The sequence below is a fragment of the Scyliorhinus canicula genome, chromosome 14, assembly GCF_902713615.1.
Source record: "Scyliorhinus canicula chromosome 14, sScyCan1.1, whole genome shotgun sequence".
NCBI lineage: Eukaryota > Metazoa > Chordata > Chondrichthyes > Carcharhiniformes > Scyliorhinidae > Scyliorhinus > Scyliorhinus canicula.
This window is the reverse complement of record NC_052159.1, coordinates 129,484,759-129,556,847: the sequence shown is the minus strand read 5'-3', so window position 1 is coordinate 129,556,847 and position 72,089 is coordinate 129,484,759.

The window sequence follows — 72,089 nt, the reverse complement described above, 5'->3', positions numbered from 1 at the left end:
AAGCTAGTACTACTGTGTTAGTAATAAAGTTTGTTTTACTACACCATGGGCGGGATTCTGCCGTAATCGGCGGAGCGGGCAATTCCGGTGGGAAGGAGTGGCATGAACCACTTCGGCATCAGGCCGCCCCAAAGGTGCGGAATCCTCCGCGCCTTCAAGGGCTAGGCCGGCCACGGAGTGGTTTACGCCACGCCGGCTGGCGGGGAAGGGGCCTGGTGTCACGCCAACCGGCGCCGAAAGGCCTCCACCAGCCGGCCCGAGTTTGCACATGCGCAGGAGCGCCAGCGTGTGCTGGCGTCATACCAGCGCATGCGCAGAGGGCTTCATCTCCGCACTGGCAATGGCGAACCGCTACAGCCGCCGGAGCAGAAAAATAGAGTGCCCCCCACAGCACAGGCCCGCCCGTGGATCGGTGGGCCCCAATTGCGGGCCAGGCTACCGTGGGGGCACCTCCCGGGGCCAGATCCCCCCGCGCCACCCCGAGAACCCCGGAGGCCGCCCGCGCCGCCAGGTCCCGCCGGTAAGGACCTACTCTAATTTACACTGGCGGGACCGGCAAAAAAATCGGGCGGCCACTCGGCCCATCGCGGGCCGGAGAATTGCCGGGGGGGGCCGCTGCCAGCGCGCTAAATCCCCGCTGCTGGAGAATTCGGCAGCCGGCGGGGGTGGGATTCACGCCGCCCCCCTGGCAATTCTCCGACCCGATTAAATTCCCGCCCCATATCTCTATTTGTGTGTGGAATTACTCCTGGAGTGAAGTATCATAATTTTACAATATTGTGTTTCTGTCTGGCATTCTAGCAACAGTCGGGTTCAGCTCCAGGATCATAATAAAATTAAAATTGTAGTTGCCCTAAAGTTGGAAATTTATATAATCTGTTGGAATCTATGAGCGTTTTTTCAGATATTCCACAAGAGAGGGGGTTTAGTCCAAAGGACTCTTAATGCATTGGTCAGAGTTGGTCGCCAACAGAAAGTCTCTTGTATTAGGTGCTCACACCGCACTAGCAATACTTGTCCTGAGTAAGCTATTTTAGCTACTGATGCTCCCCCTCATAATTGTTTTCCAGCCATTGAGGTCCTGTACTTTCTGGATATCTGTGACAGGTTTTTATTCTTTGAAAATCAAGGCAAGAAACAAGTGTTGTCCTTCAGCCTCAAAGCCCTTTCATTGTCCGATGCACAAACATCAACTTGAGGAGATTCAGTATATATAAACTAGACTGCATCCAGGTCCCCATAGTCCTTCTTCCCCAAATCTTACATCTTCACCTGACAGAGTGCCCCACAGATAGCTGATCAGGTGACTAAGGCAAGAGCTGAAGACGACCTCCCTCCCAGTTACTTAGCATTCAAAACTTGGCCTATTCTTGGAACAAACTCACTGATGGCTGACGGGAATGTCGAGGAGATTTCTGGATGTTGTTTTGAGACAGAGAGCTGAATATAATGGTCTCTGTCCCTTTATTATCTTTGTGACATCTCAGAACTGAGTGATTCATGGCATGACAAGTAAGTAAATCCACCCTCAGATCATTTCAATTTTTTGCATATCAAATTTGAAAGACATATGCATTTGTACAATTGTATAGTGTAAAAACAGGGCTTTTTAAAAATATGAATTCATGGGATGGGAGGATCCCAGGCAAGGCCAGTATTTATTGTCTATCCAAAATTGCCTTTGAGGTGGGGGTAATGAGATCGTTTCTTGAGCCGCTGCAGTCAATGTGTAAGTGCCTCCACAGTGCTGTTAGAAAAGTAGTTCATGGATTTTTTCCCAGCGACAGTGAAGAAATGGTGATACATTGTTAACCCAGGGTGATGTGTGATGTGGAGGGGAATTTGAACGTGGCAATATTCCATGCATCTATTTTCTTTGTTCTTCTGGGTGATGAGAGGTTCTGGGTTTGGAAGAAGCTGTTGGGTGTTGTCACCAAGTAAAATAAAAGGGGTTTGCGTGCATAATTTTGGAGGGTTGGTTGGACGAGCTGGCTGGAGGGCTAGTGTGTGGTGTACAATGCTGCCACTGATCAGCACAGGTTCAATTCCCATACCGGCTCTGGAGACCTGTCTCATTGCCTTGTCCCATGCTTGATGTAGAGTTGTGCCCTTCAAGCTATATAACCAATTGTTTCTCTCTAATGGAGAGAGAGTTGCCTCTGGTCCTTTGTGAACTGTGGCTAATTACCTACCATGCACCTATAATTTAATTCAGGCATTCTGTTTCCTCAGCATTATTGAAGCTAATTAATCTGTATAAAGAATGATATTTTTAAAACAATTTGACATGCCTGTGAAACAACTAGTATTTCTTCAACAATTCTCATTATATCATTCAGTGACTGTGTTATTCCTAAATGTTATAGAGCTAAATATAATTCTGAGCTTGACATTAGTTCAATTTCCTATTTAATACGCCCGTCAATACCAATTATTTCAGAAAAACTAATTACGTAACCCAATTGTAAAATATCTGACTTCAAATATCAACTTGATTGGACATGATCAATATGTTTTGTTACAGCCACTGATTTATAAAATTGAGTTGCTTTGTCAATCTGACATCCCATAATACAATTATACAGTGCTGGCTGTGGAATGGTTTCTGATTAGTAATGTAACTGGTGACATCTAGCATCAATGAGAGATTTTGCACTCATTGTGAAGTTGTATGCAGCCATATTAAGAGTTTATGTTAAACTTGCATCAAACTACTGTGTACACTTCCGGTCTTTTTATAAAAAAAATATAGAGGCATTGGTGTAGATGACAAATTATTTATATGAATCCTACTAGAAGTGGAAGGTTCGAACACTCAGTAGAGACACAACAAGCTGGGCTCTTTTCCGCCTGAATAGAAAACTGGGGACCTGGACAGATATCATAATTTTTATTAGTGTCACAAGTAGATTGATATTAACACTGCAATGAAGTTGCTGTGACAATCCCCTAGTCACCACACTATGACGTCTGTTCAGGTACACTGAGGGAGAATTCAGAATGTCATATTCAACTAACAAGCACGTCTTTCGGGACTAGTGTGAGGAAACCCGAGCACCCTGAGGAAACCCACGCAGACGTGGGGAGCAGTGCAGACTCCACACAGACAGTGACCCAAGCCGGGAATCAAACCCGGGTCCCTGGCGCTGTGCAGCAACAGTGCTAACCACTGTGCTACCGTGCCGGCCTTTTTAAGATTATGAAAGGGTTTGATAATGTAGACATAGAGAAATTGCTTTTGCTTATGGCAGAAACCAGAACCTTGTCCCTTAAATATAAGATAGGCACTAATAAATGCAAAGACAAATGCTTTTACCCAGTGATTGGCTGAATGTGAAATTTAATCTCACATAAAATAATGGAGAAGAACACATCGATGCATTTAAGGAGAGGCTAGATCAGCACATAAGGGAGAAAAAGTAAATGGCTATGTGGGTAGGATTAGATGAAATGCAGTGGGAGGAGCTTCGCATGGAGTAGAAACATGAGTATGGGCCAGTTGGGCTGAGTGTCCCGTTATGGTGCTGTAATTCTGTGTAATACTCCAATTCAGTGTAATCGAAGTTGCATGGAAACAGCTTAAAAAACTGAATTTTAAGCTTGGAAAGCTCCCAATTGATCTTCTGAACCACTTGAAACTTTTCAACATTCGAAAAGTACCAGCAAAAAAGTTACCTCCCTTCCGAACATTAACAATCTCAATGACTAATGAGCAGAACTCTCCATATCCAATTAAGCTTTGCTTTTCCCACTGTGAACGACTTGAACAGGGTGGCATAATTCAATATATGTGCTATAACTCTCCCAAATATATACTGTGTAAAACCAGTAGGCATTGTATAATCGTGCCATAAATTATAAAGGTTCATTTTCGGACCTTCTGCTGCCAGCATGTGAGATCTTCCCACTGGGAAATCATAGTTTGAAAATTACCCCTTTGCTCACTTAACAGTGATGCCAGAAAGATTTGAAAGTTATAAAGCTACTGAGGTGATTTTAATGAAATATAAATACTTCAGGTCAATGGGATCTTCGATTATAATTAACATTCTGAATAGCTTTCATATCCGGGTACAGTTCTTGGTTGAAAAAGAAAATGAACAATGACACGCATGATACTGTCCCTTTCAGGCTGAATGCACCCCACCCATAAAGGCAGATTTTGAACTTGCCACCTGGGCATAAAAGCTGATGGTGCCAATTGTCCATGGTCTTTGCAGTATCCAGGACCTTCAACCGTTTCTTGAGATCATGTGGAGTTAATAGAATAGGCTAAAGACTGGCATCTGTGATCCTTGGGACCTCAGGAAGAGGCCAAGATGGATCATCCAACCTAGGAGTTCTGGGTGAAGACAAATGGGGCTCCAGCATTGTCGATGATGAGACTGTTCAAGAAGCTACGGGCAGCATGGCAGCACAGTGGTTAGCACAGTTGCTTCACAGCTCCAGGGTCCAAGGTTCGATTTCCGACTGGGTCACTGTCTGTGCGGAGTCTGCACAATCTCCCCGTGTGTGCATGGGTTTCCTCCGGGTGCTCCGGTTTCCTCCCACAGTCCAAAGACGTGCGGGTTAGGTGGATTGGCCATGCTAAATTGCCCTTAATGTCCATAAAGGTTAAGTGGGGTTCTGGGGATAGGGTCGATACGTGGGCTTGAGTAGGGTGCTCTTTGTAACGGCTGGTGCAGAATCGATGGGCCAAATCGCCTCCTTCTGCACTGTAAATTCTATGCTCTATGCTCTATTGTTTGCTTAATTCACAAGTGGATGTGGCAGATCTACAGAGTTTGCTTTGATCCGTTGGTTGTGGAATTATTTAGCTCTGTCTGCATCAGGCAATGTCTCGCACAGTGGGTAGCACTGTTGCTTCCATGCTCCAGGGTCCCAGATTTGATTCCCGGCTTGGGTCACTGTCTGCCTGGAGTCTGCACATTCTCTTCGTATCTGCGTGGGTTTCCTCCGGGTGCTCCGGTTACCTCTCACAAGTCCCGAAAGACGTGATGTTAGGTGAATTGGATATTTTGAATTCTCCCTCTGTGTACCTGAACAGGCGGCAGAATGTGGCGACTCGAAGCTTTTCACAGTAACTTCATTGCAGTGTTAATGTAAACCTGCTTGTGACAATAAAGATTATTATTATATTTAACATGGATGTAGTCCTATGCATGTCGTCACCTGGTTGACACATCATTTTTCGATTCACCTGGTGCTTCTCTTGGCGTGCTGTTGTTCAGAACACTTTGAACCAGGGTTGCCCCATGGATTGATGATAACGGCAGGGTGAGGAATAAACTGTGTGGTTAGAAGTTGTGGAGGAATACAATGCTTTTGCTGCTGGTGGCCCACAGCATCTCATGGATTTCAGGTTTTGAGCTGCTAGATCTGTTCTGAACCTATCCCAGCGTGGTGGCAATGCCACATAAGACACCAAAGCATCTCCACAAGAACTGTACCGTGTTTGCTGCTCCCAATCCTGTCATGTGCCAAATCATCTGCAACAGGGAGATTGATGACAATGGGGTCAAGTAGGGTTTTCAATAATGTTTATTCTCTTAGCAGCTCCCGCAGGCCCAGTCTGGCATATACGGCATTCAAGAACCGCCCAGTGATGCGACCGAGCCACACTTGGTGGTGGACATTGATGTCTCCCACAAGGAACACATTCTGTACATTTGCCGCCCTCAGCTTTTCTTTGAAGTGATTCTCAACATGTGATTCCATCATAATGTCAGAGGTGGGGATGTTTGTGGGTGACTGCACCATGTTCAGAACCATTCACAACTCCACAGATCCATGTCCAAATGCAGCAAGACCTTGAAAATATCCAGGCTTGGCTGACATGTGTAAAGTGACATTTACAACACCAGGAAATGACCATCTCTAACGAGGAATAATCTAACCATCACCCCTTGACATTCAATGGCATGACCATTACTGAATCTCCTACTGTCACCATCCTGGGGGCTTGCCATTGAACAGAATCTGAGCTGGACTAACTACATAAATACTGTGGCTTCAAGAGCAGATCAGTAGTCAGGATTCCTGCGGTGAGTAACTCACTTCCTGATTCCTCAGCCGGACCACTCTGCACGACAAAAGTCAGAAGTGTGGTGGAACACTCTCCATTTGCCTGGATGATAGAATACTCTCCATTTGCAGCTCCAACAACATTTGCAAATGCTCAATACCATCAAGGACAAAGCAGCTTGCTTGGTTGGCACCCCTTCCACAACCATTTACTCCCTCCATCATTGATGCACAGTGGCAGTAGTTTGTACCATCTAAGAGGTACACTGCAGGAACTCGCCAAGTTTCCTTTGGCAGCACCTTTCAAATCCACAACCACTACCATCTAGAAGGACAAGGGCAGCAGACACATGGGACGGCCAGCACCAGGAGTTGCCCATTCAAATCACTCACCACCCTGACTTGAAAAGATATAATCACTGCCGCTGGGTCAAACTCCTTCACTAACAGCACTGTGGGTGTACCACATGGACTGGATCGGTTCAAGAAGGGAGCTCACCAGCACATTCTCAAAGGCAATTAGGGATGTGCAATTAATGCTGGCCTCACTAGCAATGCCCACATCCTGTAAATTAATTTTATAAGATTCTTTGTCCATATTGTTATTCTTTTGCAGCATTAACACTGCCCAGTATAGCTTGCTGTGCCTTAGAATATTCAGAAATTGAAGTAAGGTGGGCAACTGCTAGCAGTCTTTCCAGAATTGTTTGTGGACTAAGAGAAATAGTGATGCTTCCTCTTGGCCCTCCAAACTGTTTTGCTACCCTCCCTAAGAATTGTACACTCCACACCAACCATCCATCACATTTCATGACCCCAATGGCTGGCGATATCATCCCCAAATGGCCACCCTATGTATTTCATAATCTTCTCTGTTCAGCCGCTCCTTTTCTCCCAATGTTCCCACAACACCATTATTGTCACTGTTCCCAACACTTGATCTTTCCTTCAAGCAATGTCTCCTCTTCCCAGCCCCCGAATCTTTCCAGCGCCCACATCGGTGCACCATCTCCTGAATTTTCACTCCTTTCCCTAGAGCTCCTGGCTAAGGCCTAGGCACCCATCAGCCAGACAGAATCTCAATCTAGTTGGCTGAGGTTGGAAAACAGATTCCAAAAAAAGAGTGATGTCTTCCTTTAAATTCGGCAGGATCTGAGGAAAATCCATTTGTCTGGTTTGCTGAAGGCAAACTGCAATCTCTTTGATTTGATTTATTGTTACGTGTACCGAGGTACAGTGAAAAGTATTGTTCTGCGTACAGTCCAGACAGATAGTTCCATACATGGAAAAACATGAGACATACATAAATACATACAAAGTAAATACATAGACATTGAGTGAAGCATACGGAGTGTAGTGTTACTCAAGTAGAGAAGATGCATAGAGAGATAAGTTCTGTCCTTAAGATGGTCTTTCAGGAGTCTGATAACATCGGGGAAGAAGCTGTTTTTGAATCTGTTTGTGCGTGTTCTCAGACTTTTGGATCTCCTGCCCAATGGAAGAGGTTGGAAGAGAATAACCCGGACTGGGCTGTGCTCATTACTCTTCGTAGTTTCTTATAGTCTTGGGCCAAACAGTTGATATACCAAGCTGTGAAGCCAGATAGGATGCTTTCTATGGTGCATCTGTAAAAATTGGTAAGAGTGAATGTAGACATGCCGAATTTCCTTAGTTTCCGGAGGAAGTATAGATGCTGTTCTGCTTTCTTGGTCATAGCATTGAGGTGGGTGGACCAGGACAGATTGTTGGTAATGTGCACACCTAGGAATTTGAAGCTGTTAACCATCTCCACCTCAGCACTATTGATGCAGATGTGGGTGTGTACGATACTTTGCTTCCTGAAGTTGAGGTAGAGATTGTTGTCGTTACACCATACCACTAGGTTCTCTATCTCCCTCCTGCACTCTGATTCAGCGTTGTTCAAGATCTGACCCCCTATGGTCATGTCATCATCAAACTTGTAGATGGAGTTGGAGCCAAATTTTTTCACACAGTCATGTGTGTACAGGGAGTATATTAGTGGGTTTAGTACGCAGTCCTGCGGGGCACTGGTATTGAGGACTATCATGGAAGAGGTGTTGTTGTTTATGCTTACTGATTGTGGTCTATGGGTCAGGAAGTTGAGGATCCCGTTGCAGAAGAAGAAGCCAAGTCCTAGGTTTTGGAGTTTTAATATGAGCTTCGTTGGGATTGTGGTGTGAAGGAATGGAGTCAATGAATAGGAGTCTGAAGTCGAAGTTCCAGTTGTTGAGATGCTCCACGGATGAGTGGAGGGCCAGGGAAATGGTGTTTGCTGTGGACCAGTTGTGGCGGTATGCGAATTGCAGTGGATGAAGGCATTCTGGATGGATGAAGCTGATGTGTCTCATGACCAATCTCCCGAAGCACTTCATAATGATAGATGTCAAGATCACCAGATGGTAGTCTTTGAGGAACGTTCCCTAGTTCTTCTTAGACACCGGTATGATGGTGGTCTTCTTGAATAGATTAGAGGTTGAAGATGTCCGCGAACACACCCGCCAGTTGGTCCACGAAGAATGTGAGTGCACGACCAGGGAATCGCTCAGCATCCATTGCTTTCCGAGGGAGCACTTTCAAGAAGGCTGATCTGACTTCAGAAGCTGTGATGGTAGACATGGTGTGTCCAAGGCTGCTGGGACAGTTGACAATGATTTGATGGTTGATTTTTAGAATGCATTGAGTTCATCGGGGAGGGGTATGCTGCCCGTGATTCTACACAGCTTCGCTTTGTAACCTGTTATGTTGTTAAAGCCTTGCCACACCCACCGAGAGTCTATGTTGTTAGTCTGTGACTGCAGCTTAGTCTGGTATTGTCTCTTAGCATCCCTGATGGTTTTGTGGAGGTCGTCCCTGGATTTCTTATATAAGTCAGGGTCACTGACCTTGAACGCCTCAGATCTGGCTTCCATAGGGAGTGAATCTCCCGATTCTGGTTGGGGAACGTACGTATTACATTTTTTTCACGCAATCTTCTACACAGTTGTTGGTGAAGTCTGTGATGGTAGTGGCATACTTATTTAGGTTGGCTGCTGAGTTCTTGGATATGGACCAGTTCACTGACTCCAAGCAGTTACTCTTCTGTTGCCTCGGATCAGCACTGCACGACCTTCTGAACCGGATTCTCACGCTTACGTTTCTGCTTCTCTCCTCACACGCCGAAGCATCCGGGTTCAGTTACTGCCTTGGGTCACTGTCTGTATCGAGTTTGTATGGTCTCCCCGAGTCTGCGTGGATTTCCTCCGGATGCTCCTGTTTCCTCCCACAGTCCAAAGATGTGCAGGTGGACTGGCCATGATAAAAATTGCCACTTACTGTCCAGAGATGTGTGGGTTAGGTTATGGAGTTATGGGTTTAGGGCAGGGTGGATAGATGAGTGGACATGGGTAGAGTGCGATTTCGATGGGCCGGTGCGACACGATGGGCCGAATGGTCATCTTCTGCACTGTAGGGATTATATGATTCTATGTTGCCAAATAAGTTAACTTGTGAGTGGCTACTACTGTCAGATGACCTTGCCTGCCACCAGATTTGTAAGATCTTGTATATGTACCACTTCTCCAGTGTTTTGTGGTACCTGCTGCAGGTCATCCAAGTCTGTGAAGTATATTGCAGCAAACATTAATGCACTGCTGGCAAATGCCAATGATGGCAAACGTTAATGCAAATGACTGCATCAGTAGCCACTTCACGCATTTTTCAGTTGGTCAGCTGAAACATCCTCCTATTCCAGTAAACAATACAAATTTACACCATACAGATTTACCCATTCATGCTTTTAAACCATCCTGCATGTACAGTCAAACACATGAGAATGCGTCACTGGTCCATCTGCCCTGCAATGGAAATTGGATAAGTTTCATTACTGGGAATTAATACATGTCACACAACCACTTCAAATTCAAAACAAGTTTTTTTTTATGCGACACATTGTCCGACCTCTAAGAAATAACTGAAATCACTTCACCTGCTGGATTAATTTGAAATGCAGACAATGTTCTCAGGCAGATACTTTTGAACATTGAACTCTTCAGCATCTCTCAACAAATGGAAATGATTAGTTAAGCGATGTTTGCAGAAGGAAGGTTGTTAGGTGGCACGCCAGCATAATTCCTTGATTTCCGACATCTGTCTGTGCTACCAGAACAGAAAGATTTGACTTCATTTCAACTGAACATAGAGCATAGAACATACAATGCAGAAGGAGGCCATTCGGCCCATCGAGTCTGCACCAACCCACTTAAGCCCTCACTTCCACCCTATCCCCATAACCCAATAATCCCTCCAAACCTTTTTGGCCACTATGGGCAATTTATCATGGCCAATCCACCTGACCTGCATGTCTTTGGACTGTGGGAGGAAACCGGAGCACCCGGAGGAAACCCACGCAGACAGGGGGAGAACGTGCAGACTCCACACAGACAGTGACCCAGCGGGGAATCGAACCTGGGACCCTGGTGCTGTGAAGCCACAGTGCTAGCCACTTTGTGACGATTCAGTACTCAAATTCAATCCTACATGATGACATCTTGGGCAATCTCTCCTTAGCTCCAACCTATCCCTGACCTTTTATTCTGCTGCACTTTCTCCAGATCCCTCTCCAACGATACAACCAATTACATTTCTGTTCAGTTCTGAAGAAGAGTCACACGGACCCGAAACGCAAACTCTGTTTCCCTCTCCACATATGCTGCTAGACCTGGTGATTCTTTCCAGTAGTTTCTGCATCTGTATTTTATATTAACCCAAATTACCAGTTTCATGGCGTATTTAGATTGATTTGTGCTACTTGTCGCACATCTGAATTTGACTGTTGGGTTATCAAACAAATAAGGTGGAAATATTCTCTGCAAAAGTTCTGGAGTCAGTACTGTGGTAAACAAAAACACTGCAGACATTTTGTTTGGGCAATGGATGATCTGAGCCCTCAGCTTCTCTATAAAGTCCAGTGATTCGTTTTCCTCATTCATTGCTGGCCTGTGTAAACCTTTTTACAGCTTCTAGCTGCCAGAAATGAAAACCATGAATCATAACTTTCAATCAACTGTGCATGCTTTAAGGCTTCTACTCAAAATCATTCCGGAAAGTAAAAGGGACATTATTTACTGTTTACCTTCAGATGAATTTCTCAGAGATTACTCATTCTTTCACTGCGGTTGCAAGAACTAAAGTTTTAATGAATGTCTCAGTGTTTCAACAGTTGCTTGGCCATGCTATTGATCATCGTAGTCCTGTCAGTGGACTTATAAAAAGCGCAAGAATTGTAGCAAAGAGGAAATTTCACTTCCAGCTTGATGCAGAACTTGGCTCCTGGAACATAACTTTCCTGACTGAGCCATCCTGTATGTTTGACACTTTATTGTGCATGATGTCATCTTCGTGCCTTCATTTTGCTCACTACAATTTGAGTGGAAATAGAAGTTGTTTCTTCAGGTTATGGGCACATTTGAATAAACAAAGAAGCAATACGGTGTTACAGTGATTGGCACCGCTGCTTCATGGCACTAGGGACCTGGGTTTGATTCTCACCTTGGCTGACTGGATGTGCAGTTTGCACTTTCTCCCTGTGTCCTCGTGGGTTTTCTCCGGTTTCATCCTCCAGTCCAAAGATGTGCAGGTTAGGTGGATTGGTCATGCTAAATTGCCCTTTATGGGAGGTTATGGGGAGGGGGAGGGGGCCGAGGTAGGGTGCTTTTTCAGAGGGGCAGTGCAGACTTGGTAGACCGAATGGCCTCTTTCTGCATTCTAAGGATTCTATGATTAGGCTCAGAAGTACTTACTTTGCTTTCTATTTATTTCCTGACAACAGCTAAGCATGATTATTGCTAAACCATCTACAGCTCACATTCTGCCAGATTTTAATGTTAAAATTAAAAAGTTATGCTATTCAATCACAGTATAGCTGAAATTATTTTGATAAACTGGCCACAGTTATTCGGCTGCAGTCCTGTTTTTGAGGCGTATGTGGCCTTTGAAATATGGGAGTATCATTTTAGTTTACTTGTCATTTTTGGGAGATAAGATAGTGCTAGGAACACACACGAGCAGCTTTCAAACCACTACCTACTTCCCGGAGGTGCCATTTCCCACTTTGAACTGCCCTCCTCAGCATAGCATGATCATAACTGATGTGAGGGCCTCTTAATCAGTACTATAAAAAGAGAACACGCAGCATTTGAGCTCAGTGCAAGTTTAATATTTTGAGCTATTGGCTTTCCGTCATGTAAATGCTGCATCACTGTGTGTCTGCACAAAGAGAGATTTTGCAATTTTTAGACTGTATTTCTTTTTCGCCTCACTCCAGTCTGACTCCAAACATGGGTGCTCTGGAAGCTGCTTTTGGGAACAGTGGAAGCAACGAGGGAGGCACCACAGAGAAGGGCAAGCTTACAGATGATGGAGGAGGACCAGAGCATTCAGCAAAAGTCGGCCATGTCTGCAGAAGATATCCAGGTACCCCTTTTACTCTGTTACCTTTGCTAAAGAGGAATGCATGAGGCACCCTTGTGCATGAGGCACTTAGGAGACTGTCTCTGAACTATGTCAGCTGCTGCTGTCACTAATTGAAACTCCAGTTAATAAGGCATGGCTAACAATACCCTTGGCTGTTAAGTTCACCGTCACTCTCATCTTCTATGTCACAAGCTCTTTTCAGGTGACAAGAGGCGACATCAGCAACATTTCGGCGTTTGGATCTCACCAATATATCAGGTAAATCACCGAGGTTCTCTACAGCAAGAGGAACACTGTTCTACTACACTCACTCTCAAACTCATCCCCTGCTGGGACCACAGTCATTGACAGGACAGAGCTGTGGCTGCCAACCATTCTGTGGTGAGGTTTCCCCTCCACAGAGCTGGCCAAGCAGCCATGGGTGCCATTTGTTTTATTAAAGTGAATAACTCCTCAGAGAGTGCCTCATGATGGAGACGCCCTCAGGCCCACCATCCTGGGAGTGACAGCACTCAGCCTCCAGCTTTCCTGCTGAAGCTCTATGTTCTCTGATTACACCTACAGCTACAGGAGCTGCTGCCACCTTTCATTGGCTAATAGATCCAGAGGAGGCCTCTTAATTTAGTACCTCTGAAAAAAATATTACTGACTGCCAGGGTGGATCTGAAAATGGACACAACCCACAATTATTTTAGGGCATGAGATTCTGCCCTCAGAAACCTAGTCTCATTTAACGAGTGGACAAAATAGGTTTTCCACATCTAGGCCACGACATAACTATGACATAATTGTTCAATCCCACTTTTGTGGAGCCAAGACCAAATGAAGAACAACGTTTTGCTCATGTCTGGGCCGTGTACTAAACTTTCACTCAGCCGGAGACCGTGAGGTGGGGGGCAAATATCGAAAATTGGCTTCCGGGAGAGCAATACTGCAGCTTGACCCATCTCGGGGTGGGGGGGGGGGGGGGGGGGGGGGGGGGGGGGGGGGGGGGGGGGGGGTGATGATGGGGGATATGTCACGATCACCCTTATCTCCAATTAACAGACCATTAAGCTACTTGAGGTGTTTGTTAATGGACTGAGGAGGGCCAGATAATTTTTCAAATTCCAAATTGCCAATCCTAAACGCTCTGCTGAATGTCAGTGCACAGCTGCAGGGTACAATATGGGGAGCTGTAAATGTTCTTTTCAAATTGGAAATGAATTTGCCACCAGGTGCTTTACTGTGAGATCGATGCAGTGCACTGTGGTTATCAATCTGCTTAATTCTCCGAGCGCTGTAGCCTCTGGTCTTCTAAACCCCTACTTCCTCTCTTGTGCAAGGCAGTGGCAGGCCCTGGCATGGCTGTCATCTGCCTTCAAAGCTGCATCTGCCTCCCCACAGAGCTCAGTGCCTCAAATTGGGTGCTGGGTTCACTTCTGGCCGACCTGGGACATTAATGCTTAAAGAGTGCAGTGCAGGAGCAACATGGACACAATGTGGGATCCCAAGGCCAACTTGAAAATCAAGCTGCTTGTGTTGTGAAACAGTCAGTTTGTGAATGGTTGTATGTGAAAAGATGTCACTAAGGTATGATAGTTATGGAACTGTGTCCTAGTACCACTCAACCTTCAAAGGAAGAGAGATTGATTGGAAAGTAGAAAATGCTTTTGACTCAAGTTAACATTTTGGCCATCGTTCCCATAATATCATCAATGTCACTGAGCGGAAGACATAAAAAGAAATAAACATCATTACCTGTTATTCCCTGAGCAGAGAGGTGATTTTTATCTATCCTTTCAATCCTAACTCTCTCTCCAAATGGTGACACAAAAGGTCTTTATTGGATTCTGAGAGTGAACATCTTGAATCATTTGATTACTTTTAACTTCAGTACAAATCTACATGTCATTTATCAGAGATAAGAATTAAAAATTCTTAATTGTATGAGAATAAACTAACACCTAACTCCACATATATATTGGATCAAGGTGTCCCTGGAGTGACGATCATCGTCAGATTCCCACTCCGCTCCTATTTTCATACCTTAGTCTGGAATTGCAAATTGACTTCAGAGTGGTACCTGCTGAGACATGTGCAGTGTAGCTGCTCTTGGAGTTCTCCAGTGTAGTGAAGGATCATCATGGGAAACAAAGCCACTCCCCCTTTTTACAGGAGTCAGAGGTGGGGGTGTCTGGGGTTGAAGGTAGCCGAAAGCTGGGAGGTGGGTGGGTCAGGAGGGTAAGAGGTGTCAGGGGTGGTGGTAGGGGGGGTCAGGATTGTAATCAGGAAGTGGCGTGTAGTCAGTATGTCCCGTGGGAGGGAATTTGGCCGGTGGGGGGGGGGGGGGGATGTCAGTAGCATAGCTACTCATGAGTTAGCACTGTTTTTGACCCTTTTAATTTTTCCTGGGTTACTATTCAAAGCCAAATTCCCCGACTTTGAATCAGAATTTCAGATGCAGGGTAATTGCCCAACAAAAGGACATCTTCTGGGATATCTCTGGGGTACAAGGCTCCAGAGAATGGAAGATTTGGGCAATAAGACCATAAGAAATAGAAACAGTAGGCCATTCGGCCCCTCGAGCCCGCTCTGCCACTCAAAGTATCATGGCCCATCCGACATTCCTCAAGTCTATTTTTCTGCCCTTTCCCCATAATCCTTGATTCCCTTACTGATCAAGGATCTGTCTATCTCAGCCTTACATATCCACAAGGACTCTGCCCCTACAGCTCTCTGTGGTGAGGAGTTCCAAAGACTCACAACTGTTTGAGAGAAGGAATTCCTCCTCAACTCAGCCATTGACCCAAAGTTTGCAATCAGCAGTGAAGGAAGGGTGCTTAATGCTGACTTTGTCTCTAATGCTGACTAAATCTCTAGCAATCTCTCTGCGGAGAATTTCTCTTCCATCACCCTGATACTGAAACTAATTGCAGCATTCTATACTGGGCAATTCCAGTGTGGAGTTGGAGTGATGTCATCAGGCTGTTCAAGCAGCCAATCACGTTAAAGAACTTCAACAGACACACAGGCAGGAAAGAAAAATAAAATCACTCTGAATGTTTTCTAACATCGAGCAACTTAAACATTGAAACATACACATGGGGTGAATGTAGAATGTAAAATATGCTGAAAAACATTTCTCTTAAAAACAATTTTAATTAGAAATAAGCTTCGAAAGTCTACGATTTAATAATTGAACAGCATCTGGAATTTTTTCCCCAGGCCAATTCTCTTCTTCATCAAATTTTATCAACCACATTGCTGTTAAAAACCCAGTTACTCCCGTTCGAACCAGGTGCAACTTGTATGGGCTTCTAAAAGCAACGCAGGGAAAGGTAAGTTGAAGTCTCACTGATTTCATTATTGTTGCCTCTGTGGGAAGGCTGTCCATTAGGTGAGACCACAGCTTCAAGACTTCCACTCTAATCCTGGCAAGCCCAATATCCTGAAATTGTCATCAGTTTCAAAAGTGTTCATTGTTAACCCCCATCTACCCATTGTAATGTATTCATGGGCACCATACAGTCCTTCTTTGAGGGCAAAGAAATTGCATTCTCAACCCTCACTTAAATTCAACTTCCCCACAAATTGTCATTGTTGAGGCTGATTGTAAGCTTCTCATAAACCTTCAGATCTACCAAACACCAACCAGTAATGCTACAGCAATGATAAAGACATGAGACACCAACCCCACCCACTGTTTGTCCGGCATTGCACATATTCTGCTCAAGTTCCTGACATTTGTATGCTTCCTTGTTTGTAATAATTTGTGTGCTTTCAATAATTTGATTTTGTCATGTTCTATGCCAACATTGAGGGCATTTAAAAATTTATTGGATAAGCATATGGATGATAAGGGCATAGTGTAGGTTAGATGGCCTTTAGATTTTTTTTTCCATGTCGGTGCAACATCGAGGGCCGAAGGGCCTGTACTGCGCTGTATCGTTCTATGTTCTATGTTCTATTAACCACGGTAGCACAGTGGGTAGCATTGTTGCTTCACAGCGCCAGGATCCTGGGTTCTATTCCTGGCTTAGGTCACCATCCGTACGTAGTCTGCACGTTCTCCCCCTAACTGCCTGGGTTTCCTCCGGGTGCTCCGGTTTCCTCCCACAAGTCCCGAAAGATGTGCTTGTCAGGTGAATTGGACATTTTCAATTCTCCCTCTGTGCACCCGAACAGGTGCCGGAATGTGGCGACTCGGAGATTTTCACAGTAACTTCATTTGAATGTTATTATTATATAATGAGGGGCAGCAGGGTAGCATGGTGGTTAGCATAAATGCTTTACAGCTCCAGGGTCCCAGGTTCGATTCCCGGCTGGGTCACTGTCTGTGTGGAGTCTGCACGTCCTCCCCCTGTGTGCGTGGGTTTCCTCCGGGTGCTCCGGTTTCCTCCCACAGTCCAAAGATGTGCGGGTTAGGTGGATTGGCCATGCTAAATTGCCCGTAGTGTCCTAATAAAAGTAAGGTTAAGGGGGGGGTTGTTGGGTTACGGGTATAGGGTGGATACGTGGGTTTGAGTAGGGTGATCATGGCTCGGCACAACATTGAGGGCCGAAGGGCCTGTTCTGTGCTGTACTGTTCTATATTCTATATAGAGGATGAGTGCAATTTTCCCACATGTTGCACCCGGCACCGATCCAATTGTGCCGGGAGCATCATGCGAGAGGCCCAAAATGGGCTTCATGGCAGGTGTAAAACTGGATGGGAGTCACTCACCCCGCAGCGCCCAGCGTGATCTGGAACATGCCTTGGCTGTGTATGCTCCAGGTAGTCATATTTAAATGATCATTAGGTTCATCTAAATGTATGTGGCCATGTTGAGGCCATATTGGCACCCAGCAACACTGGCAATGTCTGGGTGCCAGGCTGGTTAGTGATGGGACCTGAGGGGGGCTGGGGTCACACCTATGAACAGGGAGTATGAAGGGTCAAGGGATGAAGAGGGTATGAAGGGGCGGGTAGGAGAGTAAATGGGGGGTATGAAGGGGTTTTATGAATGTTGGGGGCGAATGGACGGATCCTGAGAAGGGGGGTCCTGAAGGTTGAGGGGCCCTCATAAATCCTATGGTGTGATCTGCTCACATGGGGCGGGGAGGGGCAATTCCCGGATGCCCACAAGGATGGATGGTGTGGGTCAGGCTCACCCTCATGCCTGGGTGGAAGGGGGGCTCATGTTAACTTTTATTCATGAGTGGAGGTTGCCCCTCGGGAATGAGGGCTGGGAGAGCTGCCCATGTCTGAGGGGATCATATTGTCCATGGATAGGTGGTGTAGGGGACACTCAAACTCACTTTGAGTTCGGGGCTCCCTTTCAAAATAGCTTCCCAATCCCTGAAGAGCCAGTCTGGCCGGAGAGTTTAGTTCCTCACTGCAGAAAAAAGTCAAAGTGTGGGGGTGGCTGGTGCAAAACTCTCAAATCCCCAGAAACTGATTAAGGGCTGGATTCTCCATCATCCAAAGCAGGTATTGGGGTCCACAGTGTGGAGGAGAATTGCGCAATTGGGATCGATCTGGGCGTTGGCAATGCTCAACCGCCCGCTGGCACAGGAATCGATAGCCATGACCGCGCGTCAGCGCAAGAATGTAATTGATTGCCAATGGATCTTAATGACACAATTGCATCCATTTCCCGGGCCCAGCATCCTATGCTCAGGCCCTCCATGTTCTCCGCTCCCCGGGGCTGGAAATCACGTGGGCACAGATCACTTATGGTCTCTACCTGCATGGCCCTGATGTGGTGGACCTCGCAGTGGGACAACGGGTTAACTCCTGAGGTAAGTTGCCCCAGAGCCCATCTAAGGGACATATCCCCTCCCCACAATGCACGACCTGCCCACCCGCTCCTTTACCAGAGCTCCCACACTTCCTCGTCCCCCAGGAATCTCCTTAATAGGGACCCCTTCAGGGGCACTTACAATAGGGAGATCTCCCAGAACCCTCTAACTAGAGAGCAGTCCTGGAAAGGCAGTGAAAAAGATTACAGCTGTAACAACACTGGAAATTCTATGTATTCATTTCTCAAAGGTGAACAGCCGTGACCTGTCATTCAACCCTGCAGATCTATTAGCTGCAAGCCCACGAGTAATGGGCTGTGATTGGCAGCTTCCACCAACCACTGCAGCCTTGATCCATTCATCTCTCTTCATGGATCAGTGACTCTAAGTGATGAACCCCAATGTTTACAAACATTGACCACATCAAAGAGAGGTACGTGCATTGCAATTACACGCTTTTGTTCCCCCCGTGGCCCAGAGCGAGTTCCATCAGGGCCACACTGGTAAATATCTGAAGTGAGCCGTGCCTACTTGATTCCTGGCCCAGGATGGAGAATAAGGTGTGGGGCCTGCTGAAGGGATATAAATGGGTCATTAACACCAATTTTCATTCATTTACATCCTCCCTCTGGCCCCCGGTCGTGAACCTCGATCCCGGCGCCAGCTGGGGGTCGGAGCATTGCGTTCAGATCGGTGCCCAGTGCTGATCCCGGTTTTCTCCTGGCGCCCGATTCTCCGTCCCATCGGGAAATGTGCTTTGGGCGTCCCAGGGCAGAGAAACCAGCCCGGGATTGTTTTCCGCTTCGAGCATCAATTCTCTTTAAATTCCATTCATCAACCAGTTAGGAAATTTAGCAAGCAGAGTGAAACCACAAGCTGATGATGACCTCTACAGCACATCTCAGCTGCATCAGCAGGGACCACTTTCCTTGGAAACCTGCTGGAAATGTCTGCTGCAATCAGCAGCCTGCTTTTCCATTCACTAATATCTTTAGATGGTTCACAAAATTTCTTGTGTATATCATCCACCATTGGGATATTAAGTTCACTTTGAATAATTCATCTGTTTCTCATCAACAGGGAGCAATCGTATTTGCCAAAGTAACAAGAATAATCATAAACTAACACCATGTTTACTTGCAAAACTTCCTGTTTTATCGCAGTCCTCTCACTTGACACCAAACCACGTTCACATCTTATTTCCGGATTTTCATTTATTTGTCGAATACAAAATTTGAAATGAATTGATTTTCTCACCATTTAACCCCATTTAGAGCTAATTCAAGCAGAAAATTATGCATAGTTAAGTATAACCACACACGTTTGAAATCAGGACAGGAATTCTCAGTTTGGGAGATTGTTCTCTCTGCGGAGCTGAATCACACCTGATTTGCAATCCTGCTGGGAGCGCAAATCTGGAAGTGATACACCATCCATAACCATGCAAATTTATGCATGGCGGGGTTTGCAAAGGATTCCGTAGCGGATCTTGCTGTCAGGCCGCCATTTTAAAGGGCAGGTCAATAATGACGGCCAGCAGCTTGGCCCTCCTCCCCGCATCCTTCCCACAATGCAATTTATCCCCCACCCCTGTTTTTTTTGTGTTACCCCCTCCTCCACTGTACAAGGGTGGCCTGCCTTTGCAACAAAGACCCCACCATAGAGCCCCCAATAGAGATAGCTCTACCAGAGACCCCCCAGTTACAGAGAACCCCCCCCCCCCCATAACTGAGACCCCTGCCTGGAAGCCCTCCATGAGAGAGATTCCTGTCTTGAAGCCCTCAAGAGAGCACCGCCTGGAAGCGCCCCAGAAGAGAGCCCCCGCCGAGAAGTTGCTGTAAAACTCACCTGGGCAATACACCTGCTGGCTCAGGCAGAGGAAGCAGCACCTGTCAATTCCTGGAAAGAGAAAACCAGTCAGCTGGGTTTAAACCACCTCAGATCTTTGATCTGCAAGCCTTTGATTCATATTTTAATGAAACTGCTCCAACTAGGCTATGTGTGCAGCTTCCACATACATCCAACTACAATGTTTATAAACATCTAGATATGTATGCCAGCTTATGGAAAATTACCGACCTGTATTTAAACCCCTCAGATCCTTCAACTGCAAGTCATTCATTCATTTATTTCAGTGGTCTGTGATTGACAGCTTCCACAAACACAAGTGTCAGTCTTGCTTGATTCATCTTCCTTCAAGATTCCATAACTCTTAAGTGCTGTAGCCACAATGTTTACAAACATAGAACATAGAACAGTACAGCACAGAACAGGCCCTTCGGCCCTCGATGTTGTGCCGAGCCATGATCACCCTACTCAAACCCACGTATCCACCCTATACCCGTAACCCAACAACCCCCCCTTAACCTTACTTTTTTTATTAGGACACTACGGGCAATTTAGCATGGCCAATCCACCTAACCCGCACATCTTTGGACTGTGGGAGGAAACCGGAGCACCCGGAGGAAACCCACGCACACAGGGGGAGGACGTGCAGACTCCACACAGACAGTGACCCAGCCGGGAATCGAACCTGGGACCCTGGAGCTGTGAAGCATTTATGCTAACCACCATGCTACCCTGCTGCCCTCATCTACCACATCAAAGAGAGCTACGTGCTGAGTGGTTTAAATATAGATCAATGCTTTTTTTTTCCAGGAACAGATGCGTGGTGCTTCCTCTGTCTGAGCCAGCAAGTGTATACCCAGGTGAGTGTTAGAACAGCAGTTTTTTCACTTCCCCATATCTGAACTGCTCTCCAGCGTCCAGACAGGTATCTCTTTTCTGGGGTATCTATGGGGGTGTCACTTTATTTTTGGGGTCCCTTTATTTTGGGTATATCTGGGGGTCCCTTCAGACAGGGGACCTCATGGTGGGTCCCCCTGTCCAGGGAGTCTCAGGCGGCGGTCCTACCCAGAGAGTCTCTGGGGTGGGGTACTTTATTTAGGAAGTCTCTGTGGAGGGGTCTCCCTCTCCGAGGGTCTCTGTGGGGTGCGCCCCTCTCCAGGGGGTATCCCTATCTAGGGGGCCTCAGAGGGTCCACCTATCTAGGATGTCTCGGGATGGTGCCCCATCCAAAGGGTCTCGAGGTGGACCTAACCTTGGGAGGGTGATCCTACGCAGGTGTTGACGGGGGGGAAAGTGCCCTATCCAGGAGGTCTCTGGGGGTCCCTTTACTTAGTGGGTCTCTGTAGCCGGTTCCCTTATTTAGGGAGTCTCTGTGGGGTGTCCCTTTAGTTAGAGGGCCTGGGGGGAGAGGGGTTCCTTTATTAGGGGATCTCTGTAGGGGATTCTTTTATTCAGGGGTCTCTGTTGGGGGGAGTTCCTGTACTAAGGGGTCTCTGTTTGGGGTACCCCTATTCAGAGGTTCTCAAGGCAGGGTCCCATATTTAGGCGGTCTGTGGGAGGATCCCGGGTTGTCCCCCTCTCCATGGGGTCTTCAGTGATTGGGCCATGCTCCACCTCGCTCGAGTGAAACGAGGCCAGTGAATAGCAGGAGTGGTGGAAAACGAGAATCACGCCGGGCACCAAACTGCTATCTGTGATCCATCAACTGTTGCATCCCCGGAGCTCTCCTCCAAGGTGGTCACATGGTAGGCCGGGGAGGGGGCCACCCCGGATGCGTCGTTGCCATTGGCTGGAGGACCTGCAGGAGAATGTACACGTGGTCAGTGGGTCTGGGTCAGTCTGTATGGCAATAACAACTCGTGTAACAGTCCATCCGGGTGTGGCTGGTGGATCCTCACCCTTGCGGTGTGCGCTGACCATTGTATTGGAGACCAGTCTGTCCTCGGCCAACCCCAGGGCTCGCTCTTCGAAGGTCGGGTGGATTATTATGTCAGGCACCCCTCCGCCGGTCTGGGGACACAGAGAGCATCATTAGCCACACGTTCAGTTCATATTGGGGGTGGAAGAGGTGCGGAAAGGGGGCGCTGGTCGTATCGGGGGTTGTCAACTCACCCATGCTGCCAAGTTGACCTTCCTGTGGCCCTGGAGACCAATCCTCCTGATCACATTAGCCGAGCTTATGGCCACTGTCACCTCATCCCAGGCGGCACTGACTGCCCTGTGGATCACCCCCTGGGACCCCCGGGGGAACAGAACACCCTTCCTGGCCTCCAATGCATCTAGGAACCTCCCCAGGCACCCCCCCTCCACCTGTAACCCCTCCCAACCTCCTACTAGAGGCCCCTACTTACCTGCCATGCACAACCCCACCCTTCATACCCCCCCTCCTTTCATGAACATGGCCCCTCTCAGACCCTGAGCCTTGGTAGTACCACCCTAGCACTTGGACACCTTGTACTGCCACCCTGGCACCCAGGCAGTGCTTCAGCTAGCTTGGCAGTGCAACCTAGGCATCATGACAGTGCCATTGTTCCAGGGGGAGGGCCAAGGGGCCACCCTGCACCAGCGGCCTCCAATGACCCGGGAGACACCCGGACGCCATTCCGCCTGGTCCACATTTGTGTGGACCAGTGCTGAATAGCGCCTGATTGCGGCCTCGCTGGGGAGGCTGGTAGATCCTGGGTGTCAGGTAGATCCCAGATAAGTTCGCGGAAGTCGGTTTAAAACCTACTTTGTCACGTGCTGCTTGGTCGCGCCCCTTTTGGGTGTAAATCTGACTCCAATGTCTCCCGGGACTTGGGTAGATCCTGCAAGGCATGAAAGCAGCCAAGAAATCTGTGGGAGGCCTCTCTCGGCATTCACCAGCCGCATAGCACTCAAGCGAGAGCGCAACACAGCCTACGGATTGCCCCCAAGTGTCATTGGAGAGTGGTGGGGAACTCGCCAGCAGAGTCGGTGGGAAACTCCGAAAAATCCACCATGATTGAACTCAGAAAGACTTCCATTGAATCGAGCTCAAAGTCTCCCACCGTCACTGAACCGCATGCGATTCACACTTCCGTGGAGGCCACCAATCTATAAGCGAGTCAGGACATGAAAATGGGTCAGCACTCTGCTGACACGAATTGGAAGCAATTCCTGACCCAACGGGCATTGGAACCGTTGGGGCCGGAATTAGTGCCAAAGAGCCTGACAGCTGGAACACTTTTTAAGCACTCCATTTACCACACTGGCTTCCCAGCTTTGGGGGGTCCCTGTAATGGGGGTATCTGGTGGGTGCCTCTCTTATGGAGGGGTGTCTGGTCGATTGGCGGGTCAGGTGGGCTGGGGTGGGCTGGATTTGCATTGTGGGGTGAGGGTGGCCCTCCGATTGACTTGGTCTACCACACCAGGGTCACACTGGGAAATACCTGTGCCAATTCTCACCCATATGAATCCCGGCCCAGAGGCCCGGAGGTTCACGCAGGCTTGGAGAATCCGGTGCTGAGCCCATTAATACGATCCAAATGGGTCAATTTGACCCAACTGGGGCGGGCGTGAACCCTGATGCTGCCGCCAGTGGGGAGCTGGAGCATCGGAACGTCGATCCCATTTTTTGGCCGATGCTGGATTCTCTGCCCGATTGGGTACTCTGCTATCGGCAATGGTCAGCAAAGAATCCAATCCCAGATGTGGTCCCACCAGTACCTTGGTACAGTTTTTAGAAATTAATTTGCGGGATGTGGGCGTCGCTGGTTAGGCCAGCATTTATTGCCCATCACCAGTTGCCCTTTAGAAGGTGGTGGTGAGTTGTCTTCTTGAACTGCTGCAGTGCTTGAGGTGTAGGTACACCCACTGTGGCTGTTCGGGAGTGACTTAGAGGGGAACCTCCAGGTGGTGGGGTTCTCAGGTATCTGCTGTTCCCATTCTTCTAGATGGTAGTGGTGGTAGTTTTGGGAGGTGCTCTCTAAGGAACCTTGGTGAGTTGCTGCAGTGCATCTTGTAGATGGTGCACACGGCTACCACTGTACATCGGTGGTGGAGGATTTGAGTGTTTGTGGAAGGGGGAGCCATCAAGTGGGCTGCTTTTCCCTGGATGGTGTTGAGCTTCTTGAGTGTTATTGGAGCAGTACTCATCCAGGCAAGTGGAGAATATTCCATTGCACTCCTGACTTGGGCCTTGTAAATGGTGGACAGGCTTTGGGGGGGTCAGAAGGTGGGTTACTCGCCGTAGGATACCTAGCCTTTGACCTGCCCCGTATTAATGTGGCTAGCCCAGTTCAGTTTCTGATCAATGATAATCCCAGGATGTTGATTGTGGGGGATTCAGAGGCGGTAATGCCATTGAATGTCAATGGGCAGTGGTTAGATCCTCTCTTGTAGGTGATGGTCATTGCCTTGCACTTGCGTGGCACGAACGTAACTTGCCACTTGTCAGCCCAAGCCTGGATATTATTGTCCAGGTATTGCTGTATTTGGACATGGACTGCTTCGTTACATGAGGAGTTGCGAATGGTGCTGAACATTGTGCAGTCATCCGCAAACATTTCCACTTTTGACCTTATGGTGAAAGCGAGGTCATTGATGAAGCAGCTGAAGATGGTTGGGCCAAGGCACTCTTCTGAGGAACTCCTGCAGTGATGTTCTGGAGTTGAGGTGATTAACCTTCAACAACCACAACCATTTTCCTTTGTGCCCGGTATGACTCCAACCAGCCAAGAGTTTTCCCCCTGATTCCCATTGACTCCAGTTTAGGTAGGGCTTCTTGATGCCTTGATAACAAGGGCAGTCACTCTCACCTCACCTCTCGCATTCAACTCATTGTCCATGTTTGAACCAAGGCTATAATGAGGTCAGGAGCTGAGTGACCCTGGCGGAGCCCAAACTGAGCATCCATGAGCAGGTTATTGCTGAGTAAGTGTCGCTTAAATTCATTTGAAGCCTACTTGTGACAATAAGCGATTTTCATTTCATTTTTCATTTCATTTCATTTCATTTCATAGCACTGTTGATGACTCCTTCCATCACTTTGCTGATGATGGAGAGTAGACTGATAGAGCTGGTTTGTCCTGTTTCCTGTGTATAGGACACACCTGGACAATTTTCCACATTGCCGGGTATTTGCCAGTGCATCTTCCCATGTACATATGTTCATTTATTCTCCACTTGTACATAGTCATGCATGTATATACAGCCACGTTCCAAAATTTATTTTAAAAAGGGGAGATGTCATAATATCCACTCATGTATATCATGAGATGCAGACAGGCAGTGATTGACACACAGGATAACCAATGAATACACACAGAACAACCAATCACCAGACAGGACACCACCACTATAAAGCCCACAGGGCATTAAGACTCCCGCTCTCTCACAGGACATGGCTACTGAGATAGAGTGCACAAGCCAGTGAACATCATCACCATGTGGTAGAGAGCTAGTCTGGTCAAGCCAGTAGGAGGTTATCAGTTAGGTTAATAGAGTGTCAACCCACAGCAGATTATGTACAGCAATCAGCAAGTTCAATAAAACAGTGTTGGACTATCTCCTGTGTCGGAAGCCTGTTTCTAGTTTCACTGCATCCAGTTGCAGTCGATGTTAGACCAACTCGTTTAACTCATCAAAGTCTTCAGTGCTATTGCTGGGATATTATCAGGACCCATAGCCTTTGCAGTATCCAGTGTTCAGCCATTTGTTGATATCAGTTGGAGTTAATCTTATTGGCTGATGACTGACATCTGTGATGCTGGGAGCGTCCGGAGACCGAGGTGGATCATTCACTCGGCACTTCTGGCTGAAGCTTGTTGCGAATGCCTTCGCGTTGTCTTTTGCACATATGTGCTGGGCTCTTCCATCATTGAGGATGGGGATATTTGTGGAGCCTCCCCCTCCAGTGAGTTGTTTAATTGTCCACATCATTCACGACTGGATGATGGAGAACTATAGAACTTAGGTCTGATGCGTTGGATGTGGAATTGCTTAGCTCTGTCTATTACTTGCTGCTTATGCTGTTTGGCACACAAGTGCTGTGTTGTAGCTTCACTAGGTTGACGCCTCATGTTTCGGTATGCCTGATATTGCTCCAGGCATGCTCTCTTGCACTATTCATTGAATTGGGTTGATCCCCTGGCTTGGTGGTAATGGGATATACCAGGCCATGAGGTTTTACATTGTGGTTTAATACAATTCTGCTGCTACTGATGGCCCACGGTGCCTCATGGATGCCTAGTCTTGAGTTGCTAGATCTGTTCAAAGTCGATCCCATTTAGCGCATTGGCCGTGCCACACAACACAATGGGTGGTATCCTCATGTGTAGATGGGACTTTGTCTCCACAAGGAATGTGCGGTGGTCACTTCTAACGATACTATCATGGACAGATGCATCTGCACCAGGCAGATTGGTGAGGATGAGGTCAAGTAAGTTTCCCCTCTTGTTGGTTTCCTCGCCACCTGCTATAGTCCCAGTCGAGCAGCTAAGTCCTTTAGGACCCAGCCAATGTTGTCTTTGGGGTACTACCGAGCCACTCTTGGTGATGGACATTGAAGTCTCCCACCCAAAGCATATTCTGTGTCCTTTCCACCCTCAGTGCTTCCTCCAAGTTGTGTTAAACATGGGGGAGTACTGATTGATTAGCTGATGGTGGCCAGTACATGGTAATCAGCAGGAGGTTTCCTTGCTCATGTTTAACCTGAATCCATGAGGCTTCACCGGATCCAGGGTCGATGTTGAGAACTCCCAGGGCAACTCCCTCCCGATTGTCTCCCACTGTGCCACCACCTCTGCTGGGTCTGTCCCGCCGGTGAGACAGGACACACCCAGGAATGGTGATAGTGGTGTCTGGGACATTGTCTGTCAGGTATGATTCTGTTCACTGGGACTGCGGCACTAAGGACCCGGGTTCGAATCCTGGGTCACTGTCTGTGTGGAGTTTGCGTGCATTCTCCCAGTGTCTGCGTGGGTTTCACCCCCACAACCCAAAATATGTGGAGGTTCGGTGGATTGGCCACGCTAAATTACCCCTTAATTGGGAAAAAAAATAATTGGGTACTCTAAATTTATTTTTAAAAAGGTATAATTCTGTGAATATGACTATGTTAGGATGCTGCTTACCTAGTCTGTGAAACAGCTCTCTCAACTTTGGCACAAGCCCCCAGATGTTAGTAAGGAGGACTGTGCAGGGTTGGTAGGGCTGGGCTTGCATTGTAGTTTCTGGTACCTGGTTTGATGCCGGGTGTTCCGTTTGATTTCATTCCCTTCCCAGGTTTTGGTAGTGGTTGAATACAACTGAGTGGCTTGCAAGGACATTTCAGAGGATATTTAAGAGTCAACCACATTGCAGCAAAACTTCACAAAACTCTCTTCCTACCCCCTTGAAATAAGGGCCAACGTTCCAGATTACCTGCTGCACCCATGTGCTAGCTTTCTGCATTTTGTGCGCTATGAGAGTGGCACAGTGTTTAACACTTCTGCCTCACAGCGTCAGGGACTCGGGTTCAATCCCGACCTTGGATGATTGTGTGTGGAGTTTGCACGTTCTCCCTGTGTCTGCATTGGTTTCCTCCTGGAGCTCTGGTTTCCTCCCACAGTCAAAAGATGCACAGGTTAGGTAGATTGGTCATGCTATATTGCCCCATAGAGTCCAAAAGGTAAGGTGGGGTTACTGGATTACGGGGATGGAGTGGGAGCGTGGGCCTACGTAGGGTGCTCTTTCAGAGGGTAAATGCAGACCCGATGGGCCGAATGGCCTCCTTCTGCACTGCAGGGATTCTATGAAGTGCCCCCAAGTCCCTTTGTGTTGCAGTTTTTCTCCATTGAAATAACATTTTTCTTTTCTATAATTGAATAGAAGTCAGTTGATAAAAATAACTTGCAAAATTGTAATTTGTTTATTGATCATTGAATGAAAGTCAATTAGAATCTTGATGAGATTGAAAATGGGTTCATTTCTAATTAGAGAATGTAACTGGTTGTTATTTTGTTCTCTCATCTGCTAATGCATGTATTCATAATCAATCCCTTTATACATTAGGTTTTTAATATCGGGAGTACAAGCACGGAACATTATCTAACCTTTCTTCAATATTCTTAATGCGATTTTTAAAGATACCATATAAACAATATGCTGACTAATTCTTTTTAGGTGATAAATCTTAGATTGGTAATAAAATAAACCGAAGTGTGAAACTACGACCTTTGCATCTTCGTACATAAAATTAACTCGTTATTTCTTTTGATTCTCAGGATGTACCACCTAATGTGGCTAATTTTGTTCAATGTTCAAAATTGTTACAACTTCCACGCAGAACTTCAAATGGAATAATATTCAATTGGAATTCTCCAAACTCTTCATTATTTACATCTTTCTTCATTCATGCACGTCCTTCTTTAATGTCTTGAGTGAACTCCGCTTCAGAGATATTATTGAATAAATCTGCTCCACTTTGTTTTCCTTTAGTCCTTGCATCAGCAGAAGCAAAAAAAATGAAAAGCACTCTTTTGAAGAAGAAGAAATCACTTATTGTCACAAGTAGATTTCAAATGAAGTTACTGTGAAAAAACCCTAGTCGCCACATTCCGGCACCTGTTCGGGGAGGCTGGTACGGGAATTGAACCATACTGCTAGCCTGCCTTGGTCTGCTTTCAAAGCCAATGATTTAGCCCTGTGCTAAACCAGCCTCAATAACCATTTTTGATAACTTGCATCCTCTTCCCATCCTAACGACACTTTTCCTCCATTGGGGAAGTGTGCATATTGCTTCTGCTTTTATATATCACCATTTGAGTGATCGTGTAAACTTATTAGCTTCAAGCTAAAGAAAGCAACTTGGAAATTAAACTAAAGTATTGTCGTCTAAGTGCTTTTTGCTCTTCAAGTATGGAAAATATGATAAAACATGCTTTGTGTGTTTATGGATTGTGCTCCATCATCGATGGGGTATGTGCTAAAAATGAAAAGTGGCAGATGCAAGTTTATTTTTTGACTGATTGATGTAATGACTGGATACACCTTTCAAATTGATACATCTCCTGTACCATTGCTCCAAGTCACCTGAAATATTATTGGAACATAGGAACTGGGGAGTAGGCTATGAGTGTATGCCACCATTCAATGAGCGTACCCTAATCCAGCCCTGTGGGGGGGGGGGGGGGGGGGGTAACAAATGGGGAATGTTTCCTGCTGTGGAGGCCGGTGGGAATTTGTGCTGAATCGCACGATGCTAGCCCAATGCATAATGCTGTCGGGGGTTGGCTGATGTTTTCATAGATCATAGAATTCCTGCACTGTAGAAGGAGGCCATTCAGCCTATCGTATCTGCACTGACCCTCCGAAAGAGCACCCTATCCAGGGACACGTGCCACCCTATCCCCGTAACCCCACCTCACCTTTTGGCCACTACGAGGCAATTTAGCGTGGCCAATCCATCTGACCTGCACATCTTTGGACTGTGGGAGGAAACCTGAGCACCCAGAGGAACCCCACGCAGACACAGGGAAAAAGTGCAAACACCACACAGACAGTGACCCAAGGCCAGGGTTGAACCTCGGTCCCTGGCAGTGTGAGGCAGCAGTGCTAACCACTGTGCCACCGTGTCGCATGGCAGAGCGGGCTGGATGGCACACGCCCCAATGTCATATCCAGGTGCCAGATTTGAAAGGTGTCTGGGCATAAACACATCCACCATTGAAGGAGGAGATAGCCATTGCGAATCTCAGGTCCTCAGATATAGAAATGCTGTTCAATGCAGCCATGGCCAGGAGGGGCATCCTCTGTCCTGAGAATGGAAGGAGGAGGCCAAGCCATCAGACCAACCATGTATGGGGGAAGTCTCCAGGGAGGCCAGTGCACAGGTCCTCTAACAGAGGACCGTCTGGCAATTATGTAAATGGATGAATGAACTCAGCCACGCCTCCAGGGTAAATGAACCCTCAACAGCTCACACTCGCCTCACTGAATGGGAGAGGGGATATGGGCCTCAGTGGCCCATGCATAATGAGCTCCTCAACATGAAAAGCTGAAGCTCCATAACGCCAGCCCCATAGCCCCACTGCAGTCCATGTAGTCTGCTGGTGGAGAGGCCCCAGTAATTCCCTGACCCTTCCACACAGTGAGTCCTGATGCTAACTGGGAGGGGGGAAGTGGGGAATGGGGGGGCTAGGCATTGAGGGCACAGGCGAGCACTGCTAATGGTATACCTCTGTGAGTCTGATCCTTCTCTCAGCATGGGCTTACCACTCCAGAGCTATGTAAAGATTTGTCCATTTTGAGACCAGCAATTTGAAAGACTTTTTAAAAACTTATCCTGTGGCTTCAGCCCTTCAATTTTCTGATATAAACTGAGTTTTACAACACGGACCACATGGCTAGCATTGCTCCCTCACAGCAGCAGGGACCTGGGTTCGATTCTGACCTTGGGTGACCATGCAAACACATCCTCCCCATGTCTGCATGGGTTTCCTTCAGGTCCCCCGGTTTCCTCCCACAGTCCAAAGTTGCGCAGGTTAGATGGTTTGGCCATACAGTCCAAAAGATTAGGTGAGGGGGTTAGGGGATAGGGTGGGAGCATGGGCCCAGGTCGGATGCTCTTTTTCAAGGTTGGTGCAGACTCAATGGGCCGAATGGTATCCTGCACTGTTGGGATTCTATGAACACCTGTCAATCCCTTTCAAAGTCCTAAAAATCTCATTCAAATCACCTTGAACGTTTTGTACTCCAAGTAATTCAAGTTGATAGCAAGAGTTTCTTGAAGGTGCCCAATCTGGTGTCCAATCACAAACCAAAATTTCATTCTGATACTCTTCCTTCTGTCCACTAAAACCTTTGGGGCATTTTTGGCCTGATTGAGCCCCCCTCCATGATTGCCTCACCTCCTCCGTCCTTGAATTAGATCCAGCATCCTCCGACGGGACATTTCCTGGATGCTTGCAGCTCCACAGTGAGGTGGAGATTAATCCCAAGCCTCTAAGTGGCTCAGATCTCCTGCAAAATGCATGACTTGATGTCCAACTTAATTTGATACACAGTCCAAGTATTTAAATTAATCTTTGGCTCTCCAATTCTGATGAATGTACACCTGCACTATTTTTGCAGTTTCTTGTGCCTTCTTTAATTATGGCTTCTATGTTTCAGATCAATGTCATAGATGAACCTCAGTTCTGCTGTCACAAATCCAGGCAGGAACTTCCACAAGGTTGTGTTTGGTTTTCTTTCCACAAGGGAGTGCTGACTGTTCACAGCTCTGCTCACCTTACTTAAAATGGAACATAATTGCATTAGAAACAGTTCAGAGAAGGTTCACTGGGATGTAGGGTTTGTCATATGAGGAAAAGTTGAGTAGATTATGCCAATATTCATTAGAATCTCAATGAATGAAAGGTTATCTCATTGAAAGATTCTGAAGGGCCTTGCCATGGAGGATGCTAAAGAGGTTGTTTTCCCTCATCGAAGAATCTACAACGTGGGGGAACAGTTTCATAGGAAGGCAGCGGAATTTTCCATCAACGGGATCCTCCAGGTCCGCCAGCAGTATACACATGCTCCCGGGTTTCCCAACGGAGTTGGGTGGCCACAATGGAGAACTCCATTGACTGGCTGCGCCGGAATACGTGGCTGGCAGACCAGAGAATCCATCCCAGGTTTCTGATTTAGATGGAACTCAGGAGGAATTTCTACTCTGAGAGGGTTGTTGGTATTTGGAAATCCCTTCCCCAATGATCAGTGGGTCACTGAATATATTCAAGACTGAGTTACATTTTTGAGGGTCATGGGAGTCAAGGGTTATGGAGGCAGACAGGCCAGTGGGGTTGAAGCCAATCAGATCAATTTGGACCATATTGAATGGTGGAGCAGAATCGATGGACTGAATGACCTACTCCTCCCATTTCTGATGTTGTTATTTACTGACCTGAAACAAGCCTGACCAGTGCAAAACTATTTTGGAATTCCAAGTGCAAGTTACTTTCAGCATAAATCGAGGGTGAAATTCTCCGACCCCCACGACGGGTCGAAGAATAGCGGGAGGGCCTTCCCGACATTTTTCCCGCCCTCCCGCTATTCTCCCCCACCCCCCGCCCAACTCCCGACCCGAATCGCTGCCGCCGTTTTTTTACGGCCGGCAGCGATTCACAGCTGTTAGATGGGCCGAAGTCCCAGCCCTTTACGCCGTTTTTACGAACGGCAAACACACCTGGTCTGGCCGTTCGTAAAAACGGCGTCACAAACTCGCTTTTCATAACCATGGCACCGATTGGCACGGCAGTACCACGGCCGTGCCAAGGGTGCCATGGGCCCGCGATCGGTGGGCACCGATCGCGGGCAGCGGGCCCGATGCCCACGCACTCTTTCTCCTTCCGCCGCCCCGCAGTATCCATTCGCGGGGCGGCTGAGGGGCAACCCGACCCGCGCATGCGCGGGTTTCGCACAAATACGCATGCGCGGCTGACGTCATATGACGCGTCAGCCGGCGCTAACTCCGGCAAGCGGGCTTAACGATATTCGTTAAGCCCGTCATGCCGGAGCCTACGGCGCCGGGCTGCTAGCCCGGACCGGGGACCAGAATCGGTTCCCGGTCGGGAAGGGGCGCGCTGGCGTCAAACCCGCCCGGGTTTGACGCCAGCTTTACGATTTCTCCCGTTTTGGGAGAATCGCGCCCCGAGTTTCCATGATATTTTGTGCCAGTGTAAAAAAACATTGCAAAGTTGGCTACACACAAAAATCTGGGCATCCCCTTTGATCAAGTTAAACACCATTGGGAATTTCCACAAATTATACCTATTGAAAGACTTCAGCACGACCATTAAAAGGTATGTTTAAAAAGTGATTATTTTAATACGAAGAAGCTAACAACTGTACACCAATGAAACCATCAAATCATTTTATACTTTTTTTTGCCCCCACTTGTGGACTGGACACTGATTAAAAACATATTTTGTGACAAACATTGAAAGCTGTATTCATCAAGCTATAACAGGTCACCTCCTTTACAAATCAAGCAATATTTTTTAGTGCGATTGAACTTGTGAATCATGTTCAAAAAAGTGCCCAATTGTATTGGCTCACAATGGATTTTACATTTGGTGCTATGCAAATGAGTGGAAACTTAAGGCCTGAATTTTACCCTTGGAGGTCACTGTCACTATGAGAGATGCATGAGGCACCTAGTCTCTTTGCTAGGAACCTTTCCATTAGTGTTGATCAGGTAGGACCAAACATACCTCACGCTAGCCTGAGCTTGCTAGACAAGCTGCTGGGTGTCTCCTCTCAGGGCTCTCTGGTCCAGGGCACCAGTTTCTCCACCCCATCCCGCATGGGTAAATGAAGGGAAGAGCAGCCCACAACAGAAAGGACAGGAATGCTATAACTGTGGACAGTTAGGGCATTGGGCAAAAGAATGCAATGCACCCCAGCGATCTCAGAGAGGCCAGCAGACAGGCACTCTGAACCGCAGTAAGGCAAAACCCATCCACAATATAGCAGTACAGTCAGGACCCACCAATGTGGACGAGACGAACTGGCGGTGTTCGGGCTCCCCCACTTGGGTCTGTGACACACTATGGGATTCATCAGGGAGACCCGTAGTCACAGCGAGAGTAAAAGGGAAGCCCATAGAGTTACTCTGGGACACAGGAGGCTCCCGCACCACCATTAACTCTACGACCACGGCACACGCAGACACGTGGCCGACCACATCCACCATTACACTTAGCGGGTTCACCGGACACTCGCAGCAGGGACATATCACAGCACCCGTAGCGATCCAGCTAGGGAACATCTCAACCAAACACCCCGTTGTTTTAGTAAATCTTCCCCGGACAGCAGAACACATCCTGGGGATAGATTTTATGAACGCTCATAGCTTGTCGTTCGACCCAGTGAACCAGTGTGTCTGGCGAATGGCTAGATCAGACAGAGCACCAGCCACCCTCACAGTAGGAGACTACGCTAATCGGATTAGCGCAGTGGGAGAGTACTCATTTGACGTGACTACACTCCACACCGACAGACAAATAAAAGCCCTACTGAACAAACACAGGACAGCATTTGCCAGTCACCGTCATGACTGTGGCAGAATGACTGGACCAGTTCACGTTACCGGACAGGACCCCCGACCACAGAAACAGTATAGATTTCCCCTGGAAGCAGAGGTGGAAATAGAAAAGGTGATAGGAAGCTTATTGGAGCAAGGTGTGCTCAGAACGGTAGCCTCGACCAATAATGCCCCTATTTGGCCAGTGAGGAAGCCCGATGGATCATGCCGTCTGACCATCGATTATCGGGAACTCAACAAAGTCACCCCCGCAGTAGCCCCAACGGTAGCTACTAGTCCCGAGACCATGCTCAAGCAGGAACTCAACTCCAAATACTTCACGGTATTGGACATCAGTAACGGATTCTGGTCAATACCATTGGCAAAAGCGTGCCAGTACAAATTTGCCTTCACTTTCAAATCGCAGCAGTATACGTGGACATGCCTTCCACAAGGATTCCACAATTCCCCCTCCATTTTCCACCGACAGTTGGCGAATGGCTTAGAAAAATTTTCCCGCCCCGAATGTCTGGTACAGTATGTAGACGACCTACTACTGCAGACAGACACAAAGGCAGAGCACATTACGCTTCTGGCCGAACTCCTGGAACTTTTAACCTCAATTGGATGTAAAGTTAACCCAAGAAAGGCCCAGATTTTGGAAACTAAAGTGATGTATTTGGGAACAATCATCACACACGGCAAACGCGAGATCGAATTCAAAAGAATTGATTCGATTGTCAAATTACCCCTTCCCCAAAATGTATCGGCCCTCCGGTCGTTTTTAGGACTGGTTGGCTATTGTCGGAACCACATCGACGGATTCGCGACAAAAGCCGCCCCACTCTCAGACCTCCTTAAGAAAGGAGCCCCCTGGGAATGGCTTCCGCAGCATACAGGGGCTGTGGAGGAGTTAAAATGAGCCCTTAGTGCAGCACCCGCGCTGCTAGTCCCAGACCAACTTTCCCCCTATGCAATAGAGGTAGCGAGCACCGATCTGACCCTCTCGGCCGTGTTGCTTCAGGAACGGCACGAGCAGCTAAGACCAGTGGCTTATGCCTCCCGACTGTTAGACCCGGTAGAACAAGGATTCTCTGCCTGTGAGAGGCACCTCCTTGCTGTCTTCTGGGCAGTACAATACTTCTCATACATTACCGGACTCAACCCCATTACTATTCTGACCGAACACACACCCACACAGCTACTCCTAGACGGTCGACTGAAGGACGGTTCAGTTAGCCAGATTAGGGCAGCTAGATGGACACTACTCTTACAAGGACGGGACATTACAGTAAAACGGACCCGCACACACACATATTTAGCAGACAACCTCCAATACCCCGGACAGCCCCATGACTGTGAAATTGTAGCTCCCCTGCATAACACAGGACCCTTTATAGCAAAAACACCCCCCAGGAAGATAGGGAACCCAAAACAAAGCCCCCAACCCACAGACACGTGTGGACCACTGAGGATTTATGTAGACGGTTCCTCCACAGTTTTAAATGGTGAGCGTATCACAGGATGCGGCATCTATGTAGAAGACGCGCAGGGGCGCGCTCTCGAAGAAATCGCTTTAAAGTTACCAGGCCACTTAGGCGCGCAGGCAGCAGAGCTCGCGGCCATAGCGTATATAGTGGACCACCCTGCTTCTTTCCCCAGCCCAGCAGACATATATTCAGACAGCTAATATGTCTGTAACAGTTTGACCAATTTTCTGCCCCTGTGGAGGACACGAGGTTTTGTCTCCGCAGACGGGAAACTCCTTCCATCAGCCCCTTTACTCCAGCATATTTTAGAAAAAGCGAAGGACAGGACCTTCGGAATAATAAAGGTACGAAGCCACCATAGGTCATCACCCCCTGGGAATGTAAAAGCCGACGCACTGGCTAAGGCAGGTTCCAGGCGAGGACACTTATGGACCCCCCCAGCTAGCGCACCAGCTAGCGCCCCTGTGAGCGCAGTCCACATCTCACAGACAGATATTAAAGATCTTGTAGCAGCACAAAAGCAGGATAAGGACCTCAGGGAGGTTTTTAAAGGCAACTTTGTGCCAGAGTACGAGAGATTTAAACACGCACTGACCACACATGAGGGTGTGATCATTAAGGAGCAACTTTATGTGGTCCCGCAGCAGGACAGGAATGCAATGATTGCTTTATTCCATGATAACCACGGGCATCAGGGAATTGATGCAACAACGAGGCACCTCAGGCAACTCTGTTGGTGGCATAATCTCAGGACTGATGTAACGCATTATATTGAGAATTGCCTTATTTGTGCTCAGAATAACCCGGAGAGGTATTCTAAGAAGGCACAACTCCGGCATACTCGGCCAGTTAACGGCCCCTGGACAAACCTCCAGATCGATTTCATAGGACCATTGCCCCCTTGCAGGAATGGCTATAAATACGTTCTGGTGGTCATCGACACCTTTACCAAATGGGTAGAGGCATTCCCCTCTAGAACAAATACAGCAAAGACAGCTGCAAAGATCCTGACCCACCACATCTTCACGAGATGGGGTTTACCCCGAAGTATTGATTCGGACCAGGGATCTCACTTTACAGGACGGGTCATGAGGAACGTCCTGACGATATTTGGAATAAAACAAAATTTTCATATTGCGTATCATCCACAGTCCAGCGGGATTGTGGAGCGCATGAATCGGACTCTAAAAACTACCCTTAGGAAAATGGTTCAGGAGAATAACTCCACATGGGATTCAGTGCTCCCATTTGCACTCATGTTCATAAGGAACACTGTTTCCACTTCCACAGGCTACACACCACACACACTCATGACCGGACGCCCTATGAAAGGGACAGAATTCCTTTTAGGACTGGACATGACCAGCCCCGAGGTGACGGCCCTCACACACGAAAAGACGGTTAAAGACTTGGTTGAGACTGTGAGGTCTGCACAGATTGCAGCCGCAGTTCAGCTAGGCAAACGCCGCCAACAACGCACAGCTTGTTTTAATAAGACCGTACACCCCACAGAATTCCAGGTTGGGCAACAGGTAATGTTATCTGTTTACAACCCCAGCAGTTTTTTGGCTCCAAAATATTCTGGTCCATACTCAATTTCGGATAAAATTAGCCCCTCAGTTTACAGGGTAAAATATCCTAATGGGAAGACCGCGTGGTTCCATATTAACCAGCTTAAAGCATATGGAACACAGTCTAACCATGCTCACCATGTCCTGCTAGATGCAGCAGAACACTTCACCCCGCCCACTAGAGACACTTTTCCACCATCCCCCTCACAGACCAGTTCATCAACGGACTCGCCCATGACTCCGCCCACAGACCACGACAGACCACGCCCCGAAACGCCCACAAGCTGCCACAGCAGAGACAGCAGGACAGACACTGACTCTGAAGACAGCGACAGCACACAGCCATACAGCCCACACTGCACCAACTACGACCCCGACTCCAGTGACCCCATGGAAGTCACTTACCTTAAAAACCCAGACCCACCACCCGACCCCGACTACCCCGACAACACACTTGACACAACACTATGGCACAGGGACAATTCATACAGACTTGTCCGCAATGACGAAAGTGACCCCCGGTCACACAATTCAAAGGTTTCATGCCTGATCCACACACGGGTGTGGGATCCGGGAGAGCAGGACGACACGGTGTCTGAATCCTGATACGGCAACCCCTTTGTGACCCTGTTCACAGAGACAGAGGAAAAGTGAGGTGTCCAGATGATGTAAAATAGGAATCGTTTGAGGGAAACGATGTCCTTTCTGATGGAACCTGCACGTATGTTTGTCTTCGTTTTATGTTTGTTTTGTTTCAGGAATGTAAATGGTTCAGTTGGAGGATGGACATCTTCTTTTCAGCTGAAAAGATTGTGACCACCTCACATACACGTTAGTTTGTCCGCAGATACCTTTGAGAACTTCGGTTCCAAAAAAACCAGTTTGATTGGATATCTTTTCAAAGTTGTAAGGCTTGTGACCACCTTACACGCACACTAGTTTCTCTGCCGAAACCTCTGAGAACTTCTATGGTGAGCAGCTCACCGTATCGGCTAAATTGTCTGAAGCCCAGCTCATTTTTTCAGATGAAGGAGCATCTTGGCTCCCTTGTTTTTAGGTGCCCCTCTATTCGGTGAATAGAGGCTGCAAGTCACGGTTAACACATTCGTACCCGTTTTAATCCAGGTTACTCAGGCAGTGGACAAACGGCACTGAGGACCGCCCTGTCTGAGAACCCACTTTGGTCAGCCAAGCTCGGGTATGGCACAGCACGCCCTACCCGGGGATCCCATCCAACTCGTACCCGTAGCGGCCCATACGCAACTCATTCGGACGTTTCTTTCACAATTTTGTTTTCATTTTTCGTTAGGCAGCCCTTAGGCCGCCATCCCACATGCTATTTACATCCAGGAACATTCGGATGGTAAACGAGCAAAGCCTGCGAGACGGCTCGCAGGAGAAGGATTGTTAGGTGTATTCTGGTCTTCAAATTCGCTTTTGAAAAAAAAAAATGAGGGGAGTCACAGGGTGTGACTTGGCCAGTCATTTTTAAAGGGTCAATCGGAATATAAAAGACAGATGCACTAACAGGTAAAGATCTTAAACTGTGTATTGACAGATACTGTGCTTGATCCCATAGCTTTCGAAGGACGAGACAGGGATCGAAGCAAGGATTGTCCATACAGGAGGAAGAAAGAAGGAAAACCAAGTTGAAGATGATGGAAGCTCACCTATTGTTGTTAACTGTTATATCTGTTTGTGTGGAAGCAAGACATGTTTCCCCCACAACCCCCACCGTAAATGTTTCCCTTACAGCCACTCCCCAGTGCTCAGCTCTGATCAGTGAGGTTCAGACCTGGTGCACTAAATTTATGACATGGTACTCCATGTCATACGTAATCGAATCACTACTGGTGATTGCGATCCTCGTTATCCTTGTACAGACCCTCAGGTTGAGGAAGTGGAAGAGGAGAGCCTCCCGTTCTTGCCCTTCCGTCTATGGAGTTCGATCTCCTATTTTCCGATTTCATCAATCCCCTTTGCCCCATGATGAATAAAGAACTGTGTAATGAATAAAAATTCGACCCTGTATTGTATTGTCCTATACTCGACTGCCGAGTTAGGAAATGTGATGTTGTGGTGTGAATGGTTAAGGTTTTAGAGTGTAAGGAAATGTTTAAGTAAAGTTAAGGATAATGGTGATAGGTAGAGGTTCCCAGTTTATGGTAATGCATGTCCCCTTTGACATAGCGCCAAGTAGAAATGTAAGGTAAAAATTTTCTTCCCATAGTTTAAGATAGAGTAGCCCAGGAACTGGCAAGAGGTCAGGGGACACAAAGAAGGCAACCCAGATGCACTCAAGGCGACGTACATAGGTGATCCTTCACAATATTTTGATTGTGAGGATCACAAGGAGGGAATGTAGCCACCTAAAATGGACGCTGAGCTACAAATAAGCCAAGCGCTAAAACTGCTGGGAAACAGACAGTTTAGCCAGAACAGCAGTCTGCAAAGAGAGCATTTTGCATTCTGCAAGCAGCAGAAACCAGTTTGGGCTCAGGTGAGAAGACCTTAGCTAGGTGCAAATGGCAAAACGCTTTGCATGCTAATGAGGCAATCAGACCTGAACACCCACACAATAGACACATTTGATTCTGAATGGACACATTTGAATCAAGGCCCAGACATCGAGGCACCAGAAACCTCCAAACAAAAGGGCATAAGAAATGCCCCCCCCATCACGGAGACCCCCTCGCATTGGGGAATTAAAACAGTATCGATGAGGAATTGACCCAATAGGTATCCAAAGGTTAAAGCCCGCCCAAGAAGAGGGAAGGACAATGGAATCCCTATAAAAGACAGGGACCTCGTGTTGTCCGGTCTGTTTTCCGTGCTCCGGCTCTGACCAAGACCTTGAAGATCCAATTTGACTCCAGCCGTTGAGCACCAGCCGCCGAACCGTAAGTGCCAGTACGACGCTCGCTACGCGAACTAAGCCCGCTAGAACCCCCAGTGACCAGAACGCTTGCTGAAGGTTGCAGCCCAAGACCAGGACGAAGGCTTCGCTCCCTGACCTTGCCTGTTCCTGTTAGATAAGTATTCTGATTACTTTAGTTTAGTCATAGCTTAGTCTCTTAGTGTGTGCATGAGTATTTATTATAACTGTATAATAAATATTATCGTTTGGACCTTACTAATCGGTGTATCGTCTTTATTACTTTGAACTTGACCTTGGAATACTCGTGACGGTGTCTATACGGCACCTGGCGACTCCTAAGCTGAATAAATACATAGAACAGAGCCTAGTGGTGTTAAGCACTTGGAAGTTAATACACCCCAATAAACGCGTTTTGCGCCCATAGCAAAACGTGCAACAGGAGCAATATTTGTAGCCAGATCACTGACTGCTTCCAAACTAGAAACTCTTGGCTCTCACTTTCAATTCTGAGTAGCAAGGCAAATATTTATTATTCATAACAAAAAAAGATCTGTTTTGTCCAGCTTATTTCAGCCACTGATTCTTACCTGTGCCTCTATGGGATTGTCCTTGCCGGCAAGTATGACAACCCAACTTTCCTGATGCTTGTCATTTTAACTCAAATCACAGATCAGTGGAATAGCTGCACAGTAAATAGACTTTTAGCTTTGCCTGCTGCGTATTTTTGTATTGTAAATTGCAATTGCACATTTCTTACCTCATGTTTGCTTTTCCTTGTCTCACAAACAATTGATGCTATCTGATTTCACCAATTGCTTTTATAGGTGTTGAATCCAGGGCATGCAGGACATAGAGACAGTAGTAGAAATTACTGAACAAGGTTTTTTACAATACAATTCTTTTTTTTATTATAAATTTAGATTACCCGATTATTTTTTCTATTAAGGGGCAATTTAGCGTGGCCAATCCACCTACTCTGCACATTTTTGGGTTGTGGGGGCGAAACCCACGCAGACACGGGGAGAATGTGCAAACTCCACACGGACAGTGACCCAGAGCCGGGATCGAACCTGGGACCTCAGCGCCGTGAGGCGGTTGTGCTAACCACTAGGCCACCGTGCTGCCCTTACAATACAATTCTAAATACTCCTCCACTCCACTAAGGGTCTCCTTCCCTGAGCTGCAACCAGTCCGGGTTCTTCTGCAGCTGTTGTTAAGGGAAAGCCAAGACCCCTTAAAGGGGAAGTCCCGTCCCCTTAAAGGGGAAGTTCATATTCCAGGAGTCATGGTGGCACAGTGGTTAGCACTGTTGCCTCACAGCTCCAGGGTCCCGGGTTCAATTCTGGCCTTGGGTATCTGTCTGTGAGGAGTTTGCACTTTCTCCCCGTGTCTACTTGGGTTTCCTTCAGGTGCTCTGGTTTCCTCCCACAGTCCAACGATGCGTAGGTTAGGTGGATTGGCCATCCTAAATTGCCCCTTAGTGTCCAAAAGGTTAGGTGGGGTTACTGGGTTGCAGGGATGGGGTGGAGGTGTGGGCTTAAGTGGGTTGCTCTTTCTAAGGAACGGTGCAGACTTGATGGGCAGGATGGTTCCTTCTGCACTGTAAATTCTATGATTCTATGCATGGACCTGATAGAAGGAACTCCAGTGAATTTATTATAATAATAGGGTCTCAATAATATCTGTGCAAAGACTTCAGATGGACTCACTTGACTTGAAAACAACTTGCAGATAAATGCCAACAAACTGAGCATCATTTAAATAGCTGTTAAATTAAATTTTAAAAATGCTGATCAAAACTGAGGGTGGACATATTTCACAGAATGCATTGGTCCATCCTGCGGATTTCTGCCTTTAAACAAAATAAATAAGTGGGTAATAACTTTGTCAGAAACAAGTTGGAATCAATGTTCCATTAAAGTAGTCATTTTCAAACTCAGTGTCATGACCTGCGGGTGGGTCATGGGCTGGAAGGTCACTGGGCCATTGGTCGCGACGTTCCAGATGAGGGGAAGACATGGCCAATGGCCGCAACCAGCTTTCCGAATGCCGGCTGATCCGTGCATGCGTGCCCCCTCAGCAGTGCGCAGGCCCGGAGTCCAGCGAGGCAGACCGCCTCCTCCTGACATCAGCACGCTGACCCAGGAGCAGATTCTTTCTCTCCAGAAGCAGCGGCAGAAGCAGGTCACGTGCTCTGGGCGCGAGAGAGATTCCTCCATTTTGTTCCTGCCAACACTGATGGTGTGAGCTCCAGAACCTCTGATGAAAAACCCATTAGGAAGAAGCTGAAATCAGGAACAAAGCAGTATCAAGCAAATTTCTTGAGGGATGTGTTTATTAATTGTGCAAATGCCAATCAGTATGCCAAACCGATGTGTGTTATATGCAGGGAAGCACTGGCAAATGAAAGAATAAAACCCTCAAAACTTCAAGGGTATTTGAAGATTAAGCATGGCAAGTTCGAGGACAAATCTCTTGATTTTTTTTTCAACAGGTGCAGTGAGAACTTCAATCATCAACTGACGTCCTTCGCAGAAATGCAACATTGAATGGCAAAGCAAGTGAGATCGTGAGGACCAAGCAGGCCCACCTGTCATCTTAAAGGTAAGTGAAAATGGTGGGTTGCAAAGGTCAGCCGGTGTGGATCTTGAAGGTCGACTGGCGTGGGTCGTGAGGGTTGGCCGGCATTGATCACGACTGTCGGCTGGCGTGGGTTGCAAAGGATGGCTGGTTGACAAAAATGGGCCCTGAACAAAAAGGTTTGGAAAGCACTGTTTGTTGTCATGCATGCTCAGCTTTTTTCAATGGTTAGTCCCTTGGAAAGTTGGAATGTAACTGAGCAGGAACATTGGTTTGCATATTCTTGACAGAACAAAGCTGGTTATTAATCCCAAATAATATAACTGAGTCAAGAAGTCTCCAAGCAAAGTCTTGCACAAAAATTGTTCTTTTTTTTCATGACGCCCCTATTAAAAGGAAAATAGTTGGCAGGGGAGGAGGGAGTGACTATTTGAACCACATTCAATCTTTCTTTGAAGAAAGCCTGCATTATCCTTATTTTAGCAATTCTAATGGAAGTGATAGGTATACACAATTTTGCTAAAGGTGTTTGCTGCAGTACAAATGCTGTATGAAATTAGAAGATAAACAGTCGATCAGAATTCAGTTGTAATAATGTTCCTTTTATACTTCACAAGTGGATCAATTGCCATGTAATTGATGCATGTTTCTGCAATCTGGTGTATGCAAAATGAAAAACAACTCTCAGATTCAAAAGAAATGTTATTCTTATAGTTTATTCATGGTTCACTTTGCACATCACCACATTTTGATTTCAATAGAATGCAAAATGGGCCAAATGTTTAAACAGGCTGCCCATTTTCGACGTCTTGTTTACTTTGTCACCCAAAACGAATTTATCAGGCATCTTTTCCACTTGTCAATCACTCCATGGATTCTGTGATTATGTTGTAATCATTTAATAACTTCTAGTCTATAGCAGGAAATTTCACATGTTTACCTTTCAATGATTAATGGAGTCAGCACCTTTGGGATTATATAAAAGAGTTGATCACCAATGATAGGTTGCACCAGTTACGGGCAAAGAAGAAGCCATTACATCTGTCCAAAGAACAACCTTGGAAAATTTAGCGAAATCCTACTTTTTCCAGACTTCAGTCAGGGAATGCAGATTTCCTGTGGTGTCAGCTGGGAGAAGTTAGATCAGCGTGGGACAATTTTCATCCTGTTTTTGTTGTATTTGGTTCCTTGAACTTTATGATAAACTCACCAAACACTTTGATTTGCTCAAACCAAGATCTTTTTATTGTGTCTCGTGCGGTAGGATGACAATCTCATACAGAGCACATTATCATGAAGCCTTGCTACTCTTCTGGAACTTACACCTTGTGCTGACCAATTACATGTACGTCTTATTACCCGCTATCTCTTGTTCTCTAGCTGCCTGGATACCTCTCTTTATAGGCAGGTCCCAGGTCACATGCCCTTCGTCTTGAGACTGCATGGTATGTCTGTACCACCACCTGCTGGTTTGAGGTCTCATACCATCCAACTGTGATATGGCCCTCAGACATATCACCACAGTTTTCAGGCTCAATGGAGCGGAAGGCACCAGTTGGGATTGGGAGCAGTCGTGAAATAACATATCCTGGATATCGTGTCAGCCTTCTGACGCTTCTGGGAGGCGCTGCTATTTTCAAATTGAGGGTGAAGGAGCAGGTATACTGCCCGGGAACCACTGTAAAGCAGAACACTTTCCTGGGATTTCCCAGGTTTCATCAGGACTACTTCTGCTGTGATATTGACCAACTTTTTTTGGGAAATATGAAAATTAATGTGCCGTTTTATTAATGACAGATTTGAGGTAGTATCCTTTACAAATGTATTTTCATCCGTCTACCTTCCCAAATCTAAAAGTGGATGACAAATCAATAAGAAATGGAGATCAAAGAACAAACTGTACGAGCAACACCTGCTGAAGGCGGCAAAGTTCATAGCCGGGATTCTCCATCCCGCCAGCCCCGTTTTCCTGCATGTCACATCCTCATCGACTGTGGGATTCTCCGTTTCCCATTGTGGCCACGGCACGCAGTAGGGAAATCCGCGGTCGTGGGTGCACTGCCGGCGGAGTGGAGAATCCCACCAATGGAGAATCCCGCAGCACAATCCTATTGACCCAATATCTTTCCGCACTTTAGATTTAGATTTTAGAACAGTACAGCACAGAACAGGCCCTTCGGCCCTCGATGTTGTGCCGAGCAATGATCACCCCACTGAAACCCACATATTCACCCCATGCCCTTAACCCAACAACCCCCCCCCCCCCCCCCCCCCCCCCCCCCCCCCATTAACCTTATTCTTTAGGACACTAAGGGCAATTTATCATGGCCAATCCACCTCACCCGCACATCTTTGGACTGTGGGAGGAAACCGGAGCACCCGGAGGAAACCCACGCACACACGGAGTTCAACTTGGAGTTGCTTTATGCCAATCTGCTCTCCACGGAGGTATTAAGGAGATTATAAATACATTATTCAGCAGGGTTAATAATTGCATTATTTTTGTAAACAATTAACTATTTCGGCAGTCATCTGTTATGTCGCTCACATGGTTTACATAAATTTATGAATATTTGGGAATGGCCGTCCCCAAGAATCTAACATTGGTGCGTCCTATTTCTTATTTACATGCTGTCACTCGGTGAAATCATCTGGAACCACAAGGTTATATTCCAAACTATGCTTAAGGCACCCAGTTCTACCTCACAGTTGCCTCGCTCAACCACTTTGCTGCCTCTGATTCTTCATGCTGATTGTTGGACTTGCAATTTTTTGGATGAGCAGAAATTCCCCCCAATTATGTAGGAAAGACCTGAACAATTACCTTCATTCCCTGCCTCAAATTTCATTTCCCAGACTATTCCCCTTCCCTGGCGACTGTTTTACGATGAAACAAATGCTTTGCAACTTCAGCATCTTTTATTGATCTTGAACTGAGTACTCACCTGAATCATTTGTTTTTGTTGTCTTCAGACATGGCTATTCCGAGACACTCCCGACTATGCTCCCACTTTTCAACTACCATAAGCACAAAAACTCACGTTTACGGAGCACCTTCAATGTAATTAAATATCCCAAGGCATTTTACAGGAGTATTATGAAATAAAGTAAGACACCAATCCAAATAAGGAGATTTTAGATCAAATGGTCTAAAAGCTTGTTCAAAGTGATAGATTTAGAGAGTTGACTTAAAGGAGAATGGTAAGTTAGAAGGGGTGGAGAGGTGTAAAGAGGAAATTTGTGAGCTTTGGGGCCTAGCAACTCAAGACATAACCATCAATGGTGGAACAATTACAATAGACCATAATAGGGACAAGTGCACAGATTAGAAGAGTGTAAATGTCTCCAAGAGTTGCAAGGTTAGAGGAGATGACAGAGATACGAAGGGCTGAGGCTGTAAAAGGGTTTGCAAACCAAGAATGAGAATTTAAAAATGAAGATGCTGGTTCACCGAGTGCTAAGATAGATCAGTGAGCACATGGGACTCGCTGCGAGTTGTATGCAGATGTGTACATGCGTGTTTGAAAAGTGAAAACTTTATTTTAAAACAACAAGATGGAGAATGAGTAATCTGTATTATAACAAGATGAAGTGAAGGGGATCAAGTGCCCTCTGTCATAATATCCACTCATGTATATATGAGGTGCAGACAGGCAGTGATTGACATACAGGACGACCTATCAGCACACGACACAGTGCAGCAAATCACCAGACAGGACACTACCACTATAAAGCCAGAGGGCACTAGGTTTCCCGCTCTCTCTGGACCCAGCCACTGAGACAGCCAGAGTCCACAAGCTAGCCAGTGCAAACACCATGCGGTAGCTAGTAAGTCTGGTCAGGCTAATACAAGGTCTCCAGTCAGTTCAGTATAGTGTCGACCCACAGCTGAATATGTTTATCAGTTCTATCGTTGAATAAAACAGTGTTGGAGTTTCTCCAGTGTTAGACGTCTGCTTCTAGCTTCCCTGCATCAAGTGCAGTCCACATCGAACCAGCCTGCCTAACACATCACCCTCCATCCTTCCCGGATAATATACACAAAAGGGCGCAAAGCTGAAAGTTAGCTTGGTTGTTGGGAATCTTAAAATGCAAATAACTGGGCTGGATTCTCCGCCGACGGGATGCTCCATTTTGCCGGCAGCCGGGGGGTTTCCCGAAGACGTGGAGTTGCCCCACAATGGGAAACCCCATTAACTGGCCGGCATATTGGAGCATCCCGCCGGCGGGGTGAAGCCGAAAGGCAGCGCGACGGGGCGGTGAATCCTGCCCCCGATTTGGGACTCTCCATTGTAACAACACTAAAGCGCAACAGGGGCTGAATTCTCCATTTGGGAGACTATGGGTTAGATTGTCCGATTTTGGGGCTATGTCCGGAGGATCCGTGGAGTTGTATGTGGGAAAAATCGGTGAGGCCCCAGCACCTATCCGCCAACCAGTGAGGGGCTTGCAGCCGTGCCACGTAAAGCACACAGTCTTCCCGATATAAACGGCTGGAGAATTGCCGGGTCCATGGTCGCACATGCGCACGGTGATGACCTGCAGCGGTCACGCCATACAATATGGTGCTGGCTGTGCGTGGACCCAACCTGGCAGATAGTGCCCCCCTGGTCACCCCCTTGCCATTCCCAGGCCACTCCCCACCAGTCCCCCCAGCCTCGCCGAAAGCCCCTCAGCCAGCAGCATGGCTCCCGCCCAACTAGTGACGCTGGTCACAGTTCGCAGCTGCCACGCCGGGTTCCCGACGGCTGAGACCTCATGTGCCCCACGTGGTCGGGAACTCGGCCCATCGGGGGGGGGGGGGGGGGGGGGGGGGTGTGAGCATTGGGGAAAGTCCTTCAGGTAACGTGCTGAGGCCGTCCCAACGCCGTGTACCGTACTCCTCGATGACATGGTTTTAGAGGGGGAGGAGCATCCGAAAACAGGTGCCGCTCCCGATTCGGTCATGAAAAGGGATTCTCCACCCGATCGCCGCTTACGAAATCAGTGTCGGCAAGCAGAAAATCCTGCCCTATGTTCCCTTGTTGGAGATGAATTGGCTCTGATTTGCACTCACGCTGGGTGCGGGAATCCAGAGGCAATTCACTATCAATGTGAATTTACCCATGACAGGGATTGCGAGGGATTCCCTCACGAATCCCGCTATCGGGATGCCATTTTCAGCAGGCGGCCCGTTAATGTGATCCGACGGTTGCGTCTCCTTTCCCTCCACAATGTAATTCTGCCCCTCCCCACCATGGGATTTCCTGGGTCACCCCCTGTCCACGGTATGAGGATGACACGATCCCCCAACACACCCAGCAGATTCATCCCTAAAGAGATCCAATGACTAGACACAATACATAATAGATCACCACACACCAAAGGCCTCCCATAAGAGAGACCCCTACCAGAGGACCCCCAACTCTGACTCCCCACCCATAAGAGAGAGCCTCACCTGAGACCCCACATTTCAAAGACCACACCAGAGACTCCTCATTCCAGGCACCCCCAACAGAGACCCCAAAAGGAGAGACTTTCACCAGAAACCCCCATTACAGAGACCCTCACCAGAAACCCCCATTACAGAGACCTCCACCAGAAACCCCCATTACAGAGACCTCCACCAGAAACCCCCATTAAAGGGACCCCCACCAGAAACCCCCATTACAGAGACCTCCACCAGAAACCCCCATTAAAGGGACCCCCACCAGAAACCCCCATTACAGAGACCCCCACCAGAAACCCCCATTACAGAGACCTCCACCAGAAACCCCCATTACAGAGACCTCCACCAGAAACCCCCATTACAGAGACCTCCACCAGAAACCCCCATTAAAGGGACCCCCACCAGAAACCCCCATTACAGAGACCTCCACCAGAAACCCCCATTAAAGGGACCCCCACCAGAAACCCCCATTACAGAGACCCCCACCAGAAACCCCCATTACAGAGACCTCCACCAGAAACCCCCATTAAAGGGACCCCCACCAGAAACCCCCATTACAGAGACCTCCACCAGAAACCCCCATTAAAGGGACCTCCACCAGAAACCCCCATTACAGAGACCCCCACCAGAAACCCCCATTAAAGAGACCCCCACCAGAAAACCCATTACAGAGAATCCCACCAGAAACCCCCATTACAGAGACCTCCACCAGAAACCCCCATTACAGAGACCTCCACCAGAAACCCCCATTAAAGGGACCCCCACCAGAAACCCCCATTACAGAGACCCCCACCAGAAACCCCCATTAAAGAGACCCCCACCAGAAAACCCATTACAGAGACCCCCACCAGAAACCCCCATTAAAGAGACCCCCACCAGAAAACCCCATTACAGAGAATCCCACCAGGAACCCCCATTACAGAGACCTCCACCAGAAACCCCCATTAAAGGGACCCCCATCAGAAACCCCCATTACAGAGACCCCCACCAGAAACCCCCATTAAAGAGACCCCCACCAGAAAACCCATTACAGAGAATCCCACCAGAAACCCCCATTAAAGAGACGCCCACCAGAAAACCCATTACAGAGACCCCCACCAGAAAGCCCCCACCCCATAACAGAGACCTCACTAAAGACCAACACATTACAGTGACCCCCACCAGAGACCTCCCATTAAAGAGACCACACCAGAGAATCCTCATTCCAGACATCCCCAACAGAGACCTCACCAAGCTACAGAGACCCCACCAGAAACCCCCCATTATAGAGACCCCAATCAGAAAGCCCCCACCCCATAACAGAGACCTCACCAAAGACCCCCACATTACAAAGACCCCCACCAGAGACCACTCATTACAGAGACCCCTGCCTGGAAGTTAGATAGCAGTCCAGACAGAGACAGTGACAAAATCATTCCTTTAAAACTCACCTCTGCCCTTCACTTGCTGACTCAAGCAGATTAAACAGCAGCAGTTGTAAATTCCTCGAAAGCAAAAAACACATCAAATGGGTTTAAACCCCGTCAGATCTTTGGCCTGAAAGGCTTTCATTCAGATCAAGGGGATTGGTTTTATTAGACTGTGATTGACAGCTTGCACACAGCCAGTTGTCTGGATTGTTTACTTTTATTCCCCTTCATGCATCAATGGCTCTTAAGTACCCAAATTAACCACAATATTTATAAACACTTCCTCTTCTTCACTGCAAAAAGCACTTAACTGCTTTTGATGTGGTCCAAAATCTGCTAATCAGTGGCGGCCGATGGATTCAGCAGCTACTATTGGTATTGCTATCGCTGAATTCCCCACTACCAACATCTTGGGGTTAACTTTGATCAGAAACTGATCTGGACTCGCCATATAAATACAGTGGCGACCAGAGCAGGTCAAGGCCTAGGAATTCTGCGGAGAGTAACTCACCTCCTCACTCCGCAAAGCCTGTCCACCATTTACAAAAACAAGTCAGGAGTGTCATGGAATACTCTGCACCTGCTGGAATAAATCCAAATCCAACAACACTCAAGAAGCTCAACACCAACCAGGACAAAGCAGCCTACTTGATTGATACTCCTTCCACAAACATTCAATCTCTCCACCACCGGCAAAAAGTGGCAGTTGCGTGTACTATCTACAAGATGCATTGCAGCAACTCACAACGGATCCTTAGACAGCACTTTCCTAACCCATGATCACTACTAACCAGAAGGACAAGGGGAGTAGATACCTTGGAATTCTACGACCTGGAGGTTCCCCTCATCATCCACACTGGGAAATATGTTGCAGTTCCTTCATTGTTGCTGCATCATAATCCAAGAATTTCCTCCCTAACAGCAACATCCACATCACATAAATGTATTTTTAAAAACTCACAGACTGAGTGGCTACAAAATGAAATTCCACAGAATGGGTGTGAGGAAAATCATTCTTCATAAGGAGAGACAGATGGCCTTGATTCAAGCTCCTCATATGTCAATACTCCAAGAACCATTTGTGTGGACAATAGAAGCACCAATACTATGGTCACATGATAGAAGCCAGCATGTGATAAGAAGCATTTATTTAGACATTTGTTTGAGAGTATTCCCAGGTCAGTCAGACTGGGAGTCATGGAGGGAAGAAATCCCACCCAGAAAATCAGCGGACCTTGCATAGAATCTACTAACAGACTAATCCTTTCCCCACAGAATTGCAGAACCAAATCAGGGCTGGGATTCTCCAAGCCCGCGGAGGGTGGGAGAATCGCCGGGGAGGGAAACACCCGCCACGTCACTCCAACGATTCTCCGGCGACTGGAGAATCAATGCCAATCACGCCCGCACAGCCAGGGCGCCGGTCGGAGGCTCCAGAAATAGGCCCCCACGGCGATTCTCCGCAGACGACAGGCCGAACTCCCGCCGGCGTGGTTTACATCTGGTACCACCTGGCGGGAGCTAGAACCGGCAGCCACGGTGGCAGTCCTGGTGGAAAGCCGGGGGGAATCTGACTCCGAGGGGGGCCTCAGCGGTGGGCAGGCACATGACCGGGGCCACCGATCGGCGGGCCATCGCAATCTGGGGACCTACCTTACACCGCGCGGGCCCTCTGTGTGGCTCCGCCACGGTAGCATTGTGGATAGCACAACTGCTTCACAGCTCCAGGGTCCCAGCTTCGATTCCGGCTTGGATCACTGTCTGTGCGGAGTCTGCACATCCTCCCCGTGTGTGCGTGAGTTTCCTCCGGGTGCTCCGGTTTCCTCCCACAGTCCAAAGATGTGAAGGTTATGCGGATTGGCCAAGATAAATTGCCCTTAGTGTCCAAAATTGTCCTTAGTGTTGGTGGGGTTACTGGGTTATGGGGATAGGGTGGCGGTGTTGACCGTGGGTAGGGTGCTCTTTCCAAGAGCCGGTGCAGACTCGATGGGCCGAATGGCCTCCTTCTGCACTGTAAATGCTATGAAATCAGCGGTGCCTGAGCCGAGGTGGGCCGCCGCGTCCATGCGTGGACCCGCTTGTGGCCGCCATGCGTATGTGTGACCATGCCCTCTGGACAGCGGGGGCCCGCCGGCAGCCAGAGCCACAGGACACATGCCGGGGCTCTGCTAGCCCCCTGGAAAACGGAGAATCACCCCGGATATTCGAGGAAAAAGTCCGGAGTGATTCTCACCCATTTTCCATTGGGCGTGGGGACTTAATTCCCAAAAGGGAGAATCCAGGCCCCGACCTTCGCTACAGGGGTTCAACTGCATCTTCAACTGCAGAAAAACAGGAGACTAGCTGTTAAAAGTAGTAAGCCACAGTAAATTTGTCGTCAAAATCTTGCAACCCCCATTTCTTCAGTTATGCAACAGATAATCATTATGCCTGTAATATTTTCAGCTTCCATCTTGAAAGACTCAAGATGAATAATGACCTTTGAATAATGACCTTTTGGACTTTTTAAAATAAAAACACAAGTGCATGCTACCTGTTTTATAATCGCCTTCTCTTGTGTACATGTGCTTTGTGTTTGTGTGCGAGTGGGTGCTGCTGTAATGACATTTAGGTGTTAAGAAATAAATACTTTCTTTCAAACCTGTGAGCAACCTTGTCTTATGTCTGTTTTTGAGAGTCACAGCACTCAAGGTGTTGAAACATATGTTTAAAACACATCTTGTTGTGGTTAGCCAAGGGGTGGAAAGATCCACCGACTAAAGCTCCCCTGGCCGTAATAGAGTTAAGACGTGGGTGGTAGAATTCTGGATGATACCAAGAGGAAAACAAGCCAGGAGTATATTCCAATGATCAGACTATTGTCAGGGAGAGGGATGGAGTCAGAAGTTCGGGAATGGAGTGTGGAGCGGAGGGAGTGTGTCTTCACTTGTGAGGAACAGCAAAACTAGATATAATGATATAATGCAGTCATCAAGAAATCAATGGGGAATACAGAAGAAGCTTCTTCACCCTAATGAAGTGTGAGTGATGAAAAATATGAGTGTGACAAAGTTATTATGACATTCATAATTATCTAAATAAAGCTAATTCATGTATTCAGCACTACAGTGCTGAAGAGGCCACTTCCACGCACAATAAATGGCATAAAGCATAGACTATTTGGCACTCTTCAAATACTTTGTCCATGAACACAGAATACAAGCATTCATCATGTTTCAACAATAAGTTCCAGGATTCTGTGTCTATAATCAATCAGGAACCCATTCAACCTTCCTCTATTTAAATGAATGGAAGGAAAATCAAACTGCTGCCTTTATGCTGCAATGCTCTCAGATATTTATTGCATCCAAGACCACCATTGCACCTGAACACAGGTTCAGGAATATCTCCCATATATTCATTAATCTTGTGTTCCACCTTAGAGTCTCTTCATTTCAAACAATCATATGATTATTAGCTAGTCTTATGAGAGCAATGTATAATTTAGATTTTCACTGTAAGTACTACATGATGGGGCAGCAGGGTAGCAGGGGGCAGCAGGGTAGCATGGTGGTTAGCATAAATGCTTCACAGCTCCAGGGTCCCAGGTTCTATTCCCGGCTGGGTCACTGTCTGTGTGGAGTCTGCATGTCCTCCCCCTGTGTGCGTGGGTTTCCTCCGGGTGCTCCGGTTTCCTCCCACAGTCCAAAGATGTGCGGGTTAGGTGGATTGGCCATGCTAAATTGCCCATAGTGTCCTAATAAAAGTAAGGTTAAGGGGGGGTTGTTGGGTTACGGGTGTGGGGTGGATACGTGGGTTGAGTAGGGTGATCATGGCTCGGCACAACATTGAGGGCCGAAGGGCCTGTTCTGTGCTGTACTGTTCTATGTTCTATGATCTAAACATTTAAGTCAGTTATCATCTATATGAACTGTTTCTGCAATCTGTTTTACCATCTTCTAAAATGTACTTCAGACAACGAAATTTAACCTCTCCCGGCCATCCTGTTGGGATAAAGCTGGAAAGGTACCGGGCTCTTAGAATAATAATTTATAACACTCTACTGTGTCATTGAAAAACACCTTTTTAATGTTCAGCATATATTCACACAGGCCTGTACACAATGCATTTACATTATGCACGAACATCAATCTCTCGAATTAACACTTCAATTAAAAAAATATGCTTCTAACTGGCATATAAACACAAAGACTGCATTTAATATGCTGGGAGACTATTTGGGGGGATGATACTGTACAAGAATTCCAGATGCAAGTGTTGTTTATTATCATTTTTTATTTTTTATTATTTATTATAAGTTTGGATGAAAATCCCACCAACCTACTGTAATGGAGTCATAATGAGCCAAGCTTCATTATGTATTCCTGGCTGAGAGACCAGACATCCATTTATCTTGTTGAGACAGCTATGCCTTAGGTAAAACATTGCTTGATTGACAGCCCTTGGTCGCTGTCAATTTCACAATGTGTACTTACAAAAGATAAAACATATTCAAGTGCTTGCAGTTTCTGCTATTGATATCTTAATGACTCTTATTGGGCTGTAGGAAAAGCATTTTTTATGAATGAATGACTGGCTTTTTGATATGTTTTGTTTTGAAATGAAAATTGCTTATTGTCACGAGTAGGCTTCAATGAAGTTATAGTGAAAAGCCCCTAGTCGCCACATTCCGGCGCGTGTCCGGGGAGGCTGGTACGGGAATCGAACCGTGTTGCTGGCCTGCTTGGTCTTTAAAAGCCAGCGATTTAGCCGAGTGAGCTAAACCAGCCCCTGAAACCATTCTTTTGTTACCGTAAAGTTCTATACAGTTTTATCATACGTGAATGAGCATGGAACTGCCACAGCTTGGCATGGAGGGTATGACAGGCCATGCGGGTGAGTGGAAACTTGGCTTAGAGTCCAGATGTAAGACATTTGGAACTTATCTTTCAAAAGTTTCCTCATCAAGACTACAGTTCACCACATCTTTGAAGTGCCGTATGTCCTTTGCAAGCTGGCCCAACGCCATAAAGATTGCAAAATGGCAAGTACATGCCTATCCTTACATGAAGCCAGCCAGGTGAGGACTGCAGGCTACAGGCTTGGAACTTGAATCAACCCATGTAGAGAACGGGGTTAACTCTAACACTACTCCAGCAACAGCTTCTGAGCATGTGTTTAAGGACCTATGTAATGGTGATGTCACACAGGAAAGAATAGAGAGAATCTGAGAGATGATCACCGGATAGACAATATTGAAACAAACTCAATTTTAATTTCCATTGAAAGCAAGGGAAATTGAAAATGTGAAGGATTCTGTGATGGCAGGTCACCTGTTCCACTAGTGTACCGCCCAGGTGGAAAAGTTGAAACCCGACCCCAAAAGTCGCAGCACAAAATGATCCCACTTGGATCCCACTGCTGCCGGAGTTAAACATAGAACAGTTCAGCACAGCACAGAACAGGCCCTTGATGTTGTGCCGAGCAATGATCACCCTACTCAAACCCACGTATCCACCCTATACCCGTAAGCCAACAACACCCCCCTTAACCTTACTTTTTAGTACACTACGGGCAATTTAGCATGGCCAATCCACCTAACCCACACATCTTTGGACTGTGGGAGGAAACCAGAGCACCCGGAGGAAACCCACGCACACACGGGGAGGACGTGCAGACTCCGCACAGACAGTGACCCAGCCGGGAATTGAACCTGGGACCCTGGAGCTGTGAAGCATTTATGCTAACCACCATGCTACCGTGGCTCCCGTGGTTTACCATGGTTAAAGGTCTTCAATAACTTCAATAATTTTTAAGACAATAAAATTATCTTTGTTAACATTTGTGCAGGCATGTGAAAAAGACACAAGTATCCAGGTTCTCTATTGGGATCACACAACTTTCAATTAACGAAGTGAGGCACAGAAAAGGGGCTATCACCCACCAATAAAGTGTTGAAATCCCCAGCCCAACAAAAATGACAAGAAATGGCAATTAGAATGGATTCCAAGAGCAACATATCGAGTGGCTGGAGAGAGTTTAGAAAGAATTATATTGGTGTGAAAAGTAGATACACCTTTTTCATTTATTCAGTGTGTGATTCACCTGAGCCATTGGGCGAGATTCTCTGGCTTCCCTGTGGCGTCTATCTCAGCAGCGGGAGGCAGCCCATCATTGGCCGGAGGTGCGATGTTCTGGTCCACGACTGTCAATAAGATTTTCCATTGAATCCACCTTGTGCTGCGGAGAAACACATAGAGGGGGTGGCCCATCGATGGGACATCAAGGACTGGAAGATCCCGCTGGCGTGAACAGCCGGACGATCGCGCTCACCATTGTATCAGATGTTTTTTTCCAATAATGACCATGAATGTGCATCAAGTAATGCATGGGTGTAATACCACCATCCTTTGCCTCTCAAAGGATCACTTTATTCAAATCTTTGTGTACATTCAGTGCAAAGCAATGACCCCACCTAATATGCGTCTTACATGTGCATGTTCTGCAGCTCACAGTGGGTTGCATACTCATACTTTGTTTGCTTTTAAAAATCATCATGACAACTGCAACCTCTCCTTTCTTCCATTCTGACTGCCAGGGTAGGCAGTTTATAACAAAAGACAGGTGATATAAAATTAGGATCGGAAGCACCCATTGTGCTGTTTCAAGCACAAATACTCTTCACATGTAGGCGCACAGTTGTTTTGGGTGTCATATTTGTAAGATTGTTAACATGGACTCAACAAATTGCTCACAGAAGTACGCAGGGCTGACAGATCTTGATGTTAGTTGGCATGCAATGCTAATTTGACACAGCAGTTCCATTTTGGAAGGAGGCTCAAGGTCTCTTAACCTCACAAAGCTAAATATGCATTCAGTAAATACCTGAAGAGATTATCAACTGTTTCTAGGTTAGCTTCTGGTTGATTTATTTGACTATGTTGCTTTGAGCTTACAAGTGTTAGGTTCTTTCTATGGTTAATATAATTTCAAAGCTGTACTTTCTGCACAATAGAAGGTGCAATGGCAGGTGCTCAAGGTATTTTCACAGACTTCAACGCTTCAATACAAACCAGCTAGCCCCAGACATGGTGTACTCGTAGGTCAGAAGTGGAAATGTTGACAATTGCATAGAACATAGAACAGTACAGCACAGAACAGGCCCTTCGGCCCTCAATGTTGTGCCGAGCCATGATCACCCTACTCAAACCCACGTATCCACCCTATACCCGTAACCCAACAACCCCCCCTTAACCTTACTTTTTGTAGGACACTACGGGCAATTTAGCATGGCCAATCCACCTAACCCGCATATCTTTGGACTGTGGGAGGAAACCGGAGCACCCGGAGGAAACCCACGCACACACGGGGAGGACGTTCAGACTCCACACAGACAGTGACCCAGCCGGGAATCGAACCTGGGACCCTGGAGCTGTGAAGCATTTATGCTAACCACCATGCTACCCTGCTGTATAGTAAGTATTCAGTTGCATTTTGCAACGTTACAGTGAAGCAGTTCATAATTAACGGGACCAGTGTCATGCCCAATATTGGCATGCCATATTTAGAACTTCAAGTACGGGACTCATGGGTACATATAGATGTTTCTGGAAGTGCCTCTTGTTTAAAACGGACATTGAAAAACTGTTAAGATGGCTGCCAAGGATCAGGTGACCTTTGCAACTTCAACAGCTTCCAGACAGTTCCTAAATAAATCGACCTGACGGAGACCTCCCCTCTTTACTGGACATGCGCATACATCTATGTAAATCACTGTGGTAGTATGACTAGAGGTACTATGGTACCTAGGAGTGTGAGCTACCATTGGTGGAGAAGGCTCGCTGCTCATTGGCCTAAGTGTTTGCATTTCATTGGGCGGAACGTAAGGTAGCTCCGCCCAGTGAGGCGGGGTATAAGAACCCGTGTTTCCCAGCAGCTGGCCTATTTCTGTACTCAAGCTGCTGGGGAAACATCTTGTTGATTAAAGCCTTCAATTCAGACTACATCCTCGTTTCAGTAGTTATTGATCGTGCATCAATTGTTTCAGGAAGACACTGGAACCTAGTTTGACAGAGAGATGTTAATGCCTGATTCTGAAAGCATTCTGAATTGCATTTCTGGCTTCAATGGGTATTTTCGAAATGAAAGATAGAATAGGCCTCAAACCCCCAGGGAGATGTTTGGAAACAATAATCCAGTATGTGGCTCTGAATTAACTCACTTGATGACAGAGCTGCGCTCCAAAAGCTCGTGATTCGAAACAAACCGGTTGGACTTCCCTAACCTGGTGTTGTCAGACATCTTACTGTAACTAAATTAAGGCCAATGCTATATTTGAAAAGGAGCTGTAATCAGTCACATGCTGAGGCAGCCATATGTTGTTACGTTGCATCTTTTCATTCAGGCTGGTAGTCTGGAAAAGTACCGAAAGAGACAAGAGTTGTGTCCTTTTTGCCTTTAAGAGCATGGAAGTCATAAATCTTAAAAGAGACCTCTAGTCTGATTCAAAAACTAAACCTTAAAAGAAATAGAACTAAAATGAAAACCACAAGTGCCTAGCTTCATGATCTACCGAACATTCGTCACTTTGAGGAAATCCTTTATTAATCCTGATATCGGACTTCAGCTATTTGAACTCATCTGAACTATGGAAAGAAACTCCTTTCTTTATTAGTCCAGCAGCAGCTTTTCTTCAACATAATTGATGTGTTATCTGTGCTGTTCATTGGCCTGTGCACTGCAACTATCTCCCTAGCCGTGTCCTGTGAGAGAGGGAGAGCCTTAATGCCCTGTGGGCTTGATAGTGGTGGTGTCCTGTCTGGTGATTGGTTGTTCTGTGTCGTGTGTGTTCAATGGTTATCCTGTGTGTCAATCACTGCCTGTCTGCATCTCATGATATACATGAGTGGATATTATGACAATAAGAACTACGAATTATAAGTTTGGTTTACAACTTGTCAAAGTATACTACTTTCATAAATACACATTTCTTGTGCCGTTTGGAAGTGACTGACATAGTGTTTAGACTTTCAGGTTGAATGTGTGAATAAATAATGTTCCATTTAAACTCACAAAAGCTTGCTATTTGCTCTTTACAGTAACCACCCGATAAAGGGGACTTAGAAACACATCTACCTTTTCACAAAAAGCACACAAATTACAGGAAGGCAAATTGAAGGCTTTGGTTTATTACCTTTCTACCATGGACAGGACCCAGGTTGTGTGGTCTCACAAGATCCTATTAGATCTCATGAGGTGTGGCGAGCCGGGTACACCCCGGAAGAGGTGTCGTCTGGAATCTACCAGCCGCAGCGGTCCCCATTCCGGTGAATGCGGCAGGTAAATTGTGCCTTATATGTTTCCTCATGGGCTCCTCCTTGTCTGCGTTTAGGAGGAAGGGGAATAGGGCCGATGGAATTAGTCAATGGAGGGGGCCTACATTTTGAGACTCATGTCGCACATGCCTAACAAGTATCAGAAGAACATTGCTTGTACAGGCTTCTGTGCCAAATGAAAACTGTGATTTACCTGTGTCACATGCTACATAAGAATCTGCAGAATAACACTGCCAATGATTGTGAAGGGTACAAGAGCTTGAATTCTATGCATCTGGATAATTTCAAGGTGCCACGGGCGACATCATCCACATTAGTCAATGCACAGTACGTTTGTTATGCGCGGGAACACATAAATCTTGACGGGTGCAATATATAACTTCCTGGACCTTAGGAAAACCTGTCATTCAGTAAAATTACAGAAGCAATGATGGATGACTTGTTTGTTCAGGCAGTCAGTTCCATCTTCTTTCCCTTGGACAACTGGGAGCAGTATGACAAACTCTTTACAACCTTATCAAAGGGGCAGGGAGTTATAAATTGCACCCCTACCTGCCCCGTGGTGCTAAGTTATTTACAAACCTGGACCTGAAATGTTTCATTCCTGAAACTTGCAAACAACATCAGCACCAAATGATGCACGTCAACAACTATTCAAGCCAGTCATCACAATCCTTTCATATTGAGGCAGTCTACCTCCCACCAATACTTGATCTGCAAAAGCAATTAGATTACTCTCAGGAGTAATTACTTCTGACACTTCTGCAGTATCCAGTGTACTATCTGAATAGTGGTAAAAGAAGGCCCATGTCATCATCAGGCACACAATCGGCACATTGGAGCAGCAGTTCAGATAAATTGAGGGCACACTGCATACACACAAAGCTAAGGATTCAAGGGTTTCCGATGCACTCTCTAATCTGCCAACATTGCTATGGGAAAAAAATCCATAGCTATGGACAGTCCCAATGGGAAGAATCCAAAGCATCTTGGAATCCCGCCCCCGGTGGCTGCCGAATTCTCCGGCCCCCCAAAAATCCCGTCAACGTGAATCGTGCCGCTCGCATCGGAGAATGGCGAGGACCGGGGCGACGCAATGGGTGCCGGGGCCGCCTGAATTCTCCGGGCCACATTGGCCGAAGTCCCACTAACGTGACCACGGGTCACGTCGGCGTAAATCAAACCACCTATTTAACGGCGTCTGACGCTGGGCAGCCCCAGGAGAAGTGACGGCACGGCCGCAGTTGGTGGGGGAGGGAGGGGGGGCGAGACCCGAATGTGCGTGCCGGGGGGGGGGGGGGGGGTTTGGTTGAGGGTGGGGTTTGGTTTGGGGGGGGGTTTGAGGAGGGGGGAGGTTTGGGGAGGGGACTAATAGTTTGGGGAGGGGGAGGTGGTTTGTGGGGGGTTTGGGGTTGGAGGCTTTGGGGAGGGCTTTGGGGGGGTTGGGGGGGAGGGGTTTGGGGGGAAAACTCTCCGCACGTTGGAGGCATACCTGGCACAAAGGAAGAAAGTTGCGGTGGTTGGAGGTCAGTCATTTCAGCTCCAGGACATCACTGCACGAATTCCTCAGGGTAGTGTCTGAGGTCCAAAATTCTTCAGTTGCTTCATCAATGACATCCCTTTCATCATAAGGTCAGAAGTAGGGGTGTATGCGGATGACTGCACAATGTTTAGCACCATTCGCACCTTCTCAGATAATGAAGCAGTCCATGTCCAAATGCAGAAAGTCCTGGACAATGTCCTGGCTTGGGATGACAAGTGGCAAGTTATATTCGCGCCACACAAGTGCCAGGCAATGACCATCTCCTGCAAGAGAGGATCTAACAATCGTCCCTTGACATTCATTGACATTACCATTGCTGAATCCCCCACAGTCAATATCTTGGGGGTACCATTGATCAGAAACTGAACTTGACTAGCCATATTAATACTATGGCTACCAAGGCAGGTCAAAGGCTCGGAATCCTATGGTGAGTAATTCACCTCCTGACCTCCCAAAGCCTGTCCACCATCTACAAGGCACAAGTCTGGAGTGTAATGAAATACTCTCTACTTGTCTTGATGAGTGCAGCTTCAATAACACTCAAGAAGCTCGACACCATCCAGGACAAAGCAGCCAGCTTGATTGCTCCCCCTTCCACAGACATTCAAACCCTTCACCACCGATGAACAGTGGTAGCCATGTATACCATCTACAAGATGTACTGCAGGAACTCACCAAGATTCCTTCGACAACACCTTCCAAACCGATGACCACTGCCATCTAGAAGGACAAGAGCAGCAGATACCTGGAAACCCCAACACCTGGAGGTTCCCCTCCAAGTCACTCACCACGCTGACTTGGAAATATATTGCTGTTCCTTCAATATCACTTGGGGGGGGGGGGGGGAATCCTGGAACTCACTCCCTAAAAGCACAGTGGGTGCAGCTATACTTCTGGGACTGCAATGGTTCATGAAGGTACCTCAGCACCACCTTTTGATGGGCAACTTGGGATGGACAATAAATGCTGGCCTAGTCAGTACCGCCCTCATCCCGTAAATTAATTTTGAAAAGAATGACTGATCTCCCACTTCTGCCATTTATAAATTATGCATTCAAACCTTTCGAAAGAACATTCACTGAACAAATTTTTTTTCCACAACCAGATCTGTAAAATCAAATCCACGTCATGTGTCTATGTCCCCAGTGTTTGTCTCCACAGTTCTTCCCATTGTGACAATGCGAGTCACATGTCATAATAATATGACGTGATGCTTCATTCAGGTACCAAGTCAGAGGCAGGAAGATGTGCATAGATTAGAAATGGGTGGGATTCTCCAGACCTGTCTGTGACAGGACCCGTTGTTGACGAGAACGGAAAATTTGGCGTTCCAGCCAAAACTCCATTCCCTTCAAGCAGCACTGAAAAGTCCCTGCCGTGAACAAGGACAGAAGATTTAAGCCTATAATGTCATAGGTTAGAAAAACTTCACTCTTCAGAAATAACTTGAACCTTACCTCCATCTACTGAGTTCTGAGATAGACCAGCTACAAGCCTCGCCACTTCCTTAACTGCTTGGGTGATCTGGCTCTGTAAACCTTGTGACGTTTGCTGCCACCCAAGGAGTTGGGTGGGGTGCACAGATGTCTTGCCACCCTGAGTGCCAGGAACAAAATCTGTTGGCGAACCAGCCATTTTCTTGCTGCTTACCTTGTCATGGCTAATGGTCAACATGAACGCAGATCTCACTTCCCAATGTGATCAATGAAGCAGTACTTCATGGTTCTACTCATGTGTACCCAATTCTGTTGAATCTGAAGGAAATAATCCATTCAATTCTAAAACCTCAGCCCCGAATGTCAATAACCTGTATATCTTTGGGAGAATCATCGACTAGCTATAAAGACCTTGCCATGGGCCCTGCGTAACTTCCTGGATCCACCACACCCAGCATAATGGACTGTAGTGCTGTAAAATGGTTATGGGAGGTCCTAAACATAAAATCAGTGAATCAACATCTGCAGCAGGAGGAGATGGTGGCTTAGTGCTAATAGCTCTGGACTAGTAATCCTCAGGTTAATTTTGGGGGAAGTGGTTCAAATGCCACAATGGCAACTGGTGGAATTTAAATTTAATTAATTTAACTTGGAGCTAAAAAGCTGCTAACGGTGACCGTGAAACTATTATTGATTGTTGTAAAAACCCTTCTGGTTTACTAATTCCCTTTAGGAAAGGAAATCTGCCATCCTTACCTGTACTGGCCTACATGTGACTCTAGGCCCTGAGTGGTTGACTCTTAATTGCTGTGAGCGGATGAAATTGCTATCTGTGTGTCAGAATTGATATAAGTACTATTATAACGTTCTCCCCGTGTCTGAGTGGGTTTCCTCCGGGTGCTCCGGTTTCCTCCCACAGTCCAAACATGTGCAGGTTAGTTGGATTGGACATGATAAATTGCCCTTAGTGACCAAAAAAGGTTAGGAGGGGTTATTGGGTTACGGGGATAGGGTGGAAGTGAGGGCTTAAGTGGGTCGGTGCAGACTCTATGTTCCATAACAGCACAGGTCAAGGGAAAAACCAGCAGGCAAGGGGTTAAAATGTTGGCCCTTAAAGGAAAGTCACCTGCACTGGAGATAATTTAATCATCTCACAGGGCATTAGGATAAGAAAGGGGACCCACGTCACTGAAATCATGGCTCCAGCCTGTCTGTAAGGGATTCATTGCCCAGCCCAGTGCAGGGGATAAAAACACATTAACACCTCATCCAGAAGTTCAGGGTAAAGGAAATATGTTGAACAGAATCCAGAAGCACTATATTAACTGACTGTTTTCCCATTAAAGGGACCAGGAAATATGCTTACTATCACCTTGTATTGTTCCGACTGAATTGATGACGACAATACCTATTTGTAAATCTGAAAGAACCTTAAATATATATGCATGTAATTCTGACTATGATCAGTGCTGACTTCTGTGAGCTAAGGATAGCAGCAGAACTTGCCTCTCCTGTGTGCACACAACAATTTCGAATAAACGCAACTTTTACAACTCCACGTGGTCGAGAAAAGACTCTGAGCATTACTTCCCTCCAACAATTGCCCTTTGAAATGGTCCAGACAGCCACTCAGTTCAAGGAGGATTAGGGTAGGCAAAAATACTGGGTAGGGTTCTCTGTTAGCCAACGCCGAAATTGGGAAAGCCGATTGGGCGTAGATCGGTTCTGACATCAAAATCGCAGCATGCACTGATTTGACACCAGGGGCGGGATTCTCCGACACCCCGCCAGGCTGGAAAATTGCTGGAGGGCGGCATGAATCCCGCCCCCGCTGGCTGCTGATTTCTCCGGTGCCGGCGTTTTGGCGGGGGCGGGAATCGCGTCGCGCCGGTCAGCAGCGCGGCCCTCTGGCAATTCTCCGGCCCACGATGGGCTGAGCGGCCGCCCGTTTTAGACCGGTCCCGCCAGCATAAATTAGACCTGGTACTTGCCAGCAGGACGTGGCTCTGCGGCCTCCAGGGTCCTCGGTGATGTGTTGGGTAAGCTGGGTCTACAAGGACTGCGTTTACTGCAGTGGTGAGAGAGACAGGCTTCCAACACTTGAAGAAATGCAACTCTATTTTGTTGAACACTTAACTATAATACATACTTTAACTGTGGGTTGACACTATGCTGAGTTGACTGGAGAACTGAGTCCAGCCTGACCAGACTATCTTACTACCACATGGTGTATGTTCTAGTTGCTGCTCACGAGCTCTGACTGTCTCAGAGGCTGGGTCCCCAGAGAGCGGGAAAACTAGTGCCCTCTGGCTTTATAGTGGTTGTGTCCTGTCTGGTGATTGGCTGCTGTGTTCCGTGTGCTCACTTGTCATCCTGTATGTCAATCACTGCCTGTCTGTACACCATCATATACCTGGATGTATATTATGGCATCTCCCCCTTTTTTTTTAAATGTGTTCAGGTCAATAAATCGTGAGTGTGTGTGTACAGGAGCCTGACTATACAGAATATGCTAACGTATTTACATGGGAAGGTGTCTAGTATAGATAGAGGGCAGATAACACATGAGAAAAAAAAACAATATGTACAGATGTGTAAACAATGAGATAACAAGGTAATGCAACATTCAGTCTATAAATTCAGTCTCTGTGGCGGGCGACGAATTCTGGTTGACGCCTCAAGGGTGGGTCAGGGGCCGTCTGCACTTGAACGGGCGGAACTGCCTCCAATGTAGAGGTCGGTAGAATAACTGGCAGATCGGTGGCCTTGTGGAAGGGCTCGTCCTGAGGAACCAGCGTGCGAGGCGGGATATCACAGTTAGATGGTGGGCGCGGAGGTAGATGCAGTGCCCACCTATTACGCCAAAGAAAGGAGCCATCAGGCATGCAAACGAGAAATGATCTCGGTGCCATTTGCTTGACCACCACAGCTGTGGCAGACCAGCCACCGTCAGGTAGCTGAACACAAACTCGGTCAGCAGGGACCAGGTCAGGGAGATCTGTGGCGTGGCCGTCGTACGCCGACTTGCATTGGGCCCGAGACTGTTGCATCCTCTGTAGGACCGAGAAGTTGTCAAGGTCTGGAATGTGGATAACTGGCACCGTCGTTCGCAGTGTGTGGTTCATCAGGATCTGCGCTGGGGACAGCCCAGTGGACAAAGGAGTCGCCCTGGAGGCTAACAGCGCCAGGTTGAAATCAGGACCCGAGTCAGCAGCTTTGCACAACAGTCTACGATGTAGACCCCTTTTTCAGCCTTGCCATTCAACTGGGAGGAGAGGAGGTGATGTGCCGTGCCGAAGATTGTACTGCCGGGCAAAATCTGTCCACTCCTGGCTGAAGAAGCAGCGGCCGTTGTCACTCATAACTGTGAGTGGGATGCCATGCTGGGCAAAAGTCTCCTTGCATGTCTTGATTACCGTTGCTGAGGTGAGGTCAGTCAGTTTGACCACCTCGGGGTAGTTGGAAAAGTAGTCCACTAGGAGGACATAGTCTCGACCCTTGGCATGGAACAGGTCAACACCAACTTTGGACCATGGGGAGGTCACCATTTCATGCGGCTGCAGAGTCTCTTTCGGCTGAGCCGGCTGGAACCTTTGACATGTTGGGCAATTGAGGACCGTGTTGGCGATATCTTAGCTGATGCCTGGCCAGCATACTGCCTCTCAGAGGCTGGATCCCAAGAAAGCGGAAAAACTAGTGCCCTCTGGCTTTATAGTGGCCGTGTCCTGTCTGTGATTGGCTGCTGTGTTCTGTGTGTTCACTGGTCATCCTGTGTGTCAATCACTGCCTGTCTGTACACCATCGTATACCTGGATGTATAGAATAACACTCGGGAGGGGTGGCGCGGGGGGATCTGGCCCTGGCTGGTTCCCCCACGGTAGCCTGGCCCTTGATCAGGGCCCACTGATCCGCAGGCGGGCCTGTGCCGTGGGGGCAATCTTTCCCTCCGCACTGGCTGCTGTGGACCTCCACCATGGCGAGTGCGGAGACAAACCCCCCTGCGCATGCGCTGGGATGACGCCAGCACACGCTGGTGCTCCCGCGCATGCGTCAACTCGCGCCGGACAGCAGAGGCCCTTCGGCACTGGTTGGCGCGGCGCCAAGCCCCTTCTGCGGCAGTTGACGCCAGCCTTACGATTTCTCCCTGTCTGGGAGAATCGCGCCCACAACCTTTATTCAGACTTAGAGAATAACATAGCATGGTTCACTTGTGCTTTTAAAAATCTTGAAAACGGCTTGGCGGCTGCTGAGGGACAGAGACGGCATACGGAAGGTGTCCAGCATCGCCATAGTCTGCTGACAGTTATGCTGATGGCCGTGGGGCTACTACCAAAGCCAGGGGGAGTAGCGAGGGTTGGCCACGAGGTGGGCTGTGGGGTCGGGGTGGAGGGGCACGGAACACCATTGCTGTAGCCAGCAAGGCAGCCATGCAGCTGTGCACACTGTTAACAACCCACTTTGAACTAGTGCCATGGGTCGTATGGGTGTTCCCCCAGGCTCCCCCGCTGGGTGCCCTCTGGCCCCAGCCGACCCGGCAGCTGTATGGCCGTGTTCCAGCGCAACCAGTGCCATCTGTTTGGCTGGGATAAGTGTGTGTAGGGAGTGTAATGTGTACATGTGGCTGCAGCTTGTCAACCTCCCGAATGTCAATCATGGACCCGGCGAATCCCGTAGCATTTTCCATTGGAATCGATTGTGGTCCACATGTCACCGGTGCTAGCCCCTCAACGGTAGCGGAATCGGTCCAAGTGCGGCACCGGTTAGTCTGTCGTAAAAGTCCACGGGTTCTGCATAACACCAAGTCTCAGAAATGGAGAATCCTGCCGACTGGCTTTGCCTGGGACCCTAGATCCCATGAAAGAATAAATCAAAAAGAACTCCATCCGATCCTCCATGGATGCAACAAGATACAATCCCCCCAAAAGCTCCTCCTTTTGAAAGCGGGCCACCTAATGTCCAGACCCTGGAAAATATTAGCTGATGCACCAGGCAGTATTTTTCCTGCTCACTTCTCCTGAATAGCATAGTCTTATTATCAACTAATGATGAAGGTTGAGGTAAAAGGAGGAATGGTGTGACGTGCTGGTTTGAATGGTATAACTAAGACTCGGCTTGACCTCCATTGAAACACTCAGAGAAAGAGCTTTACAATGGTGCATTTATCAGAAGCCTTCACTTAACACTTCCAGTGGAGGAGGTGATATGGTCAAGTGGTCCAACAGACAATTTATTGGCAGTAAGTTAATGATAAATTAAGATGAGAAGAAAGAGTGTATGAGCCCTGAGCAGATGACGTTAGTCTTTCTACTCAACTCCAACCAACTATACAGCTGTGCTGCCCAGGATTGCACACCTCTTCCACATATTGGGTCATAAAGATAGAAATCCCTCGAGACTAAATTCGATAGCCTTCATGAGCGTGCATGGGACTGTGATGCACAAGTAAACTGCACTCGTTGTCTGCAGTGCGGGCAGCGTGTTAACTTTCTGTCACGTGCTGCTTAATTAATTTCAGTGTCCAGTCACTGCTGAACAATGAACTGTTGATTTGCTGGTTGCTTCAGAAGGGAAAAATATCAAGAGCAGTTCACATCATTTAAAGTCAGCCAATAATATCGGTTCCTGATAAAGAAATGGTGCATTGCAATTGGAGAAGCTGCTTAATCCATGGAGGAAGGGAAAGATTGAACGATCACAGGAGGGGTTTTGAACATGGCACTGGAGTCCATTGTGGAAGAAGTGGCAAGGAGGAGAGATAGCATGTGTCCACGGAAGGCCCGAGTGCCCTCCGGACTAGCAGTGGGAACAGATAAACATGGACATCAGTTCCATGTGCTGGAGGTTGTGGCACAAAAGTTCAATGACCTCACACAAATGTTTAAGTTCAGTGAACACATCTTCAAATGTCATATCCTACAAATTGCACCAGCAGCCCCAGATAAGTGAAATACTTGGTGCATTGGTTGGCTTGCTAGAAATCCTGCTGTCACTATCAAGGCTCCTGACAAATTCTAACTCCAATATGGTAGAGGGCTTTGCTCAGAGCGTGACAGTGGTGGTCAAGTCCATGAGAACCCATAGCCTCAACCGTGAGGCAGTGCCTCACAGCTGATGTCTCAGCTTCCAACACAAACAAAAAACATCAGAACTCTTTCTGCTGCAGTGGAAGCTCAGATTCAAGTTGTGCAAATTCAGTTTGTTGCCACACAAGCTCAGGCTGCTGTTATCATGGCTGTAGATATGAGTATTTCAAGAGGTTTGCAGAGTCTGACAATGGACCAGGAATCCGTCTTCCAATCGATCACTAGAAATGTTGTGTTGCTGCCCAAGGAAATATCAATGAAACACAAACTTATTACCCATGCTCAAGAATATAGCATTCGTCCTCCCACCACTGCCACTCTACGATGCCCTTGCTGTTTACTGCCAAATAGCCAACCCAGATGGCTGCCACACATGCCACAGTGGGTTTTCTCGGGCCAGTGCTGCTCAGGGGCACCCAGCCAGATTATCGTCTTTCAAAGTTAGAGGTTTTCAATCAACCGTGGGGAGTGCTGTGTCGGGGCACTTGGTTGAGCAAAGACACCTGGAAAACATATGCAAAGGAAATACACAAGGAAGAGTAGTTGACATTTGTATGAACATAAGAATGTAAGAACTAGGAGAAGAAGGAGGCCATGTAGCCCTTCGAGCCTGCTCTGCCATTCAATGAGATCATGGATGATCTTTTGTGGACTCAGCTCCACTTTCCCGCCCAAACACCATCACCCTTTATTCCTTTATTCTTCAAAAAACTATCTATCTTTATCTTGAAAACATTTAATGAAGGAGCCTCAACTGCTTCACTGGGCAGGGAATTCCAGTGTGGAATATTGAATGGCTTGTTCAATCAAATTGGCTACAAATGGTTGTTAGTGTTGGTTTATTTCAGCAATTTGGCCATGGAGTTGTTGTGAGAGCGGGAGGAAGGTCTGTGTTTGTGCAGAATAGGGAATTGAGGTTTTGTTCACTGAAACAACAATGAGATGAGCCAATCGCGGGTGGCCTGCCCAGAAACGGCATGTACTGGTTGCCTTCTCCCTTCCTCCTGCCCTTTCTCAGCTGTTCACCAATTCTCCGATAGGAAAGGCTATGCCCTCAAGGTCTTGCAGAATATTAGAGATTATGGTGATTCATGACACATGCTCTGACAGTACTGAAGGCCTTTTCCAGAGCTGCAAACCTGTTGTTTGAGCTTCTCAGTAGCCTGCTTGATGATGCTTCATAAGGTAGCACAGCTTCCATTACATGTATTTTCAGAGGGTCATAAGATCATACGAAACTCCAGCCTTGGGTGACTGTCTGTGTGGAGTTTTCATGTTCTCCCCGTGTATGTGTGGGTTTCCTCCGGATGCTCCTGTTTCCTCCCACCATCCAAAGATGTGCGGGTTAGGTGGATTGGCCGTGATAAATTGCCCCTTGGTGTCCAAAAGGTCAGGTGGGGTTATTGGGTTACGGTGATGGGGTGGGGGCATGGGTCAAGGCAGGGTACTCTTTCTGAGGGTGAGTGCAGACTCGATGGGCCAAAGGACCACTTTCTGCACTGCATGAAATAGGAGCAGGAGTAGGCCATTTGGCCCATTGAACCTACCATACCTGTTCAATAAAATGTGGCTTTGACTCCATTTTCCTGTCTACTGTCTACCCATCACTCCCTTTGTCAATCAAAAATCCGCCTAACCCTGCCTTCAATACATTCAGCAACCGGGATCCATTACTCCTTGTCGAAAATAAATTCTGAAGACTAACGACCCTCCGAGAAAAGACATTTCTCCTCATATCCATCGTAAATGGATGACGCTAATTTTTAAGTGGTGCCCCCGAGTTCCATATACGCCTAAAAAGGGAAACCTCCTCTCACCATCTGCCCTTTAGATCATTAAGATATTAAGATCCTTTCTCGTTTATCTAAATTCCAATGAGTATTGGGCCAATCTGCTCAGCCTTTCCTCAGAAGACAACCGCTTCATCCCAGGAATCAGCCCAGTTAAGATTCTCTTAACCATTGCCCACATCTGGTTAGGTTACATGTCAAAGGCACAACCCAGGTGTGAAGTTATAGCAGCTAAGTTTAGTAGTCACTGTTTTAATAGAGAAAGATATGGCAGTGAGGCGGCCAGATGGCACAGTGGTTAGCACTGCTGCCTCACAGCTCCAGGGACCCAGGTTCAATTCTGGCCTCGGGTCACTGTCTGTGCGGAGTTCACACTTTCTCCCTGCATCTGCGTGGGTTTCCTCCGGGTGCTCCAGTTCCTCCCACAGTCCAAAGATGTGCAGGTTAGGTGAATTGACCATGCTAAATTGCCCCTTAGTGTCCTGGGATGTGTGGGTTTGGCTAAGGAGTTATTGGGATAGGGCGGGGAAGTGGGCTTCTAATTCTGATTCAAAAAGGAATTGTCACAAAGGTGCTGGAACCCACAAACATAAATGCGATAAATGATCAGAAAATATAATTTTGTGGTATTTTGTTTGAGGGAAATGTTCGCAAGAGCACTCAGAAAATGCTGTTTGTTGAATTGTGACAAACTGGTGTGTTTTGTTTTTAAATTTCTCATCAATTTAGTGAGTCTTGTGATAAACATTTGACCTCAAGTGAGATCACGATAAAGCTGCCAAGAGGGTATGTGGAAAAAAGAAGCAGGGAAGAGTGTGGCAAGAATTAGCAGGGTGCTGCTTTGAGCTTTTGCTATTGATTACCATGAGGGTGTCTCTCCTTTTGACCTGTGTGTTGCCTCCACTTATTTATGTTTATTTCTCTGTTGTTGGTAATGGCATCATTGTGGACATGATGTGGAGATGCCGGCGTTGGACTGGGGTGTGCACAGTAAGAAGTCTTACAACACCAGGTTGTAAAATCCAACAGGTTTGTTTTAAATCACTAGCTTTTGGACCTGCTCCTTCCTCAGGTCAATGTATCATTGTGGAGGCAGAGGTGCAGATGTTTTTGGTTTTGTTGCTGATCTGCCGAGTGTATTTGGATCCAATGCCTTCAGAGGTGGGTTTACTGCACCTGCACTTGTTGAAATGAAATGAAATGAAAATGACTTATTGTCACGAGTAGGCTTCAATTAAGTTACTGTGAAAAGCCCCCAGTCGCCACATTCCGGTGCCTGTCCGGGGAGGCTGGTACAGGAATTGAACCGTGCTGCTGACTTGCTTGGTCTGCTTTAAAAGCCAGCGATTTAGCTGAGTGAGCTAAACCAGCCCCTTTTTGTTTTGCACCCTGTGTCTCTGTTTTGTTTGTTTAATCTCCAAAATATCTCTCTGGGTTCCTGTCCTATGTTTTTTCTTCCCTCTCTTTCTTGATGGGAAAAACTGTTATTGACTGACCGGCTTTCTTCAGAAATTCTCTTTTTGTTATGGCCACAGGGGTTAATAACTTCAGAATTGCCTGTGTTTGCCTGGAGACAAGCTTTTGAAAGTTTTGTGTCACAACAGGACAGTGGCACCAAATCTTTTATGGTCAATTCCGATCGGGCCCCAGTTAACAACCCATCCAACATTTAAAAAAAACATTTGTTCAGAGTACCCAATTCATTTTTTCCAATTTTAGCGTGGCCAATCCACCCAGCCTGCACATCTTTGGGTTGTGGGGGCAAAACCCATGCAAACACGGGGAGAATGGGCAAACTCCACACGGACAGTGACCCAGAGCCGGAATCGAACCTGGGACCTCGGCGCCGTGAGGCAGCAGGGCTAACCCACTGCGCTCATCCAACCTTGACAGGGCAACACTCGTGGCAGAATGCAACCAGAACATGGAGATTGGCCTCTGCACAATTTTGTCTAGTTCTTCACTGCGAACCCAACTCAAAGTAGATCTAATAATGAATGAAAATTCAGTCCCACCTCCGAATAGTTTGTGTTCTTTAAATTTGAAAATTAAGGTGCAAGTAAAAATTGGATCAAGAACCATGGCCGGGATTCTCCCCTACCCGGCGGGGCGGGTGGTCCCGGCGTGATGGAGTGGCGTGAACCACTACGGCGTTGGGCCGCCCACTTCCGCACCTTTTGGGGCCAGGCCCTCACCTTGAGGGGCCAGGCCCACGCCGGAGTGGTTGGCGCTCCGCCGGCTGGCGTGAACAGCCTTTAGTGCCACACCAGTCATGGCCGAAGGGACTTCGCCGGCCGGCGTAAGTCCGCGCATGCGCTGAAGCGTCAGCAGCTGCTGACGTCATCCCCGCGCATGCGGAGGGGAGGGGGTCACTTTCGCCTTCGTCATGGTGAAGACCGGCCCCCGGCGATTCTACGACCTGGCGGGGGGTCGGAGAATCCCGCCCCAGGTTT